The following is a 60,803-nucleotide window of genomic DNA, read 5'->3' as shown; positions in this document are numbered from 1 at the left end:
GTCCGTTGTTATGGTTCCGTTGTCCGATGTTATGGTTCCTTCTATCAAACTAGCAGCTGGCTGAAGAAAGAAAACAGCGATACCAACGAATAGCGCAAACAGAGGAAGCCAGTGTGGACTGTTCGGGTATGAAAAGCCAACTGACATTTACTCCTGAGGTGCTGACTTGTTGCACCCTCGACAACTAACGTTACTGTGATTATTATTATTATTTAACCATGCTGGTTCTGTTATAATCTCCACCCGGCACAGCCGGAAGAGGACTGGCCACCACTTATAGCATGGTTCCTCTCTAGGTGTCTTCCTAGGTTTTGGCCTTTATAGGGAGTTGTTCCTAGCCACCGTGCTTCTACACCTGCATTGCTTGCAGTTTGGGGTTTTAGGCTGGGTCTCTGTACAGCACTTTGATATATCAGCTGATGTAAGAAGGGCTATAAAAATACATTTGATTAGTAGCTAACAATAACATTAATGTAGCTACTAATGCTAGTTAGTTAGCTAACAACCTAACGTTAGCAAATGGCGTCAAACAAAACAAGGCAACGGAGCCCTTTAAACGTGTATTGTGCTTCCTATAACACATGCAGAATTAAATCAGTTACTGACCGACTATGCTCTTCATAATCCATGATAAAATGCATCGGGGGGGAGCACACACACCTCAGAGCTAGAAACAGCCTTCCTATTTGTAACAGATAGAAGCTTGTCAAAAGCCTTTGGAAGCAATGGCGATGTAGCCTGTTAAGAGATTGTAATTCCGCGTAAACAATCCAACGGGAGATGTTTAGGCTTTTTCAGTAATAACAGACAAGAATGCAGTTGGGAGCTCTCTGCGTCTTGCTAAATACTAGATTGGGTTCTATATCATGCGTATAAAAAAGTATTTGCTCATTGATTGGCTTCCTCCCTATAGCCTGGAACCGTTTGGAGGCTGCAACTGCATGCTCGAGTTCCCCACAACAAAGCAGTGCACGACGCAATGGGTAATGTTGTAGAGTGTGTTCACACACAAATAGAACAATGAGCCCGATATTTCACCGGATGTATAAATGTGACGTATCTGGTAGCGTTTAACACTCACTACAAAATATGGCGATGAGAGGAACCGCAGTTTATGGCAGTGGGAGAAGACTGATTGAATTTTGGCCAAAATTCTGCAAATTTGCTCACCGATTAAACATTTACAAGAACCTCTAACAAACAGAGCGGGCTGTGTTTTGTGGACTTTAGCCTTTGCCAACGTTTTTTTTTAAGTAGCATTGTTTAGGAGTGCAAGGGCGAATTGAGTTATTGCACACGCGCGCTTCAGACTGGGCGTTCCCTGACGGAAAAATGCAAATAAATGCTAGAACGAGCCAATAGGATTTCAGTAGCTCGTGCCTGGCTCTGCTCAATTTCCTCCAATTGGCAACGACAGGCCCTGGTTTATCTTGGGTTAGTTATAAAATCCAATACCAGAAGAGGTCGTCACTAGTTACCATAGTCACGAAGTCCGAAGGCCCGCCTAGTCGACCAATCAAATGAGGGAGTGTGAGTGGTCATTTTTTTCTGATCCGGGCCACTCTGGTCTACTTATTGCTCCGCCCCATATTTAATACCACAAAAATTACAGGGTAGCCTATTCTGATAAGACTATTTCAAACAGTTTTTCCGAGAACGTATTTTTAAATATTGAAATATGCCTGGCTGGGTCAGCTTCACATTGCCCTTCCGACAGTAGGGTATGTGATTTAAAAACAATCCACAACAGTCTGGCCAAATCATGCTTTCTGGTGTAGTAGCCTATTTGTTAAACTTGTATTTATTTCTCTATAGACAGGAGTAAGCTAATTAGGCTAGGCCTATATAAGTTTGGCGATTTAATTAAATTTACTTTAGGGAAGGCTAAGGCTTTTTAATGTGGCAGAAACACAACCAGTCATGATGTTTTCATCTAATTGTCAAACAATCACTTAACTAAGGCGTTTGCGAATATATTTGTTCACTCACAAAATAATTTCAACATTGTAACCCCAACGGTGTACTGTGCACCCGCAATTTGATGAATGGAAATAGACAGTTACAAAACACCTAAGTGTATTGTAATTACATTCTGCGATTGTCATGAATGAGTATCGACGTAACTTGTATCTCAGTTAAACGCAAAATGTGGTTTATCAAAATAATAATTATTGCTAACTATGACATGACTTAAACGAATTTGAGTATGTCGCAAAGAGAAACAATCATTTGCATTTAATAAACTCGACAGATAATTTTCCATCAATGGATGTTGATTTAACTAGTTTGACTGCTATGATTAAGCAATAAGGCACGAGGGGTTATGGTGCTACGGGCTTTTCTTAAGCATGATGCCTCTATACAGCTGTTAGCTGTGGTATATTGGCCATATACCACCAACCCCCCCACGTGCCTTATTGCTATTTTAAACTGGTTACCAATGTAAAAGTAATTCAACCTTGCCATGGTTTGCTTAGATACACTATGTGGCCAAAAGTATGTGGACACCTGCTCTCGAACATCTCATTCCAAAATCATGGGCATTAATATGGAGTTGGTCCCCCCTTTGCTGCTATAACAGCCTCCACTCTGCTAGGAAGGCTTTAAACTAGATGTTGGAACATTACTGCAGGGACTTGCTTTCATTCAGCCACAAGCGCGTTAGTGAGGTCGAGCACTGATGTTGGGCTATTAAGCCTGGCTCGCAGTCGGCGTTCCAATTCATCCCAAATGTGCTTGATTGAGTTGAGGTCAGGGCTCTGTGAAGGCCAGTCAAGTTCTTCCCCACCGATCTCGACAAACCATTTCTGTGTGGACCTCGCTTTGTGCACGGGGGGGCATTGTTATGCTCAAACAGGAAATTGCTTTCTCCAAACGGTTGCCCCAAAGTTGGAAGCACAGAATCATTTAGAATGTTACGCATGCTGTAGAATTAAGATTTCCCTTCACTGGAACCAGTGGCGGTCAGTGTCGTTTAAAGATGAGGTAGGATGTTTTATTGTTTTCAGAAGCTTGGCCTTATTTCTATTACAGCATATTGGATGACTGTCATTCATATTCCATTCACCCAGTTCAATGTAACACCAATCGGTTTAAGCCTACATGATACTCAAATTTTCTCTATACCCATCGTGAGTTTGCGACAACCTTGCCTATGAATGAAAGTTTACAACATACTGTAGGTGCACTCAGGTCAGTGTAACATTCAATAGTGCCTTGCACACTCTTGCCTGCATCTAGCTGATTTAGGGTGTAATCATTAGTCCAACAGTTGCAAATGAGAGTTTCTGTTGGACAAATTCAGGTATAGTATGTTTATCCCCGTTTCGTTCTGTTTGCTTCCGTTGAAGAAACGTTTTTCAACAGAATCGGCGGAATGAATACACCCCTGATCATGAGAAAACACAGTTCACTTTCATAGCAGCCAAGTTGTATACCTTCTCGCATCTATGCGCTCCCCTCTTCTCACCACGTTTGCTTATGGACTTCAATGCACAACACTTCAGCTGTATGTGACCAGGTGAAAAAAACTTTCCAAACCACATCATAATGGCTACACACAGCCTAGATCATTGTCACCATATTAAAGAAAGTAAAGTCAACATAGCTAATAGAATTAATGCGTTAGTAAACCTTCTATAATCATACATTAACGTTACAGTGTACAGTCAGTAAGCAGTTTATCACTTACACCGGTGGGCCCTGGTGGCATAAAGCTGTGCTTCTGCTTGCTATTTGGGGTTTTAGGCTGGGTTTCTGTACAGCACTCTGTGACATCAGCTGATGTAAGAAGTGCTTTATAAATAACTTTGATTGATTTGATTGACGGCCTGGGAATGTGATGAAAGAAATAAAAGCTGAAATAAATCATTCTCTCTACTATTATTCTGACACTTCACATTCTTAAAATAAAGTGGTTATCCTAACTGACCTAAGACAGGGAATTTTTACTAGGATTAAATGTCAGCAATTGTGAAAAACTGAGTTTAAATATATTTGGCTTGGGTGTATGTAAACTTACGACATCAACTGTAGTTGAACCACACTTTACAGACTAACTCGGGAAGCTGTTTGAGAGAATGCCTAGCATGTGTAAAGCTGTCATCATGGCCAAGGGTGGCTACTTTGAAGAATCTCAAATATAAAATATATTTTGATTTGTTCAACACTTTGTTTTGGTTACAATATGATTCCATATGGGCTATTTCGTAGTTGTGATGTCTTCACAATTATTTGACAATGTAGACAATAGTAAAAATAATGAAAAACCCTTGAATGAGTAGGTGTGTCCTAACTTTTGACTGGTACTATATGTAAATAAATATCTGTTTTTCACTTTTAATAAATTAGCAAAAATGTCTAAACCTGTTTTGCTTTGTCATTATGAGGTATTGTGTGTAGATTGATGAGAATTTTTGTCATTTTTTAAATGTTTTTTAGAATAAGGCTATAACGTAACAAAATGTGGAAAAGGGGAAGATGTCTTAATATTTTCAGAATGCACTGTATATAGTGTAGATGCAGGTAGCCTGTAGCCCCTGATAGGCCTACATGTTTTTCAGATAGTCAACAGTAGCCTAGGCAAAATGTAGGCAAGATGTAAACTGAACGATTTAGCAGCTTGCTTAGTTCAAATTAACAGACTCATTTATTCAACATGAATAGTTTGGTGATTTTGAGGTAAGAAGTGCTTGTGTTTCCCAATATCCTGCTGGAATAGGCTACTGAGGATGGGGTCGTAATTTCAATCACTGAATAAAATATAAATAATATGTATATGAACTGAATATGCTTGTCAAGAACAGCCAGTGTTTATTTAGTTTTATCTGTAGTCTAATCTGACTGACTTTTACCATCAATCTAATGAGTTTTAACAACTGATCGGCAATTGCCACAAAGCGTTGATAACTTCCAATTTAATTAACTAAGGCTACAACAACAATACACTGAAATTATAAGCTATTTATTAAATCCGTTTGCCAGCTCCAGGTAGGCTACACAAGTGGCACATATTGATTTGCAATGACTCCAATGACAGTCATTTCAACGTCAACATATGTATTTTATCAAATGGTAGCCTACAATGGCATATAAATAAATAGGCTACTTGATGGCCAACTGATGCAAATGTATTGTTTTCCACATTTAATTGTCAGTTTCGTTGAGTACGTTTTCCCATAACAGAAGCACATTAATGAGTTCCATAACTTCATTTTCAAATTTCCACTTGCTCTTAATGATAAGTTAATACAACCTGTAAAAAGCTCTCCCCTCTCACTCACGGACTCAACCAATTGTGGAGGCATGCTGCAGTGCTCTCTCAACACACGTATGGGGGGTGATAAAGGCCTTACATTCTGCCGAGGCAGAATAAACCTAGGCAATAGTACCACCGTGGTGCTGTCGCCTACCATTGAACGTATAACTCACATTTTCCGGTCACAACTTGTGGACTTGTTTATTTGATGCTGTGCGTTTTGTTGCTAACGTTACTTTGCTACCTACCAACTTTACGTTATTAAATTAATTACCGTTTATATTTAAAATATTTCCCTCGCTCAACTTTTTTCATTCCACTTTTTCACCGCGGACACTTTATCTGGACATGGTTCTACAGGACCTCCACCAGCCGAAGCTAAGTAGTAACATTAATATTATGCCTTCTAATTGTAGTCACCATACTCATAATATACAGGAGAACGATTGCCTTATGGTGAGGATAGCTGTGCTGCAATCCCAGCTTCAGACGCAATTGTTAGGCAAGGGTCATTTAAGTGTAGGAAAGGATGAAACCGTGTTTGTGCCACCAATAAGTATAGAAAGTAGTATAAATGCCCTTGCACACTCCCCGCAGCCGGACAATTTTCTCATGGCTTCTGGAAGAATGCTGTAGGAATGCTTAACCTGCGTCGCTCATTCAGCCGACAGAAACCTTTCAACCGGTTCTTCCCATACGAGATGCCGAAGCTTCCCACCATTAGCTCTGACAAATTAAAAACCCTAGTTGCTGGCAACTCCATTACCCGCAGTATTAGACTTAAAAATAAGCATCCAGCGATCAAACACTGTTTACCAGGGGCAAGACTACTGACGTTAAAGCTAATCTGAAGATGGTGCTGGCTAAGGCTAAAACCGAAGAGTGTAGAGGGTATAGGGATATTGTTATCCACGTCAGCACCAATGATGTCAGGATGAAACAGTCACACCAATGATGTCAGGATGAAACAGTCAAAGGTCGTCACCAAGCGCAAAATAGCTTTAGCGTGTAAATCAGCTAGAAAGATGTGTCAGAATCGATTAATTGTCTCTGGCCCCCTCCCAGTTAGGGGGAGTGATGAGCTCTACAGCAGTCTCACAACTCAATCGCTGGTTGAAAACTTGTTTTCTGACCCTCCCAAAGATAGAATTTGTTGATAATTTGCCCTCTTTCTGGGACTCACCCAGGACAGGACCAAGCCTGGCCTGTTGAGGAGTGACGGACTCCATCCTAGCTGGAGGGGTGCTCTCATCTTATCTACGAACATAGACAGCGCTCTAACTCCCCCAGCTCCACAATGAGATAGGGTAAAGGCCAGGCAGCAGGCTGTTAGCCAGCCTGCCAGTTTAGTGGAGCCTGCCACTAGCACAGTCAGTGTAGTTTGCTCAGCTATCCCCATTGAGACCATGTCTGTGCCTCAATCTAGGTTGGGCAAAACTAAACATAGCGGTATTCGCTTTAGCAATCTCACTGGAATAAAGACCTCCACTCCTGTCATTATTGAAAAAGATTGTGATATCTCACATCTCAAAATGGGGCTACTTAATGTTAGATCCCTCACTTCCAAGGCAGTTATAGTCAATAAACTAATCACTGATCATAATCTTGATGTGATTGGCCTGACTGAAACATGGCTTAAGCCTGATGAATTTACTGTGTTAAATGAGGCCTCTCCTCCTGGTTACACTAGTGTCCATATCCCCTGTGCATCCCGCAAAGGCGGCGGTGTTGCTAACATTTACGAAACCACGTTTTAATTAAAAACATTTAAAAAGACTGAGTTTTTGTATTTTGACAAAATCTATGCAGCCTACTCAATCACTTTTTATAGCTACTGTTTACAGGGCTCCTGGGCCGTACACAGCGTTCGTCACTGAGATCCTATCGGACCTTGTAGTCATGGCAGATAATATATTTTAAAAAATATATATTCACATGGAAAAGTCCACAGGCCCACTCCAAAAGGCTTTCGGAGCCATCATCGACTCAGTGGGTTTTGTCCAACATGTCTCCGGACCTACTCACTATCACAGTCATACTCTGGATATAGTTTTGTCCCGTGGAATAAATATTGTGGATGTTATGTTTTTCCTCATAATCCTGGATTATCGGACCACCATTTATTATGTTTGCAATTGCAACAAATAATTTGTTCAGACCCCAAACAAGAATCATCAAAAGCCGTGCTATACATTCTCGGACAACCCAAAGATTTCTAGATGCCCTTCCAGACTCCGTCCACCTACCCAAGGACTTCAGAGTACTAAAATTGTTTAACCATCTAACTGAGGAACTAAATTTATGCAGTCGCACCCATAAAAACAAAAAACATATCATAAGAAACTAGCCCCCTGACTCCCGGGTGGTGCAGGGGTTAAGGGCGCTGTACTGCAGCGCCAGCTGTGCCATCAGAGACTCTGGGTTCGTGTCCAGGCTCTGTCGTAACCGGCCGCGACCGGGAGGTTGTGGGGCGACGCACAATTGGCCTAGCGTTGTCCGGGTTAGGGAGGGCTTGGCCGGTAGGGATGTCCTTGTCTCATGCGGCTGGCTTCCGGGTTGGATGCGCGCTGTGTTAAGAAGCAGTGCGGCTTGGTTGGGTTGTGTATCGGAGGACGCATGACTTTCAATCTTTGTCTCTACCAAGCCCATACGGTAGTTGTAGCGATGAGACAAGATAGTAGCTACTAAAAACAATTGGATACCACGAAATTGGGGAGAAAAAGGGGTAAAATGTAAAAAAATAAATACAAGAAAAAGAAAAAAGAAACTAGCTCCCTGGTATACATAAAATACCCAAGCCCTGAAGCAAGCTTCCAGAAAATTGGAACGGAAATGGCGCTATACCAAACTGGAAGTCTTGCGATTAGCTTGGAAAGATGGTACCGTGCAGTATCGAAGAGCCCTCACTGCTGCTCGATCATCCTATTTTTCCAACTTAATTGAGGAGAATAAAAACAATCCAACATTTATTTATGATACTGTCGCAAAGCTTACTAAAAACTAGCATTCCCCAAGAGAAGGATGGCTTTCACTTCAGCAGTGATAAATTCATGAACTTTTTGACGAAAAGATAATGATCATTAGAAAGCAAATTACGGACTCCTCTTTAAATCTGCGCATTTCTACAAAGCTCAGTTGTCCTGAGTCTGCACAACACTGCCAGGACCTTGGATCAAGGGAGACACAAGTTTTTTAAAACTATATCTCTTGACACATTGATGAAAATAGTCATGGCCTCTAAACCTTCAAGCTGCACACTGGACCCTATTCCAACTAAACTACTGAAAGAGCTGCTTCCTGTGCTTGGCCCTCCTATGTTGAACATAATAAATGGCTCCTTATCCACCAGATGTGTACCAATAGAGCTCAATTTCTATGGAATAGTCAGCCTATCCATTTGAGAGACGCAGACTCGGTCTCAACCTTTAAAGACTCATATCTTCAGTAGGTCCTATGATTGAGTGTAGTCTGGTCTAGGGGTGTGAAGGTGAATGGAAAGGCACTGGAACGACGAACCACCCTTGCTGTCTCTGCCTGGCCGGTTCCCCTCTCTCCACTGGGATTCTCTAACTCGAACCTTATTACGGGGGCTGAGTCACTGGCTTACTGGTGCTCTTCCATGCCGTCCCTAAGAGGGGTGCGTCACTTGAGTGGGTTGAGTCACTGACGTGATCTTCCTGTCCGGGTTGGCGCCCCCCTTGAGTTTGTGCCGTGGAGGAGATCTTTAGTGGGCTATACTCGGCCTTGTCTCAGGTTAGTAAGTTGGTGGTTTGAAGATATTCCTCTAGTGGTGTGAGGGGATGGGGGTTATAAATGGGTGGGGTTATATCCTGCCTGGTTGGCCCTGTCCGGGGGTATTGTCGGACGGGGCCACAGTGTCTCCTGACCACTCCTGTCTCAGCCTACAGTTTATATTCTGCAATAGTTTGTGTCGGGGGGCTAGGGTCAGTCTGTTATATCTGGAGTTTTTCTCCTGTCTTATCCGGTGTGCTGTGTGAATTTTAGGTATGCTCTCTCTAATTTTCTCTTTTTCTCTCTTCCTTTATTTCTTTCTTTCTCTCTCTCGGAGAACCTGAGCCCTAGGACCATGCCTCAGGACTACTTGGCCTGAAGACTCCTTGCTGTCCCCAGTCTCTCTCTCTCTCTCTCTCTCTCTCTCTCTCTCTCTCTCTCTCTCTCGCACCTGTTGTCTAGCTCTGAGTAGTCAACTGACATTTACTCCTGAGGTGCTGACCTGTTGCACCCTCTACAACCACTGTGATTATTATTATTTGCTATAAACATTTGAACATCTTGGCCATGTACTGTTATAATCTCCACCCGGCACAGCCAGAAGAGGACTGGCCACCCCTCAGAGCCTCGTTCCACTCTAGGTTTCTTCTTAGGTTCCTGCCTTTCTAGGAAAATTTTCCTAGCCACTGTGCTTCTACTTCTACATTGCATGCTGTTTGGGGTTTTATGCTGGGTTTCTGTATCACACTTTGTGACATCGGCTTATGTAAAAAGGGCTTTTTCAATACATTTGATTGATGTCGTCATACCAATGCCTTACTAACGTCTGCTTGACGCCTGTGTGTTAATGAAAGTCATAAGTTGCATATTTTATATTCATTAAATCTCAACCATAAATGTTAGAAATTTACACTTTTTTCTGTGCAAGCCGACATTACGATGTAGCCACCTTGAGCTATAGTGTAGCCTACGGCTTGTGTATTTCCTGTTATCGCTAATTGCCTAGAAAATATTTTGTCCAATTTATAGGTAATCTGTCTTTCCCTCAACACCTCATTATCTTATCTAGCTGTATACAGATCTAAATGTTGTAAGCCAATCACAGACTGTTGTTTCCAGTAGCCTACATCAGACAACCAACAAGAGTTGTGTCTGTGGCTTTCAGTCGAATAGAGGAATTCATAGGCTTTCCCAGAGGGTCTGTGCTTTTTGGGATCCTTGGGATATCCCTACCTCAATCAAGTAGAAATGTAAAATGGTTATGGTAAGGGTTTAGGGTTCAGGGTACGGACATCCCAAGGAATAAGAATAACAGTGTTCGTTCAAAGAGTGCGAGACGGGCACAGTATTTGAGAGCTCGGTGGCGACACAGACATTCAGCTCTGCGGCGACACAGACGTTTGTTTTTTTACAAGTTGCAAATGCGATTTTTGCCAGTGACTTCCCCAGATAGTTTCTTTACTCGGAACCCAAACCACGCCATCATGCATAAATGTATTTTGTCCCCCCACACCAAACGCGATCACGACACTCAGGTTAAAATATCAAAACAAACTCTGAACCAATTATATTAATTTGGGGACAGGTCAAAAAGCATTAAACATGTATGGCAATTTAGCTTGCTAGCTTGCACTTGCTAGCTAATTTGTCCTATTTAGCTAGCTTGCTGTTGCTAGCTAATTTGTCTTGGGATATAAACATTGCGTTGTTATTTTGCCTGAAATGCACAAGGTCCTCTACTCCGCCAATTAAACCACACATAAAATGGTCAACCGAATCATTTCTAGTCATCTCTCCTCCTTCCAGGCTTTATCTTCTCTTGACTTTATATTGCGATTGGCAACTTTCATAAATTAGGTGTATTACCGCCACCAACCTCATTCGTCTATGGGTATATAACCAATGAGGAGATGGCACGTGGGTACCTGCTTCTATAAACCAATGAGGAGATGATGGTATGTGGGTATCTGCTTCTATAAACCAATGAGGAGATGGGAGAGGCAGGACTTGCAGCACGATCTGCGTCAGAAATAGAACAGACTTCTATTTTAGCCCTTGGCAACACAGACGCTCGTGAGCAGTGTGGGTGCAATAATTGAATAATATAGATTTCTACATTTTATTTTGCAACGCTCATGCACACGACGTGAGCGGTGTAGTCAACCTGTTAGAGAAGATGAAAATAATTACAGAGATGTCCTTAATTCTATTGAGGAATAAGTAGGCTATATTTAAGTTGTGATATTGTTAGATAATGATTAACTGTGTTAAGGCAAATTTGGTTTATTTGAAAATAATTTTAAAAAATTGATAATGAGTTGATAACGTATTGTCCAAAACACGTAGAAAATATTATTTCCTGTGTTGATAGGGGAGTAGGCTAGTGTACAATAATAATGTAATTTGATGTGCTAGTATTATTTATTTAATGGATTAAATACATTTTAAATGAAAATATACATGTTGTCACGCCCTGATCAGGGTAAGCTGTTTTTTCTCTGTGTTGGTTGGGGCGTGATGGTGACTTGGGTGGGTCATCTAGGTAAATTTTTATTTCTATGTTGGCCTGATATGGTTCCCAATCAGAGACAGCTGTTTATCATTGTCTCTGATTGGGGATCATATTTAGGCAGCCATTTCCCCTTTGTGTTTCGTGGGATCTTGTCTATGTTTAGTTGCCTGTCAGAACTATTTGTATAGCTTCACGTTTCGGTCGTTGATTTTGTTGTTTTTGTTCGAGTTTCATTTATTAAAAGAGAATGTACGTATACCACGCTGCCCCTTGGTCCATTCCATACGACGATCGTGACACACGTGGTGCTATAAGATACATACATATGTTACATTGTAATACACTACCCCTACATTCCATTGTGTGCTGGAGCTATGGGTTTATTTTGCCACTGTCACTAGGCCTACACATTCACACTCAAACTGAATTGAATGGGGGAGGCATATGGGAAAGTATTCAGACACCTTGACTTTTTCCACAATTAGTTACATCACAGACATATTCTAAAATGTATTAAATACTTTTTACCATCAATCTACATACAATACCCCATAATGACAAAGCGAAAACAGATTTTTGAAATGTGTGCACATTTATTAAAAATAAAAACAAATATCTTATTTACATAAGCATTCACACCCTTTGCTATGAGACTCGAAATTGAGCTCAGATACATCCTGTTTCCATTAATCATCCTTAAGATGTTTCTACAACTTGATTGGAGTCCGCCTGTGGTAAATTCAATTGATTGGACATGATTTGGAAATACACACACCTGTTTATATAAGGTCCCACAGGAGACAGTGCATGTCGGAGCAAAAACTAAGCCATGAGGTTGAAGGAATTGTCCGCAGAGCTTCGAGGCAGGATTGTGTCGAGGCACAGATCTCGGTGAGGGTACCAATTTCTTTGATGTCGCAATGAAGGTCCCAAGAACACAGTTTCACAGAAGTTGTCCTAGAGCTGGCCACCCGGTCAAACTGACAAATAGGGGGAGAAGAGAAGTTGTCCTAGAGCTGGCCACCCGGTCAAACTGACAAATAGGGGGAGAAGAGCCTTGGTCAGGGAGGGTACCAAGAACCCAATGGTCACTCTGATGAAGCTCCAGAGTTCCTATGTCGAAATTGGAGAACTTTCCAGAAGGACAACCATCTCTGCAGCACTCCACCAATCAGGCCAGACGGAAGCCACTCCTCAGCCCGCTTGGAGTTTGCCAAAAGGCACTTAAAGACTCTCAGACCATGAAAAACAAGATTCTCTGGTCTGATGAAACCAATATTTAACTTTTTGGCCTGAATGCCAAGCACCATGTCTGGAGGAAACCTGGCACGATCCCTATGGTGAAGCATGGTAGCGGCAGCATCATACTGAGGGCGTTTTTTTTCAGCGGCAGGGGCTGGGAGACTAGTCAGGATCGAGGGAAAGATGAATGGGGCAATGTATAGAGAGATCCTTGATGAAAACCTGCTGCAGAGCCATCAGGACCACAGACTGTGGCGTAGGTTAACCTTCCAAAAGGACAATGACCCTAAGCACACCTCCAAGATAACAAAGGTCCTTGAGTGGCCCAGAGAGAGCCTGGACTTGAACCCGATCTAACATCTCTGGAGAGACCTGAAAATAGCTGTGTAGCGACACTCCCCAACCAACCAGACATCACTTGAGAGGATCTTCAGAGAATAATGGGAGAAACTCCCCAAATACAGCTGTGACAAGCTTGTAGCGTCATACTCAAGAAGACTCGAGGCTGTAATCGCTGCCAAAGGTGCTTCAATAAAGTACTGAGAAAAGGGTCTGAATACTTATGTAAATGTGATATTTAATTTTTTTTTTATTACACATTTGCATACATTTCTAAAAAACTGTTTTCGCTTTGTCATTATGGGGTATTTTGTGTAGATTGATGAGGGGGGAAAACAATATAATACATTTCAGAATAAGGCTATAACATAACGAAATGTGTAAAAAGTCAAGGGGTCTGAATTATTTTTGAATGCACTGTAAGTGCTAGTATTATTTATCTAATTGACAAATTAAATTGTAAATGTGGATGGATGCTACTTCCTTCAATGATTCTGGTGTTTTATAAGATATAGGAGAAGCCTATTGTCTACAATAATGTCATTGAATGTGCTAGAGTATAATTTATTTAATTGATTAATTAAATTGTAAATGGGGATGGGTAGGCTACTTCATTCAGTGAATACTGAATGTTTTGCTATCTCTGGGAGTATGTTAATGAAGGCTTTTCAGCTGTTGAACTATGGCAATGTCGAACTAACTTCAAAATATATATTTATTTTAGTCAAGAAGTAATGAGCCAGAGTAACTAATCAGCGTCACTGCAGCTGTTCTACCCACCACCCCCACTGCTGTCCCTCCACAAGCAACCACATCCTCTTCTCCTATTCAACTAATTTGTCACCAAACTGAAAAGGACTGCACATACATAACCCTGTGGCCATCTCATTGCAACATGATTCATCCAAGGCCTCATTTGGATGCCTAAAATGTGAGAAATGTAAACAAGATGCTACAGTAGTGTGTGTGTGTGTATGGAGTTCCAAGAAAGGACATGAGTGTGATGTGCCCCTCTGTGTCAATGTTAAAATGCCGTAAATGGAAGACAGCAAAGGAGAAAGTGATGAGAATAAAAGCATACAGTATGAAAATAATGACACATTGGTATCTAAAATGAGTGTGGGGTGGGTGCCCTCTTGTGTTTCCTTTTTGTCCATTTGAGGATACGACAGTCACCCCTGGTGGAGGTTCTTGGAACACTGCTATTAAAGTCTGAGCATAGGTTGATGAAAACCTTCAAAGGTGGTGGTGCTATTTTGCGTGTTATCTTGAATACTAGGCAGATGTTTGAGTACAGAATGAAATGGTGTAAACTTAACAGGTTGAACTTGTTGAGTACACTCTTCGAAAACGGGGTTCCAACAGGGTTCTTTGGCTGTCACCAAAAGAGAATCATTTTTGGTCCAGGTAGAAGTATTTTTGGTTCCTTGTAGAACCCTCTGTGGAATGAGAGGGTCCAAACGAGTTCTACTTAGGCACAGAAATTGTTCTACCCGGAACCAAAAAGTGTTCTCCTATGAAGACAGCGGAAGTCTCCTTTTAGGTTGTAGATAGCACTATTTTTTTCTGAGTGTAGGCCTATATTGCAGTGGTGTTTTCGTGGTTTTGAAAAAACATTGAATTGGTGGTGGGGAGTTAAGACCATCAGAAATACTATGAAACATCTCTACTTTTAGCACACATTTGCAAGCAGGCAAGTAACCTTCTATGCGTGCTGAGGCATGTGTGATCACTCAACATTGACAGGACAGACAAAAAAACAGGTGCTCACATATAAACAAAGATAATGTGTCTAACTTGCACTGTTATGCAATTATTAAGAGACTCGATACAAATAGCTAATCCTGGCTACCAATGTTCTAGCATTCATTTATTGTGGCAAGCAGATCAGAGATGTCAAGGTAGTACCCAAGCATATGCCATGTGTATATGTGACACACTTAAATATGTATGGGTCATATTTTTTATGTTTTATTTTGTTTGCTATTTTATGAAGCCATCCCTTGTATCATTTTATTGGCCTCCCATGTATTTGCATTTAAAGTAAAGTATATGATACTGCCGCTAAGTGGAGCTGTGACATCAATGGGGAGCGTTAGTGAGTGATGGTTTTTCCTTTAATCTTGGAGAATGCCTATTACTGAAAACTACTTCTCCATCTCGTCATTTTACATTCAGGTATGTAATGTGCAAAATGTCATTTTGACTCTCAAAATATTCAGGTAACATGGTTAACTACATAGTCCATGAGTTTGGTGATGTTTGAAGGCAATTGAAGGGAGTTTTAACCGAGTGGAAAAACTGGTTGAAATTTTCATTTTAACTAATGGAGGTTTCTGTACGTCCAAACGTTCTGTACTTTTTTTCAATATTTTATATCCTATTTGTTTTATTTTCTATGAACAAAGGCTCAGTATAGTTCAGGTAATATATGTAAATATGTGACGTCACGATAAAATGTGTTAAAGTGTTAATATTTGTATGAAAATAGCGTTTAACATTTCGCTAGCTTGATGTTAACCAAATGTTGCTTGGCTAAGCGCTAGCTAGCTCTAGGCAATCCTTCTGTCAATGTTAGCTTACATGTTCGTGGTTAATAATGTAATGGCTGTAGCATTGTTTCGCAGAGGCTTCCAGTAATTTATATATTTTTCGAAATTGACACTGATAGTACAGTGTATACATAATGTGCAAGTGTAGATGTATTGTGACTCCAGGTTTGGATGAACGGACTAACCAGACCCTCAAGACTACCATGGGCAAGTCCCTTGACGGGAAGGAATGGTGGGAGGACAACCTGAAGGTAATTCTCTTTGCACACAACAGCAGCGTCCAGGGCCTCCAGAGTACTCACCCTATCTATCGCCTGCTGTACGGACGGGAGCCGTAGCTGTTTACTGAGGTAAACAATGCAATTGTATATACAATTATTGCATAGAGTGGAGTATTAAAATATGTGATTGGCTTCGTGTTTTTTGTCTGTTTCTATTTTTGTATAACGTACTTTGAGGTCATTGAAACTCCACCTGATGTGGTGAAAGTTGTCAAACCAGATCAGAACGTCTTCGAGGACCACCTTCAGGCATGGGCTGAGAAGCATGTGGAGGTTTTTGACCAGGTAAAAAATATTGTCCTTGGTTAATTTATTTTCTGGCCCTCCAAGAGCTATGTAAAAGATGTATTAGTAATAATATGAAATATAATTTCATTTATTTCTAATGTTTATATATTTAAATCTTAAATATTGTCTGATAGGTTTTCACAGCTGTTTCACAAGGTATTCATTATTGTACATTTTAACATATCCCTTGACGGTATTTGTTAGTGCAACATTAATCATGGTTGTATCCTAGGACCTACAATAGATATATTCAACCACAATGGTGTACTAATGCTATATTTAAAAAAAATAATAATAATAGCGGACTACTGATGTATTATTTCAGTGTAGATAAGGGAAGGCCAGTTTTAAAATGAAAACATGCCAGCCAGACAAGCCAGTGTATGAATCAAATATATTTACTTATGAATGAGGTGGAAATTAGCTGACTTTGTTATCTGTAAGGTAAAGTAACATTAATTTATGTGGGGGAGCATCGAAACAAATTATTATATATATTTTTTCCCCTGATGCCTGTTTATTCATAACAAACAGAAGATAGTAAATATAATTGATTGCAATGGTTAGCCTATGCAAATGAATAGGACAACATCAAAAGCTCATTAATAGGACTACATTTAGCCTAATTGGGAACAAACAATATGGGGGAAAATCAAAGCATCCTCGTCAGGTTATTTGTCAAACCCAGATTAAATGTATGTCTTCCTTTGTGTCAAATCTGTAGGCGATTATTAGCTAAATCAATGACATACTGCTGAAATGCTCAGGCTTCATCCTGAGCTGCGATCAAAACAGGCTGGGATGTTTTTGGTTCCGTTTCAGTTAAAGTTATGGGTAATAAAGCAACTGCACTGAAATGAATAGCCTGATTCAATGCGATTCCCCTGAATCAAAGCTGTACCCGTTAAACTGTTTGGTCTATGAATAGACCCATCCCGATTCTATCTTTTTGGTCTTTTGCTGTATGCATAGCCTACCACTAATATTCTAAATTAGGGAGCATTTAATTAAATAACCAAACTTTTCCTGTGATGATGAGGCTGAGCAAGACCTTCGATAGGCTAGTAGACTATGCAGAAATTAATTGTGGAGTTAATCTTTATTATAGCCTAGATCACTTTATCAAATCAAATGTATTTGTCACATACACATGGTTAGATGTTAATGCGAGTGTAGCGAAATGCTTGTGCTTCTAGTTCCAACAATGCGGTAATAACCAACAAGTTATCTAACCTAACGATTCCAAAACTACAACCTTATACATACAAGTGTAAAGGGATAAAGAGTATGTACATAAAGATATGAATGAGTGATGGTACAGACGGCATAGGCAAGATGCAGTAGATGGTATCGAGTACAGTATATACATATGAGATGAATAATGTAAGGTATGTAAACATTATATTAAGTATCATTGTTTAAAGTGACCAGTGATATATTTTACATCAATTCCCATCAGTTCCCATTATTAAAGTGGCTGGAGTTGAGACGGTGTGTTGGCAGCAGCCACTCAATGTTAGTGATGGCTGTTTAACAGTCTAATGACCTTGAGATTAGAAGCTGTTTTTCAGTCTCTCAGTCCCTGCTTTGATGCACCTGTACTGACCTCGCCTTCTGGATGATAGCGGGGTGAACAGGCAGTGGCTCGGGTGGTTGTTGTCCTTGATGATCTTTATGGCCTTCCTGTGATATCGGGTGGTGTAGTTGTCCTGGAGGGCAGGTCGTTTGCCCCCGGTAATGCGTTGTGCAGACCTCACTACCCTCTGGAGAGGCTTACGGTTGTAGGTGGAGCAGTTGCCGTACCAGGTGGTGATACAGCCCGACAGGATACTCTCGATTGTGCATCTGTAGAAGTTTGTGAGTGCTTTTGGTGACAAGCCAAATTTCTTCAGCCTCCTGAGGTTGAAGAGGCGCTGCTGCGACTTCTTCACGATGCTGTCTGTGTGGGTGGACCAATTCAGTTTATCTGTGATGTGTACGCCGAGGAACTTAACTTTACTACCCTCTCCACTACTGTCCCATCGATGTGGATATGATCACTTTGTATAACCCAGACTTTTTTTTTTTTTTCTAAGGATAAGCAAACAAGCATATGCTTTTTGCCCGCCTAAATAACAAGGTTTAGGCCTATATCCTCACTTACCCCTTCAATTCCAAGCCCTGCTTTTAACCACAAGACATATCCACAGAAATGTATAGCCTAAGGATTGCATGGTGACAGTGTGTCACGTCCTGACCTTAGAAAACATGTATTTTCTATGGTAGAGTAGGTCAGGGCTTGACTAGGGGTTTTAGTCTTCTTTATTATTTCTATGTGGGGTTCTAGGTTTGATTTTCTATGTTGGGGTTTGTGTATGATTCCCAATTAGAGGCAGCTGGTAATCGTCTCTAATTGGGGATCACAATTAAGTTGCATTTTTCCAACTGTGGGTTATGGGATATTGTTTGTTTAGTTGCCTGTTAGCACTGCATCATCGTCACGGTTAGTTTATTCTTTATTTGTTTCGTCTTTGCTTAAGTTTCACTTTATTAATTAAAATTATGTGGAACTCAAAGTACGCTGCGCCTTGGTCCGATCATTCTTATAAACGATGTGACACAGTGATTGTGTCTGTCTGAACCAGTACATTTGTGGTAAACTTGGAACTCTGGGGGAAAAACGAGGTCAAATCATGACATCAGTGATTTTCAGGTCAGAGAAAGATGCCAGAGTTTCTGACTTGGAATACCGAGTTGGATCACTGTTCAAAACTATTTTTTCTAGTCAGAGCTCGTGTTTCTCCCCCGAGTTCCTAGTTGTCTTGAACGCAATGAAGTCAGAATTCAGAGATTGCTGTGTTCCGAGTGGTTTTGAATGTGCCACTCGAGACCTAGGCTACCTCTTATTTCTGAATAGGGCTACCTGCAACAAAGAAGCCTTTGTGTCCGTATTGATTTGAGAAATAGGCATATCTACAAATCAACTATTCTAATAATTTTTGTTTAAGTGATATGCCTATTTTAGCTAAATCAACAAATGAAATGAATTTCATTACTCTGGCAAATGGAAATATTTTTTACAAAATCATGTAGATGTTTAAGGCGTTCATGGTGAGATCTTTAATAATAAACTAAACAGACACTTAAACTAACATGTGACACGTAAATGTCACGTGTACACGTACATGACTTGAAAGCATGATGCAGACGTTTTAAGGCTTTCATGGTGAGATCTTTCGTAATAAACTTACAAGCAAACTGAGGGGTTCACTGTAAATAGAGAAACACTTCAAGAGGCATTCTAACAGTGACAGCATCAACACACAGGTTAAACAACTCACTGGAAAACTAGATATTACAAAAATAATAAAATTTGGACTGTAAATCATGAATAGAATTGCTTGAATGAATGTTTTATATAGCGTGCATAATAGTATACCCCTCAGGAAAACTGGGCTCTGGTTATATACTATAGCTAGGGCCAGGAGTTGTAATGATGAATTAAGTATGAATAATGAATAAGCAGTATAGAAGAGGACATGCAGGACTTCAGACCGATACTTTATGCATCTAAGTCTGACGGTGACCTCCAGCTTGCTGTTAATAAAGAATTATTAATTTAAGATTGACTTTAGTGTCCCATGTGTAGAATTTTCACGACATACCCTTCCTATCCTGCATTGGTGAGTGACAGTGAATGTATGTACCTGACTATCTCATTCTCACTTCTCAGTCCTTGCTACTACCAGGGCCTACAACTAACTTTTTTGTTTACCAGCCACTGTGGCAGGTAAAATTTTTAAAAATCTACCAGCCACTCAGATTTTTTACCAGCCATTAATTACACCAAAAAACACATCAAAATGGATGAGTATGCTTAGTACTGTTTATAAAACAAGGAGTGTATGACTAATAAGGAGTAATGTGGTATTTTGCTCAATTTAATATTGTGTGACCTGAGTCTTTCAGACAAAATATCAGATGAGACAAAAATGTTCAGCTGCCCCTTTAAGCTTACCATAGAAACAGAGCCACTCAAGTCCTCAAGTGTGCATTGTAAGTACTGAGGGGACACTAAATATAACAGGGCAGTGTTCAGTAAGTTTTTAAATTCTCGAACGTTCAATTTAACAGACCGTGCAGTACTGAACAAATAGTTGAAAAACGTGTTGTGGATTGTGGATCGCTGTCAGCATGGCCACTGCCCTTTAAATACATCAATCATTGCTTTATGGTGATTTCAAGACAACTGGGAACTATGTTAAATCATAACGTCAGTGATCTTCTGGTCGGAAAGCTGGAGCTCTACAAAGAGGCCCAAGTTCCTTACTTGGAATATCGAGTTGATGACCATTCTAAACTATTTTTCCCAGTTGCCCCCAGGGGGTTTTCACAGTCCCCAAATCCAGAACAAATTCAAGAAAGCATACAGTAGAGCCATTATTGCATGGAACTCCCTTCCATCTCATTTTGCTCAAATGAACAGCAAACCTGGTTTAAAAAATAAATAAAAAACAGCTAAAGCAACACCTCACAGCACAATGCCGCTTCCCTATTTTACCTAGATATTGTGTGTATTGATTTTTTTTATTTGATTTTTTTAACCTTTATTTTACTAGGCAAGTCAGTTAAGAACAAATTCTTATTTTCAATGACGGCCTAGGAACAGTGTTCAAACTGCCTGTTCAAGGGCAGAACGACAGATTTTGTACCTTGTCAGCTCAGGGATTTGAACTTGCAACCTTTCGGTCCAATGCTCTAACCACTAGGCTACCCTGCCGCCCCAACATGTAGTCTGTGTGTGCTGTTTTTAAATATATGTTGCCCTGTCCTTGAGCAGTTCTTGTCTACATTTTCTGTAATATGTCATGTTTCATGTGGACCCCAGGAAAAGTAGCTGCTGCTTTCACTACAGCTAATTGGGATCCTAATAAAATAACAAATACCTTTGAACCAGATGTTGCCTCTCCCGTGTGAGCATGGCAGATATTATGGAGGAACCATGAGCTCATGCGAGAAAGCATGCTCACGGAGAGAGGGAAAGCCCACTTACACAGACAGGAACCTTTCAAATATGTTCACAAATGGCCAGAGTAAACTATACACCATCTTTGGCCCCATCTGCCCCCTGTCCTGTGAAGCCTCAAAGCATGCATGAGGATTTACATACATGCAGCCTAGTAATTTGTTCTAAATTCAGTCTGTATTATCATTCAAATTCCCATTTAATGTGTGTTTCATGCTGGTTGAGACAGTCTAAATTTAGACTCACTCCACATATAGTAGCATTTAGATTTCACATTCATTGTTCTCAGCAGTGATTAGTAAACAATGACTATACATCAAGCCTTTTATAACAATGTATTATGCCTGTGCTTCAAGAAATAAGACAAGTCAAATATGTTCATAAATGTGTGGAGCTTTGTTTTGTAAACCATATGCCCACCCGTGATGATTTCAGTGCCCCTGGGAGAGACACTTCAGGTCAAGAAACCCCGTTGGTAAGGTTAACATTTAAGAGCAGTAATAACAGGAGAAAAACAAACACCGTTGGTAAAAATTGATTATTGTCCCTGTATTGGCTATGGCATTTGCAAAACAATGCCAATAATGCTAACATCTGTCAAGAAGTAGTATGCACGTATCGATCTATTAAGACGTGTTGCTTTATCGAAGAATCTTTTTTTTTTTTTATTGTCCCTGTCGCCATATTGGAAAACCCTTCAACCCAGTGACATCATAAAGCGTGTTTCTTCCGTCCGACGCTGTGTGGACCTGCTTCAACTGAATGTGAACTGCTAGGAGACAAAGCAACGAAGTAAATCCCCCTCTGGATCAAACAAATGTGTCGTATTTAACTGTTTAGTAACAGAAAGCCATTGATTTATACACTAAGATTAAGGTATGTATACTATATTGGTCTGTGATTTCTAGGGGGTCTCTTTGTTAAAATAACGTCGTGAGTAATGTACTGGGCTGATTCGGTTGGTCTGTGGTTCTTCTGTTCTAATACCAGGGAAGGATCTGGTTCTGTCTCACCAGACAGGTTATGCCCAGTGTGGCCTAGCTAGCTGGCACGACCAGGTTCCATACTGTTGCCAGTTAATACACAGGCTGCTTCATATATGTAGTTGAAAGGATAGTCCGTTTGTGAAGTTATGGTTTCCGATTTCTGTTTTAGAAACCTATACAGTGTATGTTTTTGTGTAGCTAACCTAGCTAGCCTCAGACACTGGCATTGCTATTAACTTGGCTGGCTAGCTAGGGTTAGCAGTACCTCAATTGGCTCCAAATTATGAGTTGTGTGAAATAGCTACTATTTTAAAGCAAATCAATGTGTCACACCGTAATCCTGGATGTTGCTCGTTAGCTACCCGGAAAAGTACTAGCCAGCCAACTAACGCTGTATCAGGAAATAAGGCTCCTGTAGCTAGCTAGCTGTCAAGCTAACTAGCTCGTTAGCAGTTGGATAACGTTCTAGTTAGAAAAAGGAGTATAATACTACTCTCGTTGATTTGTCTAGATTCCAGACATAATTATGATCCAATCGGATTATGTCTGGTTGCTACAGTTTTGGTGAAACACAACATTTGTTGTGGTTTGCTGGTAGCTGGCTGCATGCACGAATAACGATTAATTCCCCATTTGTCTCTTGTTCTGGGTTAGTTGATCTTAAAGAACTCACTATCCCTGTGTAAATAAGCAGTTTATTTTTTAGGCAAATTAGACATTATTGCTAATAAGGTTTACTTACTGTGGCAACCATGAAACCGTTTTAATTTGATAACCAATAACAATTTGTGTTCTAGGCTATTTTTCGATCATAAATTGGGAAATTATACTCCCATTTAATTACATTAAATTAGTAACATAACTACTTTGATAAAATGTCACCAATGAATGCTAGACTTTACATTTTGTCATTGAAAATAAGAATTTGTTCTTAAAACTGACTTGCCTAGTTAAATCAAGGTAAATAAAATTGGGTTTAAAGGATCCCAAAGTTAGTCATTGCTGGAAGCAATGCTCACCAACATTGAAACCAATTGAATGTACATGTTTTGGGTGGGATACCACTTAAACAATGGTAGGGTAGTATCAATCTGGACCTTGAAGCCAGTTACACTGCATTTTATTTAGTTGTTCCTCTCTAATCACGGACTGATTTAGACCTGGGACACCAGGTGGGTGCAATTAATTAGCAGGTAGAACTCTGCACTGTCATACCGCTAAGCATGGCTAATATAATATAAATCTCAAACACCCATTTTAGGGGTAATTTGAGGACCTTTGGATTGCAGCCTGACATGCTAAACCGTTTCTAGTCAGTCAACTTGTTTTTATCTGCTATTTGCTGAAATATCAAATGTTTTATTGAATTTCTCTCTCATTCCAGAGCCGACTAGAAAAGGTGGAAACGTCTCTTGACACTTTCGTAAATAGAGAAAATGGACTACAAGCTTGCTCCTTCTGATCTGGACAAGACTGAAACTTTGGCGTGAGAAATGCTCACACACTCATGAACATTTGGCAAGCTGCATTCCATAAGAAAATTTGATTTTCCCCCAGAACTTTGGTCGGCTAACATGGATGGAGAGGAAGACCTCTCTCTTAAGAGTGAAGATGTAATAGACTCAGAAACTAATGGCATAGAAAACAAGAAAAGAGAGGCAAAAGGAACATGTCTAAAAATTGAGGGGCAAGATGGCTACGTGTTTAAATCATACAGCATCACCCCCCATGACACTGCAGACGCAAAAACCTTTTGTCCGTCTAAAACACTGGCTAAAGACTCTTCACCCGTGGCTTCTATTCACGAGGAGGAACCAGACAATTTATCTATTTCTCAGGTTGATGGACAATTAACAATTAATGAGTCTGTCAATGAAGCAGATGAGGCATGTGATAAAGAGGACTCTCTTGGGCCTACTTCTCCAGCCATTTCAAACAAAATCCTAAATCTTAACACTGCGGTCAAGATAGAAAATGGCACATCTGAACATAATGAGGAAGAGGATCCAAACAGTATGAAGGGGACCCAAGAGGATGAAAGGTTATCGTATGATAGTTCTGTAGGCCCCTTTGTTACTAGAGACGATACAGATGACAATACAGATGATTACAGTAGTATGCTTAGTGGGTACACAAGCACTCTTTATGATGTTGCGATGGATGCTGTCACTCAAAGCCTATTGTCATCCATGAGAAGTCCCACTAATGCTAATCCCAGGAAGAAATCCCCTGCCTGGAACCATTTCTGCATATCTCCACGCGATGGTACCAAAGCAATCTGTATGTACTGCATGAAAGAGTTCAGTCGAGGTAAGAACGAGAAGGACCTAAGTACAAGTTGTTTAATGAGGCACGTACGAAGGGCTCACCCCACTGTGCTTTTACAAGATGGTGACCTCTCCTCAAATACTCTGACTGCCTCAGTTGCCTCATGTGTAATACCCCCCTCAAATTCATCAAGTAACGGAAGCCTGGCAGCTAGCATTACTACTCCTGCCTCACGAAAGAACTCTTCACAGTCCACCTCTTCAGCAGAGGGCTCTGACATTTCATCCAAAGAAAAAGTGTTACCAAAACTTGAAAAGGGTGCCAAAAACGACACTGGCACAGTCTCATCCTCACATTCCAACAACAACCATGAAGAAGCGATTGATGGAGGTGGGTGTGAGAGCCTCGCTGCAACTCCCAAAAACTCAAGTTCTCGTAGAAGATCAGCTGTGTGGAAGCATTTCTACCTGTCCCCTGCTGACAGTTCCAAAGCAGTATGCATACACTGCATGAATGAATTTAGCAGGGGTAAAAATGGAAAAGACCTGGGCACAAGCTGTCTGATACGCCATATGTGGAGAGCCCACAGAGGAATTGTCATTGAAGAAAATGGACAGGGCTCGAACATCCCACCACCATATACAAACCCAACAACACTATTGTCTCGCTCTCAGCTGCATCAGGACTCAGTAGTGGAGATTAAAAAAGAATCCCCTTTCACTCCATCCTCCCCAGAAACAATATCTGACGAAATGCCCCATAACGAAGATGAAAGCATGGATGTGAAGGAGGAGTCTGATGACACAATAAACCAATCAGAACAGGATTCCTCCCTCAATCTCTGCTTTGGACTTAGAGATGAGGATGTTCCTTTACCTCCCTCAATGTGTGATCTATCTCTCGAGGGCTCAGGCCTGAAAGAGGATCTGGCGAGTTCAATTTTTCAACAAAATAAAAAAATCATGAAACGTGTGAAATCCGAAGTGTGGCACCATTTCATCGTCTCTCCAGTGGATCAGCTTAAAGCCCTCTGCCGATACTGTCCCTGTGTCATCAGCCGGGGGAAACGGGGAGACTTCGGAACCAGCTGTTTGATGAGGCATCTAATGAGAAGGCACCCCGATGTCCTCAAAAACCAAAAAAGCACAAATGATAAGGACTCCTCACCTCATCCCTATGCTACTTTCTCTGCTGCTGAGGCTGTTCCAGCCAAACTGACTAACAGCCCTGCCAAAGAGAAAAAGCCACACAACTCTGTGTTCAGTAAAAAGACATCAAAGTTGTGGAATCATTTTTCTATTTCCCCTTCCGATCCCACTAAGGTGGTTTGTTTGCACTGTAGCCGCACAATAAGTCGGGGCAAAAAGACGACAAACCTCGGAACTAGTTGTTTATTCAGGCACATGCAGAGATTTCATGGAAATGTTCTTGAAAGTAACAGTACTATCTCAGGTGATGTGCCATCTGCTGAAATTCACGTTAAACACGAACTCATGGACACTTCTTCTGTGTATGATGAAAACTGTGAAAGATTTGATGAATACCACCCGGTTGCCAAAATAATCACCAAACTCGTTGCAGAAATGCTTGCACTGGATCTTCAGCCATCAGCCTTAGTAGAGAACACTGGTTTGAATCGATTACTGGAGTATCTTCAACCTCAGTATTCTCTACCCTCCTCTTCGTATTTCACCAGCACTGCCATACCAGACATGTATGAGAGGGTGAAGGAGGTTGTTCTCACACACCTGAAAGAGGCTGAGAGTGGTATTGTCCATTTTACAACAAGCATCTGGGTCACTAGCCAGACTCGGGAATTTCTGACTCTTACTGCCCACTGGGTTTCATACGAATCATGTGTTAGACCTCAGGGCGAGGACTTTCACTGCTCCGCTCTCCTCAGTGTGTCACAGATAGACTGTGACCATGACACGCTCAATATACAGAAGCAGCTCGAATACTTCTGGGACACCTGGATCAGCTCCTTAGGGTTGAAGAAAGGATTCACTGTAACCGACAACAATGCTATTGCGAACGTCCTGGAGGACAACAACCATGTCATCGTGCAGTGCTTTGGCCACACCATAGATCTAATTGTGAACGAAGCCATAAAGAGTCAGAGGATGGTCCAGAACCTTCTAAGCAACGCTCGGAAGATTTGCGAGCGCGTTTATCGCTCAGACAAAGCAAAGGAGAAGTTGGCAGAATTGCAGAAGGTTTACCAGCTACCTGAAAATTGCCTCATCCAGGACGTTCCCTCAAAATGGAGGACATCCTTCTTCATGCTTGAACGTCTGGTGGAACAAAAGAAAGCGGTCGACGAGATGTCAATAGAGTGCAACTTCAGGGAAATTATCAGTTGCGACCAGTGGGAAGTGATGCAGTCGGTATGCAATGCGTTGAAGCCCTTCGAAGTGGCCTGCAGGGAGATGAGCAATCGCACTGCCACTTTGGGTCAAGTCATACCACTGATCCACATCCTCAACCGGAAGATAGACATGCTCTTTGACGAGACAATGGGCATCGACAACATGCTCAAGTCTCTGAAGGAAGCGATGGTTAGCAGGATGTCGTCGACCCTACACGACCCCAGGTACACTTGGGCGACAATGCTGGACCCACGGTACAAGACTTCCTTGTTCACAGAGGAAGAGGCGGAGCAATGCAAACAAGATCTCATCAGTGAACTTCAGGTGTCCCTTTCTACCTCAATTGAGATAAAGCCTTCACTATCCAACGGATGTGGTGGAGAGGTCCCAGTTTCATCAAGCGGTTCTCCCTCAAACAAGGACAACCTCTGGGCGCTCATGGATGACATCAGACACAAGATAAAACAGGAGGACAAGCCAAAATCATCAGAGCTGGCAGTGCTGGAATACTTGGAGGAGGACATACTTGATCAAAGCTGTGATCCACTGGACTACTGGAACCTGAAGAAGTTACTGTGGCCTGACCTTGCCAAGGTTGCTGTCCGCTATGTGGGCTGCCCTCCCAGCATTGTCCCAGCAGAGATTCTGTTCAGCACAGCCAGTGTGAACTGCGCTCTGAATCAGCCCATGCCATTACTAGAAAACATGGAGGGGCTTCTCTTTCTAAAGGTCAACCTACCCTTAATTTATTATCAGCACTGATTTAAAACCATTGCTTATGAGGCTCCTTAGCAAGGTCCAATTCATAGAACTGTGAAATGACAGGGGTAACTTTTTAGATTCAGGGGTAACTAAAAGGAGAATAGACAATACACTGAGCTTCATTTTCAAATCATGAGCGCATTTGGAATTGTTAATTAAGTTATTCTTAATTGCATTTTGTGTACTACTGTCAACACTTTAGAACTTGCATGAGTCAGAGACTCAGTGAAAAGTGTCAGGGAGGGAGGGGTGCATTTAGCGGTAGGGGTTGTAAACATTTGTTCCTGTGTCTTAATTTTGTCTTCTCTCTCCTTGTGCCTTATCCAAAACTAATTCAGGTCAAAATGCTGTAAATACTTTGATGTGCAAATCAAGTCTTTCAATTTAAATGGCTTAAAATATTAGAAGAAACAAGATGCTGTTTTTTTTTCTAAATGAACACATTGCCCAAAAAATAAATGCTGTGACTGAAAGATGTTAAGTTTTGTTATTTATTTCATTATGAATGTGGCTCATGGTACTGTCAATTTAGAAGTTGCTTTTAACTTGCTGAAATATTTTAATATTATGCAAGATTGCTGTATTTTTTTCAGAAGCAATTTGTTTGATATGTCTTTAGCACAATTACATTTATTTTCAAGGGATTAAATTATGGGTTGTCAAATAAAATGTACTGTACATTTGTTATAATGATTGTTGAACTTAATTTCAAATGTGGAAGCATTCAGACTGGAACCATGCAAATTGTGGTCATTTGTAAATAAAAGGTTTCTTATGTAATCCTTTGTTCCCGTTTTTTTTTTTTTTTTTCATGCTTTGTGTACAGAAATTGCCATGTTTGGTAGGGGACACGAGCAAATGTTTGGCAACAGAAAATATGTTCTTACTAGAAAAGTTGGATACTACCTGCCAATTTCACTTAGTGTGATGTCATGTTTAGTAGGGAGAACACTCTTGAGAATAGTGTCACCATGGAATGTCTATTTAAATGTAACCTTTCTGAAAAGTGGTCTCAAAGCATGTAATATTGCCTCAAGTGGCACAAGTACTTCCTTGTAAGTCAAACATTTCCTCTTCAGTTTAATTCCAAAGCTCAGGATGAGCTGTTTTGTTCATATAGAAAACATTAAATGGAGAACTAGCATAATGAGTTCTTTGAACTTATTTCAGATTTTTTTTTAAATGCACTGTTTTGAAGGATGGCAGTTATTGAACTGGGGTTATCTGACCACTGTTTGGAGGAAGTGTTAGACATTAAACCAGTTACCTGGTTTGGTGGAGTAAAAATGGAGGATTATGGATCAATTTCATTTGAAGTAATGAAAGGACTGTATACACTTTGCATGTGAATGGAGATCTAAGCTGGCCTAGCCAGACTTTTCTTTTTTAAATATGTAAATGACAAAGCAGGTGATCCTATCAATATCTGGTTCCAACCAACTTATATCCCAAAAGAGTGATTGAAAACAGAACACTCAATACACTGCAATTTAGTTGTAGTTGTTTACAATTTGGTCATAAGAAAATACTAAATCCTGAAAAACTACATCACTTTCCTCAGTTCAACTGGGATGCTCAGGGTAAGGTACTCTTTCTAGCAACACCAGTTTGTCTCCCGGGTTTATACTGAAAAAAGGAAACCGAAAGGCATTCGATGTCATGTTGCTGTAACCTTGGATGAAGGCCAAAGGCACGTGGCAGTCTTTGAGCAGTGCTATGTGGGTGGCATTGGCCTCCATCAGAACATAGGAGTATGTCTTCATATCAGGGTGTCCAGGGCCAATGTCTTCTCGCTTGTCATACCTGACAATAGAACACAAAGTTGAATCCTTAGAATGCCTTTAGAAGGTTGGAAACAGTTATATTCCAGAATACCTAGTCAAACTAACCTCCAGTTTCTGTTCAGTTTAAGAAATGTGACACTCCAGTTTGGGCAGCAAATACATCAATATGAACAGAGACATCTGAGGAGAAGCAATGGATTTACATGCAACCATGACATTTTCCTCACTTTCTGATTTGGTAACTGATATACCAAAAAATGTATAACCTCTTACCAAGTGATAGTGAGTAAATTAACGCTCCCTACTATACTTTTAATACATTTTCCGCAAAAGGTGGTTAAACGATCACTCAAAATAATTAAGGTGTGTAAACAGCCTTGACGTGCATTTACTCTCTACTACATCACTGTTCTTACCTGATGTAGATGGTACTAGTTTATGCAGTACCTGCACCCCCCGGCCTCCAGGGTAGTTGTGATGGGACACGTACAGAGATATGCTGGAGTATGCAGCATTTGTCACCAACTGGCCAACCACGATTAAGGAGCCAAGTTTATACATCCAATATTTGTGGTAGTTGTTCAGACTGTAGGATGGAGAATTAAAAGGTTTTCAACATTAATTTGATGTGTTCTCTCTGTCCACACTTTAAGGTCCATACAACATGTCCCCTGAAAGACAATTGAACTGTGACTCCAACATCCTAAAGGCCAAAAATATCAAAATAAGCACTAATCATGTTTTCCAACATTATTATACTAAATTGACCTCCCGGAACAGACAACAATCATGCCAATAACAGCCTTTCTCCTTACATGAAGGAGCAGCCCTGTGCGGCCACTATATTCAGCACAGGGAAGGTGTAGAGGATAAAGCGTAGCTCCTTATGGGGCAGGAAAGAGTAGAGCAGGATAAATCCTACAGTAGGCAGCAGCAGGGTGCGTGTCCGTCTGTCTAGCAGGCCTAAGGGGACGAACAGCACTGCGCAGCCTAGAGCACGGGGCAGAGCAGAGTAGAAGTACCACAGAAAGGGGGCGGTTTACTGGGGGAGAAAGTCAAGGAAAGGTAGCAAGTTGTTTTCAGGTCAAAAGTGGGCCCCGTGATGAGTGGAAAATTAACCCATTTCATAATATCACAAACGTTTATACTAACTCAGAATCAATCAAGGAGAAGCAGGTGTCTAAAGCTGTGGTGAATGATTCAATTAGTTGACTTTGTGAACATTGTTATGGGTTTATAACAGGCATTGAGTGAAGTGAAGGATATTCCCCAGTTGGAGCTCTTGTTCAAGGTGGTGTTGTACCTGGCCCTCGGGCCAAATCAGCTTATACCAGAAGAATGAGTCAATGCCGACAGTCAAAGCTGAAAGAGACAGGAGACAAAATTAGACGTTCATCTAAAAGAGCTTATACATTTATAACACTTCTAATCGTGAAAAACTACAGGGTATGTATGCATTTGTTCCAGACAAGCTACAGCACACCCGACTCATCTAACTACTATAGCTTAGCCAGGTGTGTTAGTGCTGGGCTGGAGAAAAAGCCTGCACACCCTGTAGTTATCCAGAACCAGAATTAGTCTTTCTGATAACAGATTTACCTAGTGACAGAGAACCTGCAGGAATGGCATAGTAGAGCAGTTGAAGGATCCCTAGCCTTCTACTCAGTAATGACATGAGCAGCATCATTTACATTTTACATTTAAGTCATTTAGCAGACGCTCTTATCCAGAGCGACTTACAAATTGGTGCAAACACCTATGACACCCAGTGGAACAGCCACTTGCATCTAAATCTTGTTGGGGGGGAGTGAGAAGGATTACTTACCCTTACTTACCCTATCCTAGGTATTCCTTGAAGAGGTGGGGTTTCAGGTGTCTCCGGAAGGTGGTGATTGACTCCGCTGTCCTGGCGTCGTGAGGGAGTTTGTTCCACCATTGGGGGGCCAGAGCAGCGAACAGTTTTGACTGGGCTGAGCGGGAACTGTACTTCCTCAGTGGTAGGGAGGCGAGCAGGCCAGAGGTGGATGAACGCAGGTAGAGAGACAGTTCTGATCTAAACACGATGATGACGAGAGACAGAGGAAAGACCCGTACCTCTGCCCCATCCATGCAGTGAACGCCAACAGGACTAGGGAGAAAACATAACAGACCTTTAACTGCACAAGATTACCATCAGAGAAACTGCTGGAAGAAAAAAACTCCTAAAATACACTATATATACAAAAGTATGTGGACTCTCACACACGTTGCTGACAGGTATATAATTGAGCACAGCCATGCAATCTCCATAGACAAATATTGGCAGTCGAATTTCCCTTACTGAAGAGCTCACTGATTTCAACGTGGTACCGTCATAACATGCCACCTTTCCAACAAGTCAGTTCATCAAATTTCTGCCATGCTAATGCTACCCCGGTCAACTGTAAATGCTGTTATTGTGAAGTGGAAACATCTAGGAGCAACAAACAGCTTAGCCGCAAAGTGGTAGGCCACACAACCTCAGAACGAGACCGTGATGAAGCACGTAAAAATCATCTGTCCTCACTACCATGTTCCCAACTGCCTCTGGAGGCAACGTCTGCACAATAACATTTTTTTGGGAGCTTCATGAAATGGGTTTCCATGGCTGAGCAGCCGCACACAAGCCTAAGATCACTACGTACAATGCCACGGGTCGGCTGGAGTGGTGTAAAGCTTACCGCCATTGGACTCTGGAACAGTGGAAACGTGTTCTCTGGAGTGATGAATCACACTTCACCATCAGGCAGTCCGACGGACTAATCTGGGTTTGGCGGATGCCAGGAGAACGCTACCTGCCCCAATGCATAGTGCCAACTGTAACGTTTGGTGGAGTGGAAATAATGGTCTGGGGCTGTTCTCCATGGTTCTGGCTAGGCCCCTTAGTTCCAGTGAAGGGAAATATTAACACTACAGCATACAAGGACATTCTAGACGATTCTGTTCTTCCAACTTTGTGGCAACAGTTTGGGGAAGGCCCGTTCCTGTTTCAGCATGACAATACCCCTGTGCACAAAGCGAGGTCCATACAGAAATGATTTGTGAGATCGGTGTGGAAGAACTTGACTGGCCTGCACAGAGAATAACTTGACTGGCCTGCATAGAGCCCTGACCTCAACCCCATCAAACAATTTGGAATGAATTGGAACACCAACTGCGAGCCAGGCCTAATCGCCCAACATCAGTGCCCTACCTCACTAATGCTCTTGTGGCTGAATGGAAGCAAGTCCCCGCAGCAATGTACCAACTAGTGGAAAGTCTTCCCAGAAGAGTGGAGGCTGGTATAGCAGCAAAGGGGGACCAACTGCTCGGCCTCCGACCGCAAGGCACTACTACAGAGGGTAGTCCGTACAGCCCAGTACATCATTGGGGTCAAGCTTCCTGCCATCCAGGACCTCTATACCAGGCGGTGTCCGAGGAAGGCCCAGAAAATTGTGAAAGACTCCAGCCACCCTAGTCATAGACTTATCTCTGCTACAGCACGGTAAGCGGTACCGGAGCGCCAAGTCTAGGTCCAAGAGGCTTCTACCCCCAAACACAGGAGTGACGGTTGCTGATAATGGGCCTCTGTACACCTATGTAGATATTCCATTAAAAAAATCAGCCATTTCCAGCTACAATAGTCATTTACAACATTAACAATGTCTACACTGTAATTCAGATCAATTTGATGTTATTTTAAATGGACAAATTTCTTTTGCTTTTCTTTCAAAAACAAGGACATTTCTAAGTGACCCCAAACTTTTGAACGGTAGTGTACGTCACATTGATTTTGGCACAATGATTCCCTACAATATTGAGTGCTTCTTTTCTCACAGAAATTGAGCCAACAGTGTAGAATTGTAGCCACCAGGAAATGGCAGAGTGATTTTTACACTGGCCACTTGATCCGATATCCACTACATAACAGCTTTCCCATTTTGACAACGGGTGCCACTATGGCAGGAGAAATCAATAGTTGAATATCACAGCCAATCACATCACTGCAGGTAAGTAATACTGTGAAACACTATCCACTATTACTGCAGATATTATGGACATTATTTAAAAAATATATATATATATATTATTTCCTGTAGTATTTCCTGTGGACATTTTTATTATAGATTTTAATCCTACATGAGGCATGTCTCCAACAGTACTTTGATACACATTTTTTCAGTACAACTTATGTATATTAGTTTTCATCCAAGATATTTTATACTACAATCATGTCTACAATATATCTGTGTCTCTTACCTATTGGCAGTGCAAATACATTGGGGAGGGGTCTCGTGCTGTAGAACATGAGATGGAACTGTGAGGCGCAGGTGAGACAGAACATTCCCGCAACTGTTGACCCAAACTGCCTCCGAACCTCCCTCTGCATGCGCCATAGAGATAAAGTCACACACACTCCCAGGCAACCTCGCACTGGACAGCAAAAAGGTACACATCAATACATTTGAGTAGTTGGGCTGATTTGTGAAAGACCTGTCATTTACATATCAAGACGTACTTGATTTAGTTTGTGGTACTTCTGTGGCACTATGGAAACAATTGAGTAGTCCCAAAAGTGAAAAATCTATTGGACCCAGGTCTGCTCCATTGCACTGCTGTATATGGATGTCATATACACTGCGCAAAAAAATAAAGGGAACACTTAAACAACACAAAGTCAATCACACTTCTGTGAAATCAAACTGTCCACTTAGGAAGCAACACTGATTAACAAATTTCACATGCTGTTGTGCAAATGGAATAGACAACAGGTGGAAATGATAGGCAATTAGCAAGACACCCCCAATAAAGGAGTGGTTCTGCAGGTGGTGACCACAGACCACTTCTCAGTTCCTATGCTTCCTGGCTGATGATTTGGTCACTTTTGAATGCTGGCGGGGGTGTTTTCACTCTATTGGTACCATGAGACAAAGTTTACAACCCAGACACGTGGCTCAGGTAGTGCAGCTCATCCAGGATAGCACATCAATGCAAGCTGTGGCAAGAAGGTTTGCTGTGTCTGTCAGCGTAGTGTCCAGAGCATGGAGGCGCTACCAAGAGACAGGCCAGTACATCAGGAGACGTGGAGGAGGCCGTAGGAGGGCAACAACCCAGCAGCAGGACCGCTACCTCCGCCTTTGTGCAAGGAGGAGCAGGAGGAGCACTGCCAGAGCCCTGCAAAATGACCTCCAGCAGGCCACAAATGTGCATGCGTCTGCTCAAACGGTCAGAAACAGACTCCATGAGGGTGGTATGAGGGCCTGACGTCCACAGGTGGGGGTTGTGCTTACAGCCCAACACCGTGCAGGACGTTTGCCATTTCCCAGAGAACACCATGAGTGGCAAATTCGCCACTGGCGCCCTGTGCTCTTCACAGATGAAAGCAGGTTCACACTGAGCACATGTGACAGAAGTGACAGAGTCTGGAGACGCCGTGGAGAACGTTCTGCTGCCTGCAACATCCTCCAGCATGACCGGTTTGGCGGTGGGTCAGTCATGGTGTGGGGTGGCATTTCTTTGGGGGGCCGCACAGCCCTCCATGTGCTCGCCAGAGGTAGCCTGACTGCCATTAGGTACCGAGATGAGATCCTCCGACCTCTTGTGAGACCATATGCTGGTGCGGTTGGCCCTGGATTCCTCCTAATGCAAGACAATGTTAGACCTCATGTGACTGGAGTGTGTCAGCAGTTCCTTCAAGAGGAAGGCATTGATGCTATGGACTGGCCCGCCCGTTCCCCAGACCTGAATCCAATTGAGCACATCTGGGACATCATGTCTCGCTCCATCCACCAACGCCACGTTGCACCACAGGCTGTCCAGGAGTTGGCGGATGCTTTAGTCCAGGTCTGGGAGGAGATCCCTCAGGAGACCATCCGCCACCTCATCAGGAGCATGCCCAGGCGTTGTAGGGAGGTCATACAGGCACGTGGAGGCCACACACACTACTGAGCCTCATTTTGACTTGTTTTAAGGACATTACATCAAAGTTGGATCAGCCTGTAGTGTGGTTTTCCACTTTAATTTTGAGCATCTCCAAATCCAGACCTCCACAGGTTGATACATTTGATTTCCATTGATAATGTTTGTGTGATTTTGTTGTCAGCACATTCAACTATGTAAAGAAAATAGTATTTAATAAGAATATTTCATTCAATCAGATCTAGGATGTGTTATTTTAGTGTTCCCTTTATTTTTTTGAGCAGTGTATAATAGCAGCAAGACTTAGCCATCAGTTGTGTGTAGAATTTGGAAGCCTCCAGTAGTGACAGCAGGTAGATTACTGGGGAGCAGACCGTTGATAGGAATACAGGTCCAAGGAATGTCCGTGACACTACACCAGGGAATTCATGGTCATACTGGTGAGAAATTGGGAAGATACTGTCAACATCAGCAATGGATTTCTGGCATTTGTCATTGTTTGGGTGGGCACAAAATAATATACGGGCATGTAATATTGCAGAAATCTTTATCAAGAGATGAAAAAGATCCAGTGTAACACTGTCAACAAGCATTTGCACCATACATGTGTAAAGAAGATTAGCTAACATTTAGCTAGCTATCTTTAGTTGGCTGATGTATGTGTAGTTCTGAGTCTTACCTTTTCAAAATCAAGTCTGTGATAAAGAATATTATGCACTGCCTGTAAGTTGAAACGTTCTTCAACTTTTGTGAAAGGTCAAATAAACAAATGTAATAGAGTCACCGAAATTAGTAAAAACAACAGTGATTTCCCAGACGCAGCCCTCGGCTCTGCCATGACGTGAAAGTATATTGGAAGTTGACGCATGCGCACAAATCTGGAAATGTCAACATATTTTCCACGTGGGTAGAAAGAAGACGTTTGTCCCACACGTGGCGAAATATCATTGGTAGTCACAGTGATTGATGGGCAAAATGACAAATCACGACAAGCCACAATCGTATCAAGAGGGGGTGACGCGGAAAAAAAAAAAAGGTAGCTCCTTTTTTCTTCCTGCATGTAAATATTACTTTCGTACGCTTTGGGTAGCTAATTTCCAATACATTGTTATATATGTGTATAGACTCTGTGCTACACGTTTTAGGGATAGGAAGCTTGCTGGCAAGTGTCTAGTGTGTAACATTAACTATGATATGAAACTTCGAGTCATTCAACTGCTTTCCAGTTACTGTAGTTACCCAGAATGCTATCGTTCAATCAATTATTGTGGCTATTTTGTAGCCTAGCTTTTATTTTACTATCACAATGCACCTATGCAAAATACTTAAAAAGCTCATGTAATACCTGCAAACAGATAGCTGATAACTTCAGTAAGGTACGTTTGAAATGTTATTCTGTGTATAATTTGCCTTGGCGATCTGGGCAGTGCTATCAAATGGTCTGAATCAAACCGCAACCAATTGATGTGCTTTTATTTACCAGTGGGCAACCAATGATTGTGTATTGTGCTTGTAATGCATTCATGTAACCAAGCCCTTCTCTTCTGACCTTGATGTAGGCTATGAAATGTGACTGAGCATCATAACACCAGTGTACTAGTCAGTCAATTAACGTTAGACCAGTTTATAATGTGGGAGTCAGACCTAATAACTGGCTAACGTGTGCTTTTTACGCCCAGATTATCAGACAGTCCTGTAGTACATTTTCACCATTGATCAAATGACTGCCAATATCTGTGTCTAGTTAGCTAGTCTTCATCCTCACACTACTGTTCCAACAGGGATTGGACCGAACGAAAAAGCAGAACTTTGGTGGAGGAAACACCGCTTGGGAGGAGAGGGCACTTTCCAAATATGAGACAAGGTAAGATTCCTATACACCACTCATCATAATACACTATTCCTCCTAATGCTGGACTGTTGCTGTGCTTATCGCATATCTGCTTGCTCTGATCAGTGATTGCTAAACCTATTTGTCATGCTGACCCAGACCATGTATTCTCTGTTGACGCAGTGGCACAATAGAAGCTGATTTCTGTCTCTTCCCATTGTCTTCTACCCCTCTCCTCAGTGAGATCCGCCTAGTTGAGATTCTGGAGAATCTGTGTGACAGCAGCAGCTTTGACTGTAACCACATGGTAGAGGAGCACGAGGACCACTTTGAGACCTGGTGGTTCAAGAGGTGAGTACTTGACTGCTCAGCTAGAACAACAGGGCAGCACATGTCTCATTAGCACAAAACCCCTTACTACTTACTTAGTCCTTTTACTTCTCCTGGAGCATAGGCCACTGACATCAGACTTCAAGACCCCACTATCTTTGTCCTTGTGGAATCTCTGAACTTCCAGGCTACAATTCAAATGTGTATTGGGATTTTTTTAAATCTCACTCTTCCAATCCAGGCAAAATAAGCATCCTGATCTGTATAAGTGGTTTTGCGTTGATACCATCAAGGTGTGCTGTTCGACGGGAACGTTTGGCCCTGATTGTAATGGTAAACACATACTCCTCCAAAACCACATTTATTTGACTAATACCAACCAGCCATGGTTGAATAAAAATCATCAGTTTCCTCCTGACAGCCTGTGTGGCGGGTTCTGAGAGGCCTTGCCATGGCAACGGCGTTTGTGATGGTGATGGAACACGAGGGGGTAACGGCAGGTGCAACTGTGACCATGGTTACAAGGGGGAGTTCTGTCTGGACTGCATGGACGGATACTTCAATGAAATTAGGAACGACACGTTTTCACTATGCACAGGTAATTGATTTATTATGTTTGCATGTTCATTTTAACAATGGTTTACACAAATCCAGTCCTTTCAGATCTAAGCAATGTGCCTCGGGGACAGGCTTGGTGTCTTTGGAGCAGGGCATGCATCTCAACCACTTTTCCCACTCAATTCCCTACACTACAGAGTGCCACACCTCCTGCAAGACCTGCACTGGTCTAACCAATGAGGACTGTGAGAAGTGCAAGACTGGCTGGGGGGAGGATGATGAGGGGACCTGTCTTGGTGAGAAAGACATTTTTATACCTTTTCATGGCATAATAAGTACTTTCCCTGTCATGAATTTGACATCAAGCTCAATCTCCCTTTTCTTGTTCCTTCTCATTGTGTGACCCTAGATGTGAACGAGTGCTTGAACGACCCTCCTCTCTGCAAAGAGGATCAGTACTGTCTGAACACGGATGGCTCGTTCTCCTGTAAAGGTACTGTAAAAACTGTGGTCTACTACCTAGTGAGAGGACCATATTTACTATGTTCTTGGATGGATACAGCTATTGTATTAGGGACTGAAAATATAAACATGTATACTAAGCTATTTGTAGTAAACTTTAAACAAGTATTAACATTTGACCTCTGTTCTCCTCTCTGGCAGGCTGTGACGAGGTGTGTTCAGGCTGTACTGGGGCAGGGCCTGATAAGTGCCAGAGCTGTGCTCCTGGGTACCAGGACACAGAGGGCACCTGCACAGGTAGGGAGTCATGGGAATCTGCATACGTGGAGTGTGTCTGAAAGTGGGCTTTGCAATTCAAGTGGGAGGATCAACACACGTGGGTGTATTGAAAAGTAACCACTAGTTGGGCAGATTTGTGTGGCTGCTTCCTTGTAGCATTTTAGCTAAGCCTAACCCCTTTCCTAACCTTAACCTCATTCTCCTAATGTACCTTACTGGCTTAGTGAAAATGCTACAAGGAAGCAGCCACTCAAGTATTGTGGCAACTAATCTGCCCAATTAGCTAGTTTGACACACGCACTGGTGTTGATCCTCCCACTTTTCTATCTTGCAACACCCACTTTCAGTATGGCCCTGGTGGAATACTGAGGAAGTATCTTCCTTTCTTCCCTCCTTCCTTTTCTTCATTATTTTATCCTTCCTCCTTTCCCTCCCTGATATAAGCCACTGTCAGTTGCCCAGCCTTACGTCAGAGAGTGCTGTTGAGACTGTGCTGTAGACCTTCATTTCAAAACTGTGTTTTAATAAGTTATTTGGTGATGTGAATATATTTGGTAGTGTTTTATCTAAAGAGGTTAACTTTTGTTTCACTTTTTTATGACATTCACTGAGGATGGTACTGTTTTTTACTATACAAGTACTTTGCCAACTGTTGATGTACAATGACTTTATAAAACTTCTGTCTGATAACCTCTTGTCAAACAACTTTTCAGGAAATGGAAAGAATTACCATATTTTTCCCATTAACGAACATATAATTATAAAACTTCAGAATCTATTTTGAATACATTTATCTTGGTTCTAGAGTCATGACATTAGTACACTGAGGGGAGTTAATGCTTTCAATAAATATAACAAATTATATTAATTGGCAGAATTGTGTCATCAGACAGTGCCGAAAACCAATTTGATTGTCGATCTGTTCAGATGTGAACGAGTGTGAGCAGACTGATGCTGTGTGTACTGCGGAGAACCAGGAGTGTTTTAACAACAAAGGAAGCTACATCTGTATCTGTGCCAGCAGGTACGAGGAACAGGAGGGAGTCTGTGTCAAAATACCAGAGCCAGGTAATCAATAACAAAGATCTGGACTAGTTTATTTATGAATTTAAAATGCATTATATACATGACAGCACTTTAATTGAGTATAGTTATCTTGTGTTATTGAAATATTGTTTTTATGTAAGTCTTGTCAACCGCAACCATAAATGACATTAAATCCAAATCAAATCACTCTGACTTGGCAGGTTAAGTACACTGTAGTTACTACTACAGTAACCGTATACGCTCTATGAAATACTGCAGACGCAGTTGTATCAGATGACTCTTGGTTGACACTGTATTTGACAGCAGTGCGTGATCAAGCAAGTATGTGATATAATTAGATCCTTCATTGTCCTCAATGAAGTCATTCCTTTTGCAGCATACACTACGTGAAGACAAAATAAACACACAAGGATATTGTGTTGCCTTGTACAGAACATGAGTTGAGGGGTGTGGGGCTTGTGCTGATCAGTTCTTATTTTCAAGTGCTATTGGTTTTGTCTTTGTTACCTTCAGAGGAGAATGAGGCAGAAATAGTGAAACATCCAGAAGAGCACGAAGACCTTTGACCTCAGGAAATGAACTAATAGGAACAAACCAGGAAGAGCATTTGGAGTAAATTATGAGGTGGGTGTCACCCGTGAGACTACACCCCTATAGCTCTCAGAATATATTAAGACCACTCCCTTTAAAGCATTGCGACTACATGGCAGTTGATCACTCGACATGCATACTGCACTATTTACAGATTTATACCTGTCGATCATGGATGGACAGCCAACAGAATGGCTGATAAAATTAAAGATTCAATCCCCAACTACTCTGGTTCTTGTTTTTGCTGTGGTTAACCCAAGTGTTGTCTGTTTTTTAAATTCATGCAGGATTTTGAATGTTAGTCAAATAAAGTTTGAGAACAGAAATTATCCTGCATATCTATGATTTTATGCATCTTTCTGGATTAGCAGTGTCTAAGATGTCAATGCAAATTTAAATACTGTTGTAGTTTTCAAAGTTGAGCACAGAGTGGCACCCTAATCACACAGAATATATCTCAATTCCGCTGGATGAGGAGCTGGTTGAAACCTGTCCTGGCTGGTGCTTACCACAAATAAAAATAAGTCGCAACTTCCTCCAGCTCACACACACTGCTTATTACCCACATTTCCTCTCCTCTGTCTGTGGTACTTCTCCAGTGTTTCATCTGCTCAAAACAGCAATGTGTGCCAAAAGAGAGATGAGACTTTAGTTTACAAGAACCCTCAATGATATTCCCCATCTGTGTGCATAATGGCTTAGTTTTTTTGCACCCAGATGCAAGACGTCACCATTGTAAAGTAAGATGGGCCAAGATCTCCCTATTTAGATTTACACACAACGGAATACAACCAATGCAATTCAGGTTTGTATGGTTAGGGGGAGTAGTAAAAAATAAACCTTTTTCAGGACCCTGTCATTCAAAGATAATTTGTAAAAATCCAAATAACAGATCTTCATTGTAAAGGTTTAAAAACTTTCCCATGCTGCTTCAATGAACCATAAACAGTTACCAGCCGTTCCACAGGTGCATGTTCATTAAGACACTAACAGCTTACAGATGGTAGGCAATTAAGGACACCGTTGTGAAAATTTAGGACACTAAAAGAGGCCTCTTTACTGACTCTGTAAAAAGACCAAAAGACAATGCCCAGGGTCCCTGCTTATATGCATGAACGTGCCTTAGGCATGCTGCAAGGAGGCATGAGGACTGCGGATGTGGCCAGGACAGTAAATTGCAATGTCCGTACTGAGACACCTAAGACAGCACTACAGGCCGGCCGGACTGTTGATCGTCCTCGCAGTGGCAGATCACGTATAACAACACCTGCACAGGATCGGTACATCTGAACATCACACCTGCGGGACAGGTACAGGATGGCAACAACAACTGCCAGAGTTACACCAGGAACGCACAAACCCTCCATTGTACAGGCTGTCTGCAATAGGCTGGACTGAGGGCTTGTAGGCCTGTTGTAAAGCAGGTCCTCACCAGCAATCACCGGCAACAACGTCACCAATGGACACAAGTCCACCGTTGCTGGACCAGACAGGACTGGCAAAAAGTACTCTTCACTGACGAGTCGTGATTTTGTCTCACCAGGGGTGATGGTCAGAGTCGCATTTATCGTCTAAGGAATGAGCGTTACACCGAGGCCTGTATTCTGGAGCGGGATCAATTTGGAGGTGGAGGGTCCGTCATGGTCTGGGGCGGTGTGTCACAGCGTCATCGGACTGAGCTTGTTGTCATTGCAGGCAATCTCAACGCTGTGTGTTACAGGGAATACATTCTCCTCCCTCATGTGGTACCCTTCCTGCAGGCTCATCCTGACATGACCCTCCAGCATGACAGTGCCACCAGCCATACTGCTCGTTCTGTGCGTGATTTCCTGCAAGACAGAAATGTCAGTGTTCGCCATGGCCAGTGAAGAGCCCGGATCTCAATCCCTTTGAGCACGTCTGGGACCTGTTGGATCGGGGGCTGAGGGCTTGGGCCATTACCCCCAGAAATGTCCGGGAACTTGAGGTGCCTTGGTGGAAGAGTGGGGTAACATCTCCTAGCAAGAACTGGCAAATCTGGCGCAGTCCATGAGGAGGAGATGCACTGCAGTACTTAATGCAGCTGGTGGCCACACCAAATACTGACTTACTTTTGATCTTGAACCCCCCACTTTGTTCAGGGACACATTATTACATTTCTGTGAGTCATGTGGCTGTGGAACTTGTTCAGTCTGTCTCAGTTGTTGAATCTTATGTTCATGCAAATATTTACACATGTTAAGTTTGCTGAAAATTAACCCAGTTGACATTGAGAGGACGTTTCTTTTTTGTTGTTGCTGATTTTATTTTTTGTGATGCCCTAATAGTGCTCGGAAACACAAGGAAAGCTGCACTTGCAACACTCCCAACTCAACACTGTATTGCAGTCAGTTAGGAAAGTATGTGTTTGCGTCAGAACAGGTTGCTGTGGAGACTTAGTGATGCCATGAGTAGTCCTTCAGCTTTGCTCTTTTCCAACATTTCTCTCTCTGTTGCGCTTGCTCTCAAGCTCAAAAACAACAATAGACTGTGAAGATTGACATGGAAGTCTTTGCAGCTGACTTTCCTAGACCAAGGCACTTCAAAAGGAACTAGTATGCTCCATTGATGCTCTTTTTAGCCTGCATTCTAACCCTTTTGTGGAGTAAATCCCTGCCTGAACTGTCAAATGGCCTCTGAAGTCTAAAAGTAAGTGTGTGTTGGTTGAAGGGCTGCTAGGCTCTCTTCCACATCTGTTGTGGTTCTGTGCTGCCAGTAAAGGCCAGCTGAGGTCCACATGGTCCGGTTATACTCAGGGTGACCACAAGGACAGGGAGTACAGACGGACTTCCCAAGGGATGATGAAATAGTTTATTTTCATTCAGAAATGCTTTCCTGAGTTCAAGACAGGTGTCATCCATTGACACGTTTACATGCATCTCTGGTATCATCACCCCTTGTTAAATTGTCTGAGACTAGGCCGACCAGCTGGTTGGGCTTGTTGATGATTGGTTTTGGATGGGCCTGACCTTAATGAATGTCATGCTATGATCTGAATTCACTTCTCTGAGGGCAGTGTGCCCATGGATGTAGAGTCAATGATGGGCCACGGAAGTGCAATGCAGGATACTTGATTTCCTCTCTCTGGCTTCAAACCCAGTGCCCTGTCTTTCCCTCTCCTCTCACCCCTCCAACTGTGGTTTCGGGTTTGGATCGCTGCAGCGCAGTGAAGCAGTTGCATCGTCGTTTCGCTTAGGCTACTGCCTGATGTGGCTCGCTTCTTTCCTCTGTACTCTTCTGATGTGGTCAGGTCTGCTTTTTCTACACACAGCTGGACTGAGAAACCGATGTCCATCAATGAAGCCTGGACAAATTTATAGCCATGCAGACAGTTAGAGAATGGATAGTCAGAAGCCTTGGATGTGTGTAAGGTTGTCCCAAATTGCACCCTTTTCCCTATATAGTGCACTACAGTCCCTGGTCAAAAGTAATGCACTACATAGGGAATAGGGTGGACTTTGGGATGGACCCTGAGTGAGTAGAGGAGAAACCAGCTGGGGCCTGTATTGTGGCCTGAGGCAGAGTAGAGGAGCTGCTTGCTGGGAAATTGTATTGTTGTGTGAAGTGAATTAATTTCCTGGCCTGACTGACTTGCCCTCCCTGTGACCTCTGTAACATGGCAGACCCCTAATGTTGAGATACAGGGAGCTCTGTGTTATAATCTTAATGCTGCTGATATACACCCGTCAGCAGCTGAGCACAGAGTGTTTATACAGTGGACTACCAACACTTCTGCCTTTCCAGCATGATGTCATTGAGTCGCTCACCCTCCCTTCTAGCTAAATTAGGGTGAGGCATCAAGGCCATTGAAAAGACCTATGATGAATATCCATAATCTTTTCACTTATTCACAGCTGCTTACTTTGGTCATTAGTAGTGCACTATATGATGTATTACTCTGATGAAAAGTATTGCACTATGAAGGGAATAGAAAGTGATTTGAGTCTTGTGCTCTGCTCCTAGGAGTGAGTCTGAATGTAACCAGTGCTGTCTGCTGCAGTCTGATGCAGACCTGAGTCAGGCAGACAGCAGCATTTTTCTCAGGAGACTGGAGGGAGTGGCGTTGGCACACACACTTCTGATGCGCAATGCTACTGAGAGACTGCAGACAGACGGGTCAGATGGATTGATGTTGCCCCTCTCTCTGATCTCTGAGCCAGTGTGTGTGTGTGTGTACACACCCTTGCACGTTTACGTGTGTGTCACCGCTCTGATCTCTAGCACACACACTTCAGGAATTATAGGACTTTGACTTTCATCTCTCAGGAAGGCTTTGTCTGGTTTCCACGAGACGAGAGCTGCACGCCAGCCTCAGCTCAGTGCGGTCAATCAACATTGACTGCATTGCTTGGTTGAAGAAGAGAGGTGCCATGACTTCAGCATTTAGTGGTGTTGGCCTGGGCCATGTTTTATAATGATGGAGGATGTAGACAAACATGGAGGAGCAGGAACAAGGAAGCTATGAGATGATGTATCCAGTCCATGAGGCACCTGGAGGGAATAGGAGGATGTTTGAAGAGCTACTTTCTGGCCTTCAGTATCTTTCAAACAGTTCTATGAAATGTTTTAAGCATTTTCTCAAGACTGGCCATCAGTCTGTTTTAGGCATTTGGGTGAAAGTTCACATGTCTACTTTATGGAATGGTGTGTCGGATGCACAGTCCTTCAATATAAAATCAATCAATGTTTAGTCAGCATAACATCGAGCCATTGAATCACCTGCATTAAAATGTTATGATCTAAATTATGCCATGATTACTTTCTTTAATCATACTGTGTTATGCCTTTTTTTTTTTATTACATCACTTCATAATATTGAGACTGTATAGGAAGGGAAATTAGTCTTGACTTTTGTGTAAAGTCTGTCTGTAATAAACCCAGCTACCACAACACAGGACCATAGCCACAACAGTTTCAAAGCCGGTACCAGCTCATATGCTGCTTATTAAAACAGACTTTATAGTGATCCAGATCTTGTGAATGTGTCTCAAATGGCACCCTATTCCCTATATAGTGTATTACTTGGGGCTCTGGTCAAAAGTGGTGCACTACATAGGGAATAGAGTGCCATTTGCGACGTAGCCTTTTGCTTCTGCGTTCTCTCTTCTCTTTCATTTCCTGACCAATATCATCTGATTCTGTTTTATCTCGACCGTGACCCTGAGTGGGATTGAGAATAAGATGGGTTCCACTTTGAGAATCTTATGAGGGTTTAGCGGAGTAATTCACACACTATCATCTTGATCTACTACTGGATGTTACTTAACTTAAGCACATAACATTTGCCAGTTTACAATTTTTAAAGAAGATGAAATTGAAATACCAAAACATTGAATGACATTTCAAAGGACTGTGTTTATGACAAGTCACTGTAATGTAATCCTGTGAAAATAGAATGTAGGTTTGTATTGTGTTGCGGTTTAGTCACATAGTACAGTGGAAAGCCACTCCACCATGTCATGTGTAACTTACCTCTCCCTTCAAGAGTTCAGGGTACTTTTAATACTGCTCTGAATGTACAGTACATCTACCACTTGTCAGACAGTTACGTCACCGTTTGTGTATTGTCATTGGAAATTAATCAGCAGCTGTAATGAAAGTGATTTCTGGAATAATCACATTTTGTGAGCATGTTCACGTGTTTATGCACATGTGTGTATTAGAAAGTGGGTTGGGTGGGGGGCAGAGAGAGAGAGAAAGACAGTGATGACTCTGCAGTCCCATTCCTGCCGGGTAGAGATTGAGGCAGGGAAGAGTGCTGGGCCAGCTAGCTGCCTTCTAACAGGTCAGCAATTCGGGGTATATATCAGCAGCTCTTTTGGGCACACTTGTTTACACATGTCAACCTATTGCTAATCTAGAGTATCATCCTTATTTTCTCTTATTTTGATATCATGGAACATCAGTCCTTGCAGCCATAGCTCTGTGAATTTGAGTGGTTACATTTCTTCAGCCCCATCCCTCAGCTTTGAACAAAACTGTGGCGGGGAGGCCACTTTTTTATTGTTTCAACTGCTGATTGCCACTTTATTAAGGACCTTTTCCTAGTCAGACTGCCAGAATTTATTTTTATTTTTTATTATGTTGGTATTTTTGCCTCAGTTTGTAGTGGCCCAGCTTAGTTTGTGGCCCAGTTTATAGCCATTGATCTAGCTGCTCTTACGTAAGCGATGAGGGAGCTTCCCTTTTGGAACACTCCAGGTAGAATTTGCCTCTAGGCAAAGATCTAGGATCAGCTTTCCCTCCCCCAATACTAAGAAAAACCATTAGAGGAAAACAAATCTAAACTGACCAGTCAGTATATTGGAGATGTGTGTCACCAACACCCATTCATTTTCTCCCTGCTGAGCCCCCATTCAGCCACCTGTATCAGTGCATATCTTTGCCACAGGGGCTAACATCCTTTCCCCCTCCCCACCTCTCTCCTCCTGTTGTTCTTTCCCCTCCACCGCTCTCCTCTTACCCTCTCCTCCCTCCTTTCATCCTCTCATCTCTTCTACCTGAGTAGGATGGTTCTGTACCTGGCCTGTGTATCATATCCAGCCAGTAGTAAAGCGGTAGAAGAGGAGGTGGGTCCTGTGAGTCTACAATCCTCAGGAGGGACAAGCCTGGCCTACTGCTGCAGTCTGTGTACGCATGCCTAATTCATAGGAGAATAACAAGCCATCCAGCTGCTTCCCCCTCCATCCTTTCCACATGCCTACTCCATTCCCTCTTCTCTTTTTGTGTGGATACATGTTATTGCCTAAACTCTAAACCCTTCTCAATGGTCCGATTGACAACTTGGAAAACGGCTCAGCGATTGGCCGACGGTGAATGAAATAGCTAAGATATTGAACATATTGGGGAGGCAGCGTGAGTGTTTTCACAACACCCTCGTAGACCTTTCCCTGCACTCTGACCTCAGGATAACGTATGCATCAAGGGTGTCATAATACTTTTGTTCCTACCTCTAGTTATCTGTAGAGGAATGCATTAATTATTTTTTTCAGGCCAATTTTCAAACTTAGAGTACAACTTGGTGGCAAAGCATGGATGAGAACACTTACTTGTGCGTAATATTCATTTTGTGAGATAGGAAGTTGGTCAGATCTGGCTTTTGGCCCCTTTTCCATCTCCCCTCCTCCCCCATGCCTCCCCTCTCTGCCTCCCCTGTAGCCCACACTGCTCGCAGAATGTGACCATTTAGTTAGTGGGTGGAGATGGGAGAGAAAATAGTGTTCTTGTGATTGTGTGTGTGCCTATATACGTCATTCCTCCCTGCACCTGTGTGTGTGTACTGCGTTCACGCCGGCTTCTTGTTTTGAAATGCAACCCAGGTCCAGTGAAAGCGTTCCTAACTAGAACAAAATGTAGAGGCTCCCACCACACACAGCTATGCCCCCCAGCTCTCCCTGGTCTGCCAGCATCCCAAATTGCAGCCTGTTCCCTGTAGTGCACTACTTTTTACCAGAGCCCTGCTCTCCTCAGTGTTACACGAGCCTAACAGGCTCTCTGTGGTGCCTGGTGTCACCTTGCTCTGTTGCTCTAGGCCCCAGTTTCCACATTCAGAGCCCCTGGGCTGTTCTCCTGGCCTACCTGGCCTGGACGAACAGAGCCAAGTGAGGGAGCCTGTGTGAGAGCTGAGGTTAAAATGTTCTCTTTCACTCAGTCATGGATACTTTCACACACATACAATCTCACACTTACTCAAATATAAATAGAGAGAGATATGCCTGGTGGAGACATGGAGTAGACCTGATGACCTTGACCAGAGGGAACCGAGCATCTCTCCCACACAAACAAATAACCTGCTTGCAGCCAGGGGGCAGTGGCGACCCGCTCTGCCCCACCTGTTTAGCAAAAAATATACATACATTTTGTTGCCTGTTTTGCATGTTATTTTGGGATTTAATACGTGTGCCACATCAGTTTGCAAACAATGTAAAAAAATATATATAAGAATCTCTGTATTTAATATAGCCGGATACAAACATGGTCTCTTTTTTTTTGCTTTCTTGACTAAGGCAGCTCTAAAATGCAGGTGTTTCCGCCTAGCTCAGTGCTTTCTGTGGTGGTGGGGCAGCCAGCGGAATATATGGAGCGTAGGGGTTTGTAATGTTCGTTCGTTGCGCCGTGTTTGGCTCGGTTCTGTCACTCACGGGGATACTACGTCACTGTAAAATCTACGGGGAGAGCTCGAAAGTTCAAGCCCCTTGGGTGCTGCCATAGAGTTACATTAGAAGTGCTCATCCATGAAGGCTCAAGGTCATTGGCCACAGATCAAAATGACATCAAATCACGTTATATCTACCGTATTTTTGATTGGACTGATCATGTCAACATCATACTTTCAAAATCGTAGCTAGAAAGCTAGACAAGCATTCATCATCATGAATCACGTCAACAATCTACTGTCAAATCCTTTTCATAAAAAGAGAAATTATAGATAAAAAATATCGGTGCTCATCGGCCACTGGACATAAACATGACACAAGTTGGAAATCACAAATTCAACAATGAGTGGTTTGAAAGGAATCAGTGGCTAACTGCAAGTGTTGCAAAGCAATCACTAGCCTGCTATTCAGTGTAGTGAGTGTGCAGTCCATGTCTGGATTTAAGGGTCTCATTTTCCAAGCTTAAAAGGATTAACATTCAACACCATGGGCCAGAAAAGAATCCAGCATAACTTATGCTGTGTTCAAAGGAACTGGAAACTCAGAACTGGGAAATCTCAGACTTCAATGAGTTCAAGACATCTGGGAACTCCGACTGGGAAAATACATTTGGAACGGTCATCGAACTTGGAATTACAAGGGTCCGACATGAAGATCACTGATGTCATGATTCAACCTTGTTTTTTTCAGAGTTCCCAGTTGTCTTGAAAGCACCATAAATCCAGAGAATGCCAGACTTTGATAAGGTTTGATGACAAAATTTGCCCACAAGAAGGACCGCCGCGCCTCCTTCCTGTTCAAGTGAGCACAGCAAAACAAGGTGAGTCCTAAAATGTTGTATGCTGCCACATAAATTGTAATGTGCCAGAGAGATATGTATACTGTAGCTAAGAAAGTAATACTAAGTGTATGTTGTGTAGTAAACCATTAGTAGCACATGTGCCTCACCCTAATAATTTGGTCCCTTTCCCCTTCATAACTTACTACAGTTCTGACTTGATGGTGCACATGTAGCCTATAGCCCATTTTAGAGAAATGTTATCAAATATTGTAAGAGCTTCCATTGTCTGCTTATATGCCCCCTTTATTTATCCTACAGTTCTAACTTGGTGTACAGGGATTATACTGTAAGAACGACCTATGTTCTGAATTATGTCGCTGTACATTTCAAAAGTCCCGAACAAATGGTTATATTGACTACGTGCATCCTAGCTCTCTCATTAATGTCTTAATCAAAATTACAGATTGCCTCTTATCTTCTCATCATCCCCTTATGCCATAGTTTGTACATCTCAATTGTCAGTAGAAACCACTTTTGTTTAAGCAAGTCAGCCATATCAGCTGTCTTAATTTTTAGCATTTTTAAAAAAAGCAGTAAATAAGGCTGAATTAACTGTTTCGCTGCCAGACAAGGCTCTGCTTATTGCGAGGTGTAGCAGTGGGAAGGATTCCCTAAATGCTGCTGAAAAGAAATCTCTGCTTTTGGGCAGCTTTGTTTAGCCCCTAACAGTTTGTGGGCACTGTTATAGTGCAATTCATGTATTGTTTAGTGTTGTTTTGTGTAGTGGCTTTGCTGGCATGAATCCCCCCTTTATTTATTATGTTGCCCCACCAAGATTGAAACGCTAAAATCGCCACTGCCAAGGGGCATCAAGGTCAAGCACAAAATATAAAGCAAAGATCTGTCTTTGTGAAGGGAATTTATGTGCTTTGTCTGAAGTGGAATTACCCACCTCTTTCACAAAATGCCCCCCTCTCTCACAAACATCTCCACCTGGTTGATCCTGTCGTTCAAAGAGGAACACAATGGGGTGGTAATTGGCTGTACTGAAGCAGAGCTCTTGTTCGTTCATCATTCATCCATCCCTCCCTGGTCAAGAACTGTGTTTCTAGTGTACCTCTTCTTCAAACAATCACTGTCTGTTTTCATTACAGCAGGGGAAACACTCAGTGGTTGGTGGGTGAACCAAAGGTGAACGGCATGGTTTTCAGTGAAACAGAAAGAGTGTAGTGTACCTATTGAAGGTAGATTAGTATGGTATGAAAGAGAAGGGTTGTATTTGATGGCTTACCCACTCATGTCCCTGTGTTGTGGTATTGTAAAGTGTGATAATGCAGCTGCCGTGTTGCAGGAAATGTAGCCCTGGCCCAGTATAATGGCAGAGCTGCTGATGATGTTGCTGATGCTCATAGGCTCTTTCACAGTTCACAGAACATGCTCTGATCAATGACAATGGCTGCCTACTGGTGTTGACCAATGACAATGACCCTCTGAATGTCCTGGCTTGAGTCCAATTGATAAAACAAACAAATGAACAAAAAAGACCATTCACAACTGTGAATGTGAATGTCCATTCTTATCATTCCTGCCGAAGTGCGGCCAGGACAGGGCCTGCTCTGTGTGTGACACCCTTGGTGACAGTATATGACCTGAATGACCTCTTTATACCAGGCCTGCTTACATTTTCCTAAAGTACTATATCTCTATTGACAGCCATCTCACACAAATTCTCACCTCTTATTATCAGGGACTGGAGATTTTCCTGACCAGAAAAAGCTCTGGGTTGTTAGGTACTATAATCCTATATGTCATTCTGTCATGGTCCTGACAGTACATTTGCTCTTTGACTGCGGACAGCAAGTGAGGTACACCATGGTTATACAGAGAGAAATCCTTTGGTGCCCTCATTGATCCAGAGTCCATGATAGACCATGAACTTCCTCACCACAGGGCACCAAGTGGTCGAGAGTTGGCTCTCCGTGCTCCCCTCCTCTCTCCTCCCCACTCTACACCTGGTTAGTAGGCAGGTATAACAACAACAATAACACAGCCACACAATAAGATAGGGCGCAACATCTGAGGGGTATACTACAAAGCAGAATCAATGAATTGGCCAGCTATCTTGCCTAAATATTCAGAAATCATTTAAAACTTTTTTTTTTTAGAAAGGATAGCTTGAAATGAGCATTGTCTATTTGACTTACCAACCAAAAACACATTGAAGTCTGGCTTTCTTAATGTTCTTGAAAATCAGTAGATAATTTGGGTTGTTTATGAAAGTTAGCTGGCCAACTCATTGATCCTGCTTAGTACGGATCTTAACTTATTTTCACTCTTGCAAGCTGAAACGTTATGCCTAGGTCCTATTACTGCAATGCAGTCATACACATCAACATACCGTCTTTTTATATAGCCATTAGGTTACGGCATGCAAGTGTCAAGTGTATCCTAAGGTCAAAATTCAGTTAAATCGTGGCCTGGGGTGGTCTCGTGGTTAGGGTCACTGACTTGAGCATGCACATATAAGTCCAGGTTAGCATGGGTTCAATTCTGGTCCATTTCATTCTGGCACTAATAATTAAATCCCATCCCCCAATTGGCTTGATTTATTTACATATTTAAAATATGGACAGTCCAGTCATATGTTACCCCCCGATCTTGATGATAAATGACCGTAGTAGACACTTTTGGATAACATAAATAAATAGGAAACAAATAAAATAATAACAGTAGACTACACCAGAGATCATCAACTAGATTTCTTTCTTGAGTGGCTGGTCGGGTGCTAGAACATAATTACAGATAATTTGTAGACTGCAAATTGACCGAAAGAAACCCAAGCAGATATAATATTTGACTAAAACATAATAATCTCAAACATTGCTTACGTAAACGATCACATGATAATGGCACTGGAGGAGATGGCTGCAGTTTTATGGTCCCCTAACCAATTGTGCTATTGTTTTTTTTCACTTCTTTTGTAAATAATGTTTCTGCCACCATTTCTAGATACAGTGGGGCAAAAAAAGTATTTAGTCAGCCACCAATTGTGCAAGTTCTCCCACTTAAAAAGATGAGAGAGGCCTGTAATTTTCCTCATATGTACACTTCAAAATGAGGCGAAAAAAATCCAGAAAATCACATTGTAGGATTTTTTGTGAATTTATTTGCAAATTATGGTGGAAAATAAGTATTTGGTCAATAACAAAAGTTTATCTCAATACTTTGTGATATTCCCTTTGTTGGCAATGACAGAGGTCAAATGTTTTCACAAGGTTTTCACACACTGTTGTTGGTATTTTGGCCCATTCCTCCATGCAGATCTCCTCTAGAGTAGTGATGTTTTGGGGCTGTTGCTGGGCAACGCGTACTTTCAACTCCCTCCAAAGATTTTCTATGGGGTTGAGATCTGGAGACTGGCTAGGCCACTCCAGGACCTTGAAATGCTTCTTACGAGGCCACACCTTCGTTGCCCGGGCGGTGTGTTTGGGATCATTGTCATGCTGAAAGACCCAGACACGTTTCATCTTCAATGCCCTTGCTGATGGAAGGAGGTTTTCACTCAAAATCTCACGATACATGGCCCCATTCATTCTTTCCTTTACATGGATCAGTCGTCCTGGTCCCTTTGCAGAAAAACAGCCCCAAAGCGTGATGTTTCCACCCCCATGCTTCACAGTAGGTATGGTGTTCTTTGGATGCAACTCAGCATTCTTTGTCCTCCAAACACGACGAGTTGAGTTTTTACCAAAAAGTTATATTTTGGTTTCATCTGACCATATGACATTCTCCCAATCTTCTTCTGGATCATCCAAATGCTCTCTAGCAAACTTCAGACGGGCCTGGACATGTACTGGCTTAAGCAGGGTGACACGTCTGGCACTGCAGGATTTGACGCCCTGGCGGCGTAGTGTGTTACTGATGGTAGGCTTTGTTACTTTGGTCCCAGCTCTCTGCAGGTCATTCACTAGGTCCCCCGTGTGGTTCTGGGATTTTTGCTCACCGTTCTTGACCCCACGGGGTGAGATCTTGCGTGGAGCCCCAGATCGAGGGAGATTATCAGTGGTCTTGTATGTCTTCCATTTCCTAACAATTGCTCCCACAGTTGATTTCTTCAAACCAAGCTGCTTACCTATTGCTGATTCAGTCTTCCGAGCCTGGTGCAGGTCTACAATTTTGTTTCTGGTGTCCTTTGACAGCTCTTTGGTCTTGGCCATAGTGGAGTTTGGAGTGTGACTGTTTGAGGTTGTGGACAACTGTCTTTTATACTGATAACAAGTTCAAACAGATGCCATTAATACAGGTAACGAGTGGAGGACAGAGGAGCCTCTTAAAGAAGAAGTTACAGGTCTGTGAGAGCCAGAAATCTTGCTTGTTTGTAGGTGACCAAATACTTATTTTCCACCATAATTTGCAAATAAATTCATTAAAAATCCTACAATGTGATTTTCTGGATTTTTTTTCTCATTTTGTCTGTCATGGTTAAAGTGCACCTATGATGAAAATGACAGGCCTCTCTCATCTTTTTTAAGTGGGAGAACTTGCACAATTGGTGGCTGACTAAATACTTTTTTTACCCCACTGTATCAGGACAGCGATTACTCACCTCGAAATAATAACTCAAAATAATGTTACGACCAGGTTGAAGGTTTGCTGATCACCACAGACGAGCTCACTCTCCCTGCCTTTTATTACTTCATGATCAGAGCCAGTTGCAGTCCATGATCAGCTAGGGGGAAATCAGATTTTCAACATTTTGATGCCAGATATATAATTATATAAAATATATGCAACAAATTTTCCTTCAACAGGTATTTATGCCAATGCGACACACAACCAATAAACAAAACATACAGATTTCAGGCATTTCAATTTCATGGTTTGCGTTTTCAACACAATAAATAGACTGTCAATCTCGACAAACAGAAAACACTTTACTTTAGGCCTACCTAGTGTCGAAGGCTTGGTTTGACAATCTATGAATGTCATTTAAACTTTTTGGTGTCTCTCTCCATTCATCAAAATTGCTGCTGCACAGTTTGGATTGATTTGATTTTTATTTGTCAGTAAAAAAAATACATATATACACACAAATAATTGTAAAAGTCACTGGGATTGCACAATAAAGTCTGGGATTTATTTCCATTGTAGTACCTACATTTGCTGCAGCATATGCTACAGTAATATAAGGACTAAACGCACATCTAATTTACACATCTCCATCTGGCTTTTGGGGTTACATTTTGTTTCACTTGTGGAATTAACAACATACAGTATCACTTGAATAGTGTTGCTTGAAATCAGTGTGCACGTGAACACTCTCTCTCCATCAATTCCATTGAAATTGCATCCAAAATAGATCATCTTGTTCAAAATGTATACAGTGCATTTGGAAAGTATTCAGACCCCTTTACTGTTTCCACATTTTGTTACGTTACAGCCTTATTGTAAAATTGATTCAATTGTTTTTCCCCTCAATCTACACACAATACCCCATAATGACAAAGCAAAAACAGGTTTTTAGAAATGTTGGGAAATGTATTTAAAATAAAACACTGAAATGTCACATTTGCATAAGTAATCAGACCCTTTACTCAGCACTTTGTTGTAGCACCTTTTGGCAGTGATTAAATCCTTGAGTCTTTTGTGGATATGATGCTACAAGCTTGGCACACCTGTATTTGGGGAGTTTCTACCATTCTTCTCTGCAGATCCCCTCAAGCTTTGTCAGGTTGGATGGGGAACATAACTGTTCAGCTATTTTTAGGTCTCTCCAGAGATGTTAGATCGGGTTCAAGTCCGGACTCTGGCAGGGTCACTCAAGGACATTCAGAGACTTGTCCCGAAGCCCCTCCTGTGTTGTCTTGGCTGTGTGCTTAAGGTTGTTGTCCTGTTGGAAGGTGAAACACCCTAGTCTGAGGTCCTGAGCGTTCTGGAGCAGGCTTTCATCAGTATCTCTCTGTACTTTGCCCCGTTCATCTTTCCCTCCATCCCGACTAGTCTCCCAGTCTCTGCCGCTGAAAAACTGAAATACCCATGTATTGAATTAAAAAATACAAGTTAAAAGGTTTTCCATCACATTTGTACTCTAGGCCTACTGATTGTTTTGTACAATTTTTTTTGAGGAGGTATAGCATTATGCCCACTCTGGTATTGGCACGTGCGGTCTAGCCAACAGCTTGCATATAGAGTGCAGGTATAGTTTATTACATGATGAGATTATTATGGGCAAAAGTAATTGATTTTTTTTATTTGTCAAATGGCAGCCAAGCATCGATCATCATGTCACAAGAATAAGACCCTCCATATTTAAAGGAGCATCAACCTATATCTATGGATTTAACTTATTTAACCTTTATTTAACTAGGAAAGTCAGTTAAGAACAAATTCTTATTTACAATTTTATTTAGATTTATTTCAACTTTATTTAACCAGATAGGCTAGTTGAGAACAAGTTTCTCATTTACTACTGCGACCTGCCCAAGATAAAGCAAAGCAGTTCAACACAAACAACAACAGTTACACATGGAATAAAAAAATATACAGTCAATAATACAGTAGAAAAAGTCTATATACAGTGTGTGTGTAAATGAGGTAGGATAAGGGAGGTAAAGCAATAAATAGGCCATTGTGGCGAAGTAATTACAATATAGCAATTAAACACTGGAATGGTAGATGTGCAGAAGATGAATGTGCAAGTAGAGATACTGGGGTGCAAAGGAGCAAGATAGATAAATAAATGAATACTGTATGGGGATGAGGTAATTGGATGGGCTATGTACAGGTGCAGTGATCTGTGAGCTGCTCTGACAGCTGGTGCTTAAAACTAGTGAGGGATATGAGTCTCCAGCTTCAGTGATTTTTGCAGTTCGTTCCAGTCATTGGCAACAGAGACCTGGAAGGAAAGGCGTCCAAAGGAAGAATTGGCTTTGGGGGTGGCCAGTGAGATATAGCTGCTGGAGCGCGTGCTACGGGTGGGTGCTGCTATGGTGACCAGTGAGCTAAGGCAGAGCTTTTACCGAGCAGAGACTTGTAGATGACCTGTAGCCAGTAGGTTTGGCGGTGAGTATGAAGCGAGGGCCAGCCAAAGAGAGCGTACAGGTCGCAGTGGTGGTTAGTATATGGGGCTTTGGTGACAAAACAGATGGCACTGTGATAAACTGCATCCAATTTTTTAAGTAGAGTTTTGGAGGCTATTTTGTAAATGACATTGCCAAAGTAGAGGATCGGTAGGATGGTCAGTTTTACGAGGGTATGTTTGGCAGCATGAGTTATTTTTATTCCAAATAACTCCCTACTCCCAAGCATACCCAGAACATGATGTGTCCAACAACATGCTTGAAAATATTAAGTGGTACTCAGTGATGTGTTGGATTTGCTCCAAACATAACACTTTGTATTGAATTAATTTGCCACATTTCCTTTGCAGTATTACTTTAGTGCCTTATTGCAAGCAGGATGCATGTTTTGGAATATTTGTATTCTATACATGCTTCCTTGTTTTCACTCAGTCATGTAGATTATTATTGTGAAGTAAGTACAATGTTGTTAGTCCATCCTCAGTTTTCTCCTATCACAGCCATTAACTCTGCAACTGTTTTAAAATCACCATTGGCCTCATTGGTTTCCTTCCTCTCCGGCAACTGAGTTAGGAAGGATGGCTGTATCTTTGGGTGTATTGATACACCATCCAAAGCATAATTGATAACATCCCCATGCTCAAAGGGATATTCAGTGTCTGCTTTTTTTATTTTCACACATCTACCAATATTGGAAAACGTCCCTGGTCTTTGTGGTTGAATCTACTTGAAATTCACTTCTCGACTAAGGGGCCTTACACATTATTTCATGCATGCATGTGGTACAGAGATGGTGTAATATGCAACAATCATGTGAACCACTATTATTGCACACAGAGTCCATGCAACTTATTACGTGACTTGTTAAGGACATCTTTACTCTTGTACTTATTTAGGTTTGCCATACAAAGGGGTCGAATACTTATTGACTCAAGACAAGCTTTTAATTTTTATTAATTTGTTTAAAAAAATCGAATAACATAATTCCACTGACATGGGGTATTGTGTCATTTTAAAATCAGGCTGTAACACAACAAAATGTGCAAAAAGTCAAGGGGTGTGAATACTTTCTGAAGTTACTGTAGGTGGTAGTAGTTCACTGTATACATTTGATTATACGGAACAGATCAGAGTGGCAGCAAGTCTCAAACCTAGAATGATTGATAGCCATGTCATTTTGATTTGTAGTCACTGCCAGTTTAGAAGCCTTTGTTGAGGCCTCGAGATGTGCAAGTTATATAAAACACAAAATATTCAGAAATATGCTGTAATAGCCTGTTTGCACTAATCCCATGTAATTACAGTAAAATACTGTGAAACACCAACATGATTACAGTAACATTTACTTTTTTGCAATAGGCATATTTTACAGTATTTTACTGTGACATTGTTCTACATTTTCCAGTAACTTACAGGAATCTGGTGGCAAATGACTGTGATTATTACAATAAAATAGTTTGCACAAGCTAGAGATGCATCCAAAAGATATCTTGTTTTTAATACAGTACATTTTGAAGACCAATGTATCCTTAAATACAACAACATTCCCAGTAATGGTTACAGAAACGTTTTACTCGCTATGACTGTGATATTTGTTTTTTTATAAACCTTAGATGAATGCACTGACTGTCTGGACACGAGCATCTTTTAAATGTCAAATGGAAATGATAAAAATGGGAATTTGCAATGCAGACTGTTGGCTATTATTTTAATGAGCTCTGCCCTCAAACTATTTGTATTTTGATCAAATTTGACCTTGTTTGGAGGCGGATCATTAGAATAATACTGAGCAGTGTGCTTCATATTTACATTTACATTTTGGTCATTTAGCAGACGCTCTTATCCGGAGCGACTTAGTTTAATACACTAAGGTAAACAAGAATATACTATAGACATAGGCAAGAAAAAATATGATTTTACTGTTGGCGAGAATGTTGTAGTTAAGCGGGCTACTGGCAAAACTATATTTATATTAGAAAATACAAAATGAATGTATTCTAATTCAATTGTTCCAAAATAGGCTTCATGAATTGTTGATCATGCCAGTAAAATACAAAATAGGTATGGAAATGACTGAGGTGAACTGAATGTTCTAGCTACTGTAGATCACACACCTTAGCAGATACATACACATGCACAAATACACACAAACTCTGTCCACGTATTACATAAAAACACTGTTAATAGAGGACTCTGTATTCTACTGATACTGGTTTACATGAAGGTCAAGCTGAAATCCAGCCAGGTCACTCAGTACATGAGGAAAACACTGGTTTACTGTAACACTTTTCACTGAAATTCTGTTATCAGCCCTTTCTTCACACTTTCTCTTTTTCTCTCTCACTTTTCCTCCCCAGATGTCCTCTCCTCTCCACAGGCCTTGGATCAGATTGTACTAGAGACCGTGTTTTGTGTAAATTCTGGTTGAGTAACAGTACAGAGGCCGGGGGAACATTCACAAGCCCATGCCAGGAAAGTCAGCAGGGTTTGGTTCTGAGAAAAACCTGTCCTAGTTGAAACCAAGGAGAGCAGTGACAACCTGGAACGTCACTATTAGTCAGGTGACACACACACACAGACACCCTTGCATGCACACAAGTGTGCACACACAACAGGGATAGGACAGGTAAACAAGAGGGGTGGAGGAGGAGGAGGAGGAAAAAGGATAAGGAGGAAGCGGATAGAACTCAGTTAAACAGAGATGGGAGGAAGGTTCAAATTTGTAGGTTAAAAGTGACTGACTCAGACAAAGACGTTATTGTTGTTCTTGGGAGAGAGCCTTCATGGGATTTTACTGTTGTTTACAAAATCGCTTGCTGTAGAAAATGGTCACCCAGGAACAGTTCACTCGCTAGTTTAATGATCCGTATTGTTAAAATGGGACAATAGGAACATAACACTCAAATAGCATGGCATTCTTACATGAGTTGCTTGAGGCCATCGGTGCTTCGGTGCCATCAATGCAAAGCTGAGTCTGGCACTTCCAGTACAAACAAAAAAGGAAACAAAAGTATTTGTGCTCAGCACTAAGACCTATTTATCTTCTTCTGTGTTCCCTTTGGCTAAAATACCTCACCTACCTACCTCAGAAACAGAAGACTATTGATATCTCTACTCATATTGTATTTTAATATATCTGTGGCATATTTCAATAGATATATATTTTATGTTGACACACTGACTTTTGAATGGCAGAGAATAGAGTGCTACATGAATAGATATGAAGGTGATGGACTATATTGTAATGAATTCAGGGGGGTAGCCCCAACTGGGACTTAAACCTGGGTCCAATAAATGTCTAGCTATCCCCTTAACCGGTATGCCAAGAGGTCCTAACCTCTTGACGAAGGTCACTTGGTGATGCCTTAAGGTTTTTTTTACAATATCTTATCCATTGGACAACTCTTTATGTTGCCAAACTGACTTAGTGACTTTGACTTATAAATGAAAGAGAATGGAGAGATATACATTCTTTTAAAAAAGGGTTATTTTTTCCCCCATAGGAGAACTATTTTTGGTTTCAGGTAGAACCCTTGGCTGGTGAAAAAGGTTCTACTTAGACGCTTTTAGTGATGAAATATATCGTGAAAGGGTTCCACTTGGAACCAAAAATATATATTTTCAAATGGTTCTCCTATTGGGACAATTGAATAACCCTTAAAGGTAACACCTTTTTTTTAAATTCCTGATTTTTATTTTATTTTTTATTTTTTGTCAAGTATAAGGGTTATATGTTGAACCATTTTCATCAGAGTTATTTTCATATCGGGGAGGATTCTTTACTTCCTGTTCTTCCCCTCTTCACCATGTTTTCCCTTTTAGGCAATTAAATCCTACTATGTTAAAAAGTTCCTGTAACTTTACGGCACACTACTGGCTACTGGTTGTTTTACCGTATTTTTACAGTACAATTCAGTTGTTATTGCTGTAAAATTGAAGTAAGCTGCTGATTACTTGAGACTATACCTCACTTGGAGATTTTAACTCATAACCTTTTGGTTGCTAATGACCAGAATTTACTGCTAAGCCAACAGGTCTATGACAGAGATTGGCCATAGATGTATTGCCAAGTATACATTTCATTACTTTACTAAAAGTTGCAGTAAAAATTAAGTAAATATTCAACCAACTTAAAGGTGTTATTGCTGTAAAATGGCTATGCTTCTGTATTCTGATTATAGTACACCGTTGTAAATTATGATATTTACTGTATTTTAACAAACTGAGTAGCCAGTAAGTTATTGTAATTTCACAAGATAAGTAATACAGTAAGTATCTTGTAAAATTATGTACTTTGAGCATACTTGGGATGCAACCTCTACTGGGATTTGAATTTACAACTCTCAATTGGTTCTAATCTTTTAACAATATCTGTCAT

The 60,803-nt window shown here is 41.6% G+C and overlaps 2 protein-coding genes and 1 pseudogene across 11 annotated transcripts; 2 read left to right on the top strand and 1 right to left on the bottom strand.

Annotated features, from left to right (window-relative positions):
• The first annotated feature begins 15,144 nt into the window (after positions 1-15,144).
• Positions 15,145-28,373, top strand: LOC118392250 (zinc finger BED domain-containing protein 4-like). 6 transcript variants are annotated; one of them, XM_035784039.2, is made up of 4 exons: positions 15,156-15,260; positions 15,800-15,984; positions 16,093-16,200; positions 23,579-28,373. In XM_035784039.2, the coding sequence occupies exon 4, from the start codon at positions 23,769-23,771 to the stop codon at positions 27,591-27,593; it is 3,825 nt and encodes a 1,274-aa protein (XP_035639932.1). In that variant the 5' UTR covers positions 15,156-15,260; positions 15,800-15,984; positions 16,093-16,200; positions 23,579-23,768; the 3' UTR covers positions 27,594-28,373. The 6 variants fall into 6 exon arrangements, 5 of the variants coding, with proteins under 5 accessions (XP_035639932.1, XP_052316013.1, XP_052316015.1 ...); XR_004827335.2 differs by lacking the exon at positions 23,579-28,373 and adding an exon at positions 17,908-18,758 and having other exon boundaries at positions 15,145-15,260; positions 15,800-16,200; XM_052460053.1 differs by having other exon boundaries at positions 15,800-16,200.
• A 694-nt stretch (positions 28,374-29,067) lies between these two features.
• On the bottom strand, positions 29,068-36,134 carry LOC118392252 (dol-P-Man:Man(7)GlcNAc(2)-PP-Dol alpha-1,6-mannosyltransferase-like; annotated as a pseudogene).
• Positions 36,135-36,321: 187 nt separating this feature from the next.
• On the top strand, positions 36,322-40,720 carry LOC118392249 (cysteine-rich with EGF-like domain protein 2). Of its 5 annotated transcripts, none has more exons than XM_035784035.2 (10): positions 36,323-36,669; positions 37,075-37,157; positions 37,365-37,475; positions 37,696-37,787; positions 37,876-38,052; positions 38,210-38,308; positions 38,422-38,505; positions 38,676-38,771; positions 39,778-39,821; positions 40,314-40,720. In XM_035784035.2, exons 1-10 carry the CDS (start codon positions 36,538-36,540, stop codon positions 40,332-40,334), a joined length of 939 nt encoding a protein of 312 aa, XP_035639928.1. In that variant the 5' UTR covers positions 36,323-36,537; the 3' UTR covers positions 40,335-40,720. The 5 variants fall into 5 exon arrangements, with proteins under 5 accessions (XP_052316020.1, XP_035639928.1, XP_035639927.1 ...); XM_035784034.2 differs by lacking the exon at positions 39,778-39,821 and adding an exon at positions 39,681-39,777; XM_035784033.2 differs by having other exon boundaries at positions 39,681-39,821.
• Positions 40,721-60,803: the final 20,083 nt, after the last annotated feature.

This window comes from Oncorhynchus keta, chromosome 13 (assembly GCF_023373465.1).
Source record: "Oncorhynchus keta strain PuntledgeMale-10-30-2019 chromosome 13, Oket_V2, whole genome shotgun sequence".
Lineage (NCBI taxonomy): Eukaryota > Metazoa > Chordata > Actinopteri > Salmoniformes > Salmonidae > Oncorhynchus > Oncorhynchus keta.
This window is presented reverse-complemented; position numbering and strand designations above follow the sequence as displayed.

What these genes read in the sequence shown, in the direction of transcription:
- LOC118392250 (XM_035784039.2), top strand. Translation starts at nt 23,769, where the DNA reads ATGGATGGAGAGGAAGACCTCTCTCTTAAGAGTGAAGATGTAATAGAC.
- LOC118392249 (XM_035784033.2), top strand. Translation starts at nt 36,538, where the DNA reads ATGCTATCGTTCAATCAATTATTGTGGCTATTTTGTAGCCTAGCTTTT. An exon ending in CTTTCCAAATATGAGACAAG is followed by an intron (nt 37,158 to 37,364) that starts GTAAGATTCCTA and finishes CCCTCTCCTCAG; the next exon opens with TGAGATCCGCCTAGTTGAGA. An exon ending in TGTCAAAATACCAGAGCCAG is followed by an intron (nt 39,822 to 40,313) that starts GTAATCAATAAC and finishes TGTTACCTTCAG; the next exon opens with AGGAGAATGAGGCAGAAATA.